Here is a 72,089-nt window from a genome sequence, read left to right as displayed (position 1 = left end):
GCCATATGGTTGTCGCTTTATTGTATGCAATGCAATCGCGATGTAATGCTTTACTTTATTACTAAACGGTAGTGATAGTCGTGGAAGCATAAGATTGGCGAGACGACAACGATGCTACGATGGAGATCAAGGTGTCGCGCCGGTGACGATGGTGATCATGACGGTGCTTCGGAGATGGAGATCACAAGCACAAGATGATGATGGCCATATCATATCACTTATATTGATTGCATGTGATGTTTATCTTTTTATGCATCTTATCTTGCTTTGATTGACGGTAGCATTATAAGATGATCTCTCACTAAATTATCAAGAAGTGTTCTCCCTGAGTATGCACCGTTGCGAAAGTTCTTCGTGCTGAGACACCACGTGATGATCGGGTGTGATAGGCTCTACGTTCAAATACAACGGGTGCAAAACAGTTGCGCACGCAGAATACTCAGGTTAAACTTGACGAGCCTAGCATATACAGATATGGTCTCGGAACACGGAGACCGAAAGGTCGAGCGTGAATCATATAGTAGATATGATCAACATAATGATGTTCACCGATGAAACTACTCCATCTCACGTGATGATCGGACATGGTTTAGTTGATTTGGATCACGTGATCACTTAGAGGATTAGAGGGATGTCTATCTAAGTGGGAGTTCTTTAGTAATATGATTAATTGAACTTAAAATTTATCATGAACTTAGTCCCTGAAAGTATCTTGCTTGTTTATGTTGATTGTAGATAGATGGCTCGTGCTGTTGTTCCGTTGAATTTTAATGCGTTCCTTGAGAAAGCAAAGTTGAAAGATGATGGTAGCAATTACACGGACTGGGTCCGTAACTTGAGGATTATCCTCATTGCTGCACAGAAGAATTACGTCCTGGAAGCACCGCTGGGTGCCAGGCCTGCTGCTGGAGAAACACCAGATGTTATGAACGTCTGGCAGAGCAAAGCTGATGACTACTCGATAGTTCAGTGTGCCATGCTTTACGGCTTAGAATCGGGACTTCAACAACGTTTTGAACGTCATGGAGCATATGAGATGTTCCAGGAGTTGAAGTTAATATTTCAAGCAAATGCCCGAATTGAGAGATATGAAGTCTCCAATAAGTTCTATAGCTGCAAGATGGAGGAAAACAGTTCTGTCAGTGAGCATATACTCAAAATGTCTGGGTATAATAATCACTTGATTCAATTGGGAGTTAATCTTCCGGATGATTGCGTCATTGACAGAATTCTCCAATCACTGCCACCAAGCTACAAGAGCTTCGTGATGAACTATAATATGCAAGGGATGAACAAGACTATTCCCGAGCTCTTCGCAATGCTAAAAGCTGCGGAGGTAGAAATCAAAAAGGAGCATCAAGTGTTGATGGTTAACAAAACCACTAGTTTCAAGAAAAAAGGCAAAGGAAAGAAGAAAGGGAACTTCAAGAAGAACAGCAAGCCAGTTGCTGCTCAAGAGAAGAAACCCAAGTCTGGACCTAAGCCTGAAACTGAGTGCTTCTACTGCAAGCAGACTGGTCACTGGAAGCGGAACTGCCCCAAGTATTTAGCGGATAAGAAGGATGGCAAGGTGAACAAAGGTATATGTGATATACATGTTATTGATGTGTACCTTACCAATGCTCGCAGTAGCACCTGGGTATTTGATACTGGTTCTGTTGCTAATATTTGCAACTCGAAACAGGGGCTACGGATTAAGCGAAGATTGGCTAAGGACGAGGTGACGATGCGCGTGGGAAACGGTTCCAAAGTCGATGTGATCGCAGTCGGCACGCTACCTCTACATCTACCTTCGGGATTAATATTAGACCTAAGTAATTGTTATTTGGTGCCAGCGTTGAGCATGAACATTATATCTGGATCTTGTTTAATGCGAGACGGTTATTCATTTAAATCAGAGAATAATGGTTGTTCTATTTATATGAGTAATATCTTTTATGGTCATGCACCCTTGAAGAGTGGTCTATTCTTATTGAATCTCGATAGTAGTAATACACATATTCATAATGTTGAAGCCAAAAGATGCAGAGTTGATAATGAAAGTGCAACTTATTTGTGGCACTGTTGTTTAGGTCATATCGGTATAAAGCGTATGAAGAAACTCCATGCTGATGGACTTTTGGAACCACTTGATTATGAATCACTTGGTACTTGCAAACCGTGCCTCATGGGCAAGATGACTAAAACACCGTTCTCCGGTACTATGGAGAGAGCAACAGATTTGTTGGAAATCATACATACCGATGTATGTGGTCCAATGAATATTGAGGCTCGAGGCGGATATCGTTATTTTCTCACCTTCACAGATGATTTGAGCAGATATGGATATATCTACTTAATGAAGCATAAGTCTGAAACATTTGAAAAGTTCAAAGAATTTCAGAGTGAAGTTGAAAATCATCGTAACAAGAAAATAAAGTTTCTACGATCTGATCATGGAGGAGAATATTTGAGTTACGAGTTTGGTGTACATTTGAAAAACTGTGGAATAGTTTCACAACTCACGCCACCCGGAACACCACAGCGCAATGGTGTGTCCGAACGTCGTAATCGTACTTTACTAGATATGGTGCGATCTATGATGTCTCTTACAGATTTACCGCTATCATTTTGGGGTTGTGCTTTAGAGACGGCCGCATTCACGTTAAATAGGGCACCATCAAAATCCGTTGAGACGACTCCTTATGAACTGTGGTTTGGCAAGAAACCAAAGTTGTCGTTTCTTAAAGTTTGGGGCTGCGATGCTTATGTGAAAATACTTCAACCTGATAAGCTCGAACCCAAATCGGAGAAATGTGTCTTCATAGGATACCCAAAGGAAACTGTTGGGTACACCTTCTATCACAGATCCGAAGGCAAGACATTCGTTGCTAAGAATGGATTTCTAGAGAAGGAGTTTCTCTCGAAAGAAGTGAGTGGGAGGAAAGTAGAACTTGACGAGGTAACTGTACCTGCTCCCTTACTGGAAAGTAGTTCATCACAGAAAACTGTTTCAGTGACACCTACACCAGTTAGTGAGGAAGCCAATGATAATGATCATGAAACTTCAGATCAAGATACTACTGAACCTCGTAGATCAACCAGAGTAAGATCCGCGCCAGAGTGGTACGCTAATCCTGTTCTGGAAGTCATGCTACTAGATCATGATGAACCTACGAACTATGAAGAAGCGATGGTGAGCCCAGATTCCGCAAAGTGGCTTGAAGCCATGAAATCTGAGATGGGATCCATGTATGAGAACAAAGTATGGACTTTGGTTGACTTGCCCGATGATCGGCAAGCAATTGAGAATAAATGGATCTTTAAGAAGAAGACTGATGCTGATGGTAATGTTACTGTCTACAAAGCTCGACTTGTCGCAAAAGGTTTTCGGCAAGTTCAAGGGATTGACTACGATGAGACCTTCTCACCCGTAGCGATGCTTAAGTCCGTCCGAATCATGTTAGCGATTGCCGCATTTTATGATTATGAAATTTGGCAGATGGATGTCAAAACTGCATTCCTGAATGGATTTCTGGAAGAAGAGTTGTATATGATGCAACCGGAAGGTTTTGTCGATCCAAAGGGAGCTAACAAAGTGTGCAAGCTCCAGCGATCCATTTATGGACTGGTGCAAGCCTCTCGGAGTTGGAATAAACGTTTTGATAGTGTGATCAAAGCATTTGGTTTTATACAGACTTTCGGAGAAGCCTGTATTTACAAGAAAGTGAGTGGGAGCTCTGTAGCATTTCTGATATTATATGCGGATGACATATTACTGATTGGAAATGATATAGAATTTCTGGATAGCATAAAGGGATACTTGAATAAAAGTTTTTCAATGAAAGACCTCGGTGAAGCTGCTTACATATTAGGCATTAAGATCTATAGAGATAGATCAAAACGCTTAATTGGACTTTCACAAAGCACATACCTTGACAAAATTTTGAAGAAGTTCAAAATGGATCAAGCGAAGAAAGGGTTCTTGCCTGTGTTACAAGGTGTGAAATTGAGTAAGACTCAATGCCCGACCACTGCAGAAGATAGAGAGAATATGAAAGATGTTCCCTATGCATCAGCCATAGGATCTATCATGTATGCAATGCTGTGTACCAGACCTGATGTATGCCTTGCTATAAGTTTAGCAGGGAGGTACCAAAGTAATCCAGGAATGGATCACTGGACAGCGGTCAAGAACATCCTGAAATACCTGAAAAGGACTAAGGATATGTTTCTCATATATGGAGGTGACAAAGAGCTCATCGTAAAAGGTTACGTTGATGCAAGCTTTGACACTGATCCGGACGATTCTAAATCGCAAACCGGATACGTGTTTACATTAAACGGTGGAGCTGTCAGTTGGTGCAGTTCTAAACAAAGCGTCGTAGCGGGATCTACATGTGAAGCGGAATACATAGCTGCTTCGGAAGCAGCAAATGAAGGAGTCTGGATGAAGGAGTTCATATCCGATCTAGGTGTCATACCTAGTGCATCGGGTCCAATGAAAATCTTTTGTGACAATACTGGTGCAATTGCCTTGGCAAAGGAATCCAGATTTCACAAAAGGACCAAACACATCAAGAGACGCTTCAACTCCATCCGGGATCTAGTCGAGGTGGGAGACATAGAGATTTGCAAGATACATACGGATCTGAATGTTGCAGACCCGTTGACTAAGCCTCTTCCACGAGCAAAACATGATCAGCACCAAGGCTCCATGGGTGTTAGAATCATTACAGTGTAATCTAGATTATTGACTCTAGTGCAAGTGGGAGACTGAAGGAAATATGCCCTAGAGGCAATAATAAAGTTATTATTTATTTCCTTATAATCATGATAAATGTTTATTATTCATGCTAGAATTGTATTTACCGGAAACATAATACATGTGTGAATACATAGACAAACAAAGTGTCACTAGTATGCCTCTACTTGACTAGCTCGTTAATCAAAGATGGTTATGTTTCCTAACCATGAACAATGAGTTGTTATTTGATTAACGAGGTCACATCATTAGTAGAATGATCTGATTGACATGACCCATTCCATTAGCTTAGCACCCGATCGTTTAGTATGTTGCTATTGCTTTCTTCATGACTTATACATGTTCCTATGACTATGAGATTATGCAACTCCCGTTTACCGGAGGAACACTTTGGGTACTACCAAACGTCACAACGTAACTGGGTGATTATAAAGGAGTACTACAGGTGTTTCCAATGGTCGATGTTGGGTTGGCGTATTTCGAGATTAGGATTTGTCACTCCGATTGTCGGAGAGGTATCTCTGGGCCCTCTCGGTAATACACATCACATAAGCCTTGCAAGCATTACAACTAATATGTTAGTTGTGAGATGATGTATTACGGAACGAGTAAAGAGACTTGCCGGTAACGAGATTGAACTAGGTATTGGATACCGACGATCGAATCTCGGGCAAGTAACATACCGATGACAAAGGGAACAACGTATGTTGTTATGCGGTCTGACCGATAAAGATCTTCGTAGAATATGTAGGAGCCAATATGGGCATCCAGGTCCCGCTATTGGTTATTGACCGGAGACGTGTCTCGGTCATGTCTACATTGTTCTCGAACCCGTAGGGTCCTCACGCTTAAGGTTACGATGACAGTTATATTATGAGTTTACATGTTTTGATGTACCGAAGGAGTTCGGAGTCCCGGATGAGATTGGGGACATGACGAGGAGTCTCGAAATGGTCGAGACATAAAGATTCATATATTGGATGATATGGTTAGGACAAGGGGTCAAGCCCATGAGGCTTTAAATCGGTGCAAAAGGAGTTTTGCGGAGTTCAGGGGGCCAAACGCCGGAGACCCTGGCGTCTGGCCCTGGGCCAGACGCCGAGGCCCATGGCGTCTGGGCCAGACGCCAAGGATTGTGGCGTTTGGTCCTGGAGTCCGAGTGGAACTCTTGCCTTTCGGGAAAAACCGACTTTGAGGAGGCTTTTGCTCCAAGTTTCGACCCCGGGGCTCAACATATAAATAGAGGGGCAGGGCTAGCACCAAAGACACAACAATTGATCCCTTGGATCTCTTAGCCGTGTGCGGTGCCCCCCTCCACCATAGTCCACCTCGATAATATCGTAGCGGTGCTTAGGCGAAGCCCTGCGACGGTAGAACATCAAGATCGTCACCACGCCGTCGTGCTGACGGAACTCTCCCTCGACACTCGGCTGGATCGGAGTTCGAGGGACGTCATCGAGCTGAACGTGTGCTAGAACTCGGAGGTGCCGTAGTTTCGGTGCTTGATCGGTCGGGCCGTGAAGACGTACGACTACATCAACCGCGTTGTGCTAACGCTTCCGCTTACGGTCTACAAGGGTATGTAGACAACACTCTCCCCTCTTGTTGCTATGCATCACATGATCTTGCGTGTGCGTAGGAATTTTTTTGAAATTACTACGAAACCCAACAGAAGTATTGGTCAGCTCGGGGGTGGCTCTGGAGACGATGGAGTGGCGACGGCGATCGCCGGCGCCGGAGCTTGAAGATGATGTCGATGGCGGCGATACGGCGCGTCTCCGGTTGCTTGGCTCCTCGAGGAGGCGTAGATGACGGAGGCGGAGCCCATGGGCACGTCAGAGGGGTGACGGGTGGCGGTGGCTGTGACTTCGGTGAACGGCGGTGATGGCGGTTCTAGGTCTCGCTTGGGGCCGAGAGATAGAGGAGGGCAGAAGCTCCCGGGAGAGAGGGGAAAGTGACAGGGGACCGAGGAGGGTCGTGTGGCGATGCTAGAAGGGCCGAGGCGTCGCGGTGGAAGCAGGAGGTGGCGTGCGCGCGTTGGGCACACGCTCGTGTCCTCCTAGCGCGAGGTGCACGACGACTGGCAGCGCCAGGTGGGCTGGGCCGGCTAGCTACAGTAGTAGGTCGCAAAGGTAAGCTACACTAGAAGTCCAAGTGGTTTTCTCTCTCTATCTTTTTCTAATTCTTTCTGCTTTTCTATTTCTTCTGTAGTTTCAGGGCTTTATTAAAAATACTTAGGCACACTCAAAAATCATGAAACTTGCTCAAGCCCACTGTTTGGAATATATCCAATAGTAAACATTTAAGTTTATGATTATTTGGACATTTAAAATATTTAATAGCATTTAAATGCCCAAATGCAAATAGAGTATGATTTAATTCAGAGCCCAAATATGTCATGGAAAAATGTGCATCACGTCTGGTTACTGTTTCCAGCATTTTCCAAAAATGATGAACATTTTTGAAAGCCATTTGGATTTACTGAATAATATTTTAGTTGAACCTAGTGAATTCCTTAGATGCTAGGGTTTAGGCAATCCCCATTTCAAGTTTCTTTCAAACTTAAGCATGATGCACACATGAAGCTAGCCTAGTGCAATGCCAGAAGCTAGGGATGTGACACGGGTGTAGTCTTCAGTCTTCGTATCATCATAGCCCATCAGTCTGGCCCATGGCTAACATGCCGTACGCCCGAGGACCCCTTAGTCCAGGACTCCCTCAGTATCCACTGAACCTGACTTCAATGTCAAGGTATCCAGCACGTAGATCTGTCTTCGGCATTGCAAGGCAGGTTCCTCCTTCCGAACTCCAAGATAGTGTCCGGACGAAACAATCGTGTCCGGATGTGCAACACACAGCCATAGAGAGTATAATATTTCACGAATCCAATCTGCTAACCACTTTAGTAACATGACGTCACGTCAGTCTGGCCATAATTTCGAACCATTTTTTGTCTGCCACTCCATGTTTCGAGACGCGCTTGCCATTGGCACGTCTTGTCAAAGCAAAGGTCGTGTCCCCTTATTGCAGGATCTTCATCAACTCGGGCGTGGGTAACCCAACTATGCCTGTTTACACAGCCCTTGGGAATAGGCGAGGTTTAAGGCGAGTGGGGAGGCATTCGATATTCATTGCCTTTATAAGGGGATAAGGATTCCCTGCTCTTCTCCCACGCCTTCTCCTTCCACTGCCCATCCATACTCGAGCTCCAGCGCCCAAGCTCTAGCTTTCCCCGCCCGAGAAAGCACTCCAATCATGTCCCGATCTAGAGCTGGGGGTAGGTGGATGGCCTCCTCCGTCGAGAAGGAGGACATCAAGGAGCTCCGGGAGGCCGGATACCTGGCCAAGGGGATCGTTTACCGACTCTTGGCCAAGGGACAAATAGTCCCTACCCCAGAGCCCCATGAGAGGGTGGTGTTTCTCACACATTTCGTCCACGTGCTGGGATTCCCTCTCAACCCGTTTGTCCGCGAATTGATGTTTTACTATGGGATGGACTTCCATGATCTAGCCCCCAACTCTATCCTCAACATCTCGGCATTTATTGTCGTGTGCGAGGCCTTTCTCTGTATCCCACCTCACTTTGGCCTATGGCTGAAGACCTTCAATGTGAAGCCGAGGTGGTGAGCGGCCAACAAGCAGAGTGTGGAGGCGCCATGGTGGGCAAGATGCCCAATGTCACTTGGCCCGAAGGCTCCTTTGTGGAGACGGTGAAGGGGTGGAAGTCGGGGTGGTTCTACATCACCGAGCTATGCAACACCCATTGGGCGGCGGCCCTCGAATTCCGATCCGGAGCTCCGAAGCGGCTCACCTCTTGGCAAGCGAGCTGACTGGGCTCCAGACGTGTGTCCAGAACATGATAACCAGGAGGATCAAACTCGTCAACGTGATCCAGGTTATGCTCATTCGCCGGATCCTTATGTGCCAATGCCAAACTTGCTATTTGTGGGAGTTCGATCCGGCCAAGCACCAGACGCTACTAGAGCTCTTTGGCACGACGCACGAAGACATGTGGAAAGTGCTCTTCAAGGCCGGTGAGACACCACTACCCACAACCGACAATCGCGGGCTCTGCTTAAAACGCCAGGCCATTTCGGTAAGTTCTTTCATGTTTTCAGGGTATACCCTCTACTGGCATATTTTGAGGAAGGAGTCTAAGCCTTCCTATCCATTTTTCAGCCCTAGATCAAAATAGCGAAGCAGATTAACTGTCCGGCTCCGCTACCCGAAGACCAAGAAACCCCGCTTCTGACGAAGATGTTATTTCCGGCGCCTTATGAAGTGCCGGAGAAGAAGGCCAAGAAAGCAGCCAAAGGGGCCAGGAGTGGCCTTCGCCGAAAAGGTGCTTGAGACGTGACGTCCGGAGACGAGACTTACTCTTCGGCCGCTGAAGACGACGACGAAGAGGAGGAGGAAAATGACTCCCCCCTGAGGAGGGAAGGAAGAAAAGGGGGGCCTCCCCAACTCTGGAGGCAAAGGCGCCCAAGAGGGGGAAGGGCCCCCTCGTGGATAACTCCGCGTGGGATGTCGATAGCAGTCCGGAGCGACCCCCCCCCGAACCAAGCCTGAGGCTGCCTCGTAAGTACCTTATGCACGTCCAAATGCCTGGCCTTTCCACTTTGTAATATTAATATGTTCAAATTATGATATTGCAGTCCGACTCGTGACAGCTCCCCGCGATCCTCAATAGGAGGTTCGCTGGATTCAAAGGAGATGGCTAGCGTGTCACCGCCACCCGCTCAGTCCGCCTCGGCCAAGGGTGATGACGAGGTGGTGTCCCAAAGGACCTTCTCAGGTTAGGGAGAGGTTTCGGAGGTCGTCGGGGTGGCGCCAAAGGATGATGATACGTCTCCAACATATCTATAATTTTTGATTGCTCCATGCTATATTATCTACTGTTTTGGACATTATTGGGCTTTATTAACCACTTTTATATTTTTTTTGGACTAACCTATTAACCGAAGGCCCAGCCCAGAATTTCTGTTTTTTTGCTTGTTTTAGGGTTTCGAAGAAAAGGAATATCAAACAGAGTCCAAATGGAATGAAACCTTCTGGAACGTGATTTTCTCAACGCACAAGACCTCGGAGACTTGGACCCTACATCAAGAAAGAAAAGAGGAGGCCACGAGGTAGGGGCGCGCCTACCCCCCCAGGAGCGCCCTCCACCCTCGTGGGCCCCCTGTTGCTCCACCGACGTACTCCTTCCTCCTATATATACCTACGTACCCCCAAACGATCAGATACGGAGCCAAAACCCTAATTCCACCGCCGTAACTTCATGTATCCACGAGATCCCATCTTGGGGCCTATTCCGGAGCTCCGCCGGAGGGGGCATCGATCACGGAGGGCTTCTACATCAACACCATAGCCCCTCCGATGAAGTGTGAGTAGTTTACCTCAGACCTATGGGTCCATAGTTAGTAGCTAGATGGCTTCTTCTCTCTTTTTGGATCTCAATACAGTGTTCTCCCCCTCTCTTGTGGAGATCTATTCGATGTAATCTTGTTTTTGCGGTGTGTTTGTTGAGACCGATGCATTGTGGGTTTATGATCAAGTCTATCTATGAATAATATTTGAATCTTATCTGAATTCTTTTATGTATGATTGGTTATCTTTGCAAGTCTCTTTGAATTATCAGTTTGGTTTGGCCTACTAGATTGATCTTTCTTGTAATGGGAGAAGTTCTTAGCTTTGGGTTCAATCTTGCGGTGTCCTTTCCCAGTGACAGTAGGGGCAGCAATGCACGTATTGTATTGTTGCCATCCAGGATAACAAGATGGGGTTTTCATCGTATTGCATGAGTCTATCCCTCTACATCATGTCATCTTGCTTAAGGCGTTACTCTGTGTTTAACTTAATACTCTAGATGCATGCTAGATAGCGGTCGATGAGTGGGTTAATAGTAGTAGATGCAGGCAGGAGTCGGTCTACTTGTTTCGGACGTGATGCCTATATACATGATCATACCTAGATATTGTCATAACTATGCTCAATTTTGTCAATTGCTCAACAGTAATTTGTTCACCCACCGTAGAATACTTATGCTCTCGAGAGAAGCCACTAGTGAAACCTATGGCCCCCGGGTCTATCTTTATCATATTAATCTCCTACTACTTAGTTATTTCCTTTGTTATTTACTTTTCCTTTATTTTTCTTTGCATCTTTATCATAAAAATACCAAAAATATTATCTTATTATATCTATCAGATCTCACTCTCGTAAGTGGCCTTATAGGGATTGACAACCCCTATTTGCGTTGGTTGCGAGGATTTATTTGTTTTGTGCAGGTACGAGGGACTCGCGCGTAGCCTCCTACTGGATTGATAACTTGGTTCTCAAAAACTGAGGGAAATTCTTACGCTACTTTTCTGCATCATCCCTTCCTCTTCGGAGAAAACCAACGCAGTGCTCAAGAGGTAGCAGGAAGGATTTCTGGCGCCGTTGCCGGGGAGGTCTATGAAAAAGTCAACATACCAAGTACCCATCACATACCCTTATCTCCCGCATTACATTATTTGCCATTTTCCTCTCGTTTTCATCTCCCCCACTTCTCCCTTGCCGTTTTATTCGCCCTCTCTCTCTATCCTCCCTCTCTTTCTCTATTTGCCTCTTTTTGCCTGCTTGCCTTTTGTTTATTGGTCGTTATGGCTAGTCCCTTACCTTCTCCCTTGTCTCCCGAGAATGAAATTCTAAATTTTAAGCAAAGGGAGGGAGAAAATTGAAAAGATGCTTGGTATAGAATTTGCAATGCTCAAAAGAGATCTACTAGGAAGCAATCTACTTCCGTTCTTCTTCGCAATTTGTATGTAGGCATTACTCCTTGGCACCGTTATGTTCTTGATACTATTCCCGGAGGGAACTTTTTGGGTAGCCATACTTTTGATTCTTATAATGTTATGTTAGATTTATTTGGCTCACCCCCTCTCTTGGTTAATGGAACTATATTAACTTTGGAGCATGTAATGCAAAGGCTTGAAATTATTGAAAATAAGGTTGATACCGTAGAATTAATTGAAATTTGGATAAAAAGATCCACAGCCGAATCTCTCAATATGGATCAAAAGTAGGAGTTACTTTGAAAGATATTAAAGAAATGGAACCCATAGTTAATGAGAAAATAAATCATGATTCCACTAGGATCGGTAAACTTGAAGATATTATTACCAACTTGGGAACCGCTTTTTCTTCCGTAAAGAATACTCCAAGTACTCCCACTAAAATTACCAAGCTTATGTATGTTCCTAAAAATAAGGGTGAATCCTCTAGTAAGGAAAATGCGGATCTCAAATCTATAAGTATTCATCCCAATCTTTTTGCTATCATTAAGGAACCATTTGTTACAAATGAGTTTCTCGATCTTGTGCCTAAAAGTTTGATAATTAATAAAAATAAAGAAATTCCTAAAGATGGTAGATGCCTCATTAAAGAATTACCTACCAAAGATGGCAATACCTAGATCTATCCTTGCTTGTTATGCCTAGCTAGGAGCGTTAAACGATAGCGCTTGTTGGGAGGCAACACAATTTTATTTTTATTCCTTGCTTTTTGCTCCTGTTTAGTAATAAATAATTTATCTAGACTCTGTTTTAGTTGTGTTTTTTGTGTTTAATTAGTGTTTGTGCCAAGTAGAACCGTTGGGAAGACTTGGGAAAAGTCTTGTTGAACTTGCTGTAAAAAAACAGAAACTTTAGCGCTCACGAGAACTGCTTTCATTTGTATTTGTAAAGTGATATTTAGTTAATTATTTTTGCAGATGATTAATAGATAAATTCCTCAAGTACATCAATTTATTTTAGAATTTTTGCGGTTCAAGATCTTGCGCTGGCTACAGATTACTACAGACTGTTCTGTTTTTGACAGATTCTGTTTTTTGTGTGTTGTTTTCTTATTTTGATGAATCTGTGTCTAGTAAATAGTTTATAAACCATAGATAAGTTGGAATACAGTAGGTATAACACCAATATAAATAAAGAATGAGTTCATTACAGTACCTTGAAGTGGTCTTTTATTTTCTTTCATTAACGGAACTCACGAGATTTTCTACTTTAAGTTTTGTGTTGTGAAGTTTTCATGTTTTGGGTAAAGATTTAATGGATTATGGAACAAGGAGTGGCAAGAGCCTAAGCTTGGGGATGCCCATGGCACCCCCAAGATAATCTAAGGACACCTAAAAGCCAAAGCTTGGGGATGCCCCAGAAGGCATCCCCTCTTTCATCTACTTCTATCGGTAACTTTACTTGGAGCTATATTTTTATTCGCCACATGATATGTTCTTTGCTTGGACCGTCTTGTATGATTTGAGTCTTTTCTTGTTAGTTTACCACAATCATGCTTGTTGTACACACCTTTTGAGAGAGCCATACATGATTTGGAATTTGTTAGAATACTCTATGTGCTTCACTTATATCTTTTGAGTTATATAATTTTGCTCTAGTGCTTCGCTTATATCTTTTAGAGCACGGTGGTGGATTTGTTTTATAGAAAATATTGATCTCTCATGCTTCACTTAGATTATTTTGAGAGTCTTAATAGCATGGTAATTTGCTTAAAATCCTAATATGCTAGGTATTCAAAGTTAGTAAAATTTCCTTAAGAGTGTTTTGAATACTAAGAGAAGTTTGATGCTTGATGACTGTTTTGAGATATGGAGGTAATAATATCAAAGTCGTGCTAGTTGAGTAGTTGTGAAATTGAGAAATACTTGTGTTGAAGTTTGCAAGTCCCGTAGCATGCACGTATGGTAAACGTTATGCAACAAATTTGAAACATGAGGTGTTATTTGATTGTCTTCCTTATGAGTGGCAGTCGGGGACGAGCGATGGTCTTTTCCTACCAATGTATCCCCCTAGGAGCATGCGCGTAGTACCGAGGTTTTTGATGACTTGTAGATTTTTCCAATAAGTATGTGAGTTCTTTATGACTAATGTTGAGGCCATGGATTATACAAACTCTCACCCTTCCATCCTTGCTAGCCTCTTCGGTACCGTGCATTGCCGTGTCTCACATTGAGAGTTGGCGCAAACTTCGCCGGTGCATCCAAACCCCGTGATATGATACGCTCTTTCACACATAAACCTCCTTATATCTTCCTCAAAACATCCACCATACCTACCTATTATGGCATTTCCATAGCCATTCCAAGATATATTGCCATGCAAGTTTCCATCATTCCGTTCATCATGACACATTCATTATTGTCATATTGCTTAGCATGATCATGTAGTTGAGATAGTATTTGTGGCAAAGCCACCATTCATAATTCTTTCATAAATTTCACTCCTGGTCCATTGCATATCCCAGTACACCGCCGGAGGCATTCATATAGAGTCATCTTTTGTTCTAGTATCGAGTTGTAATCATTGAGTTGTAAATAAATAGAAGTGTGATGATCATCATTTTCTAGAGCATTGTCCCAAGTGAGGAAAAAAATAAAATAAAATAATAATAATAAAAAAGAGGGCATAAAAAAGGGAGAAGGCCCAAAAAAAAGAAAAAAAATAGAGAAATGCCATAAAAAGAGAAGGCCCAAAAAAATAATGAGAGAAAAAGAGAGAAGGGACAATGTTACTATCCTTTGCCACACTTGTGCTTCGAAGTAGCACCTTAATCTTCATGTTAGAGAGTCTCTTGTCTTGTCACTTTCATATACTAGTGGGAATTTTTCATTATAGAACTTGGCTTGTATATTCCAACAATGGGCCTCCTCAAGTGCCCTAGGTCTTCGTGAGCAAGCAAGTTGGATGCACACCCACTTAGTTTCTTTTGTTGAGCTTTCATACATTTATAGTTCTAGTGCATCCGTTGCATGGCAATCCCTACTCCTTGCATTAACATCAATTGATGGGCATCTCCATAGCCCATTGATTAGCCTCGTTGATGTGAGACCTTCTCCTTTTTGTCTTCTCCACATAACCCCCTCATTATATTCTATTCCACCCATAGTACTATGTCCATGGCTCGTTCTCATATATTGCGTGAACGTTTATAGGTTTGAGATTACTAAAGTATGAAACAATTGATCGGCTTGTCATCGGGGTTGTGCATGATGAGAGCATTCTTGTGTGACGAAAATGAAACATGACTAAACCATCTGATTTTGTAGGGATGAACTTTCTTTGGGCATGTTATTTTGAGAAGACATAATTGCTTTGTTAGTATGCTTGAAGTATTATTATTTTTATGTCAATATGAACTTTTGTCTTGAATCTTTCGGATCTGAATATTCATACCACAATTAAGAAGAATTACATTAAAATTATGCCAAGTAGCACTCCGCATAAAAAAATCTGATTTTATCATTTACCTACTCGAGGACGAGCAGGAATTAAGCTTGGGGATGCTTGATACGTCTCCAACATATCTATAATTTTTGATTGCTCCATGCTATATTATCTACTGTTTTGGATATTATTGGGCTTTATTATCCACTTTTATATTATTTTTGGGACTAACCTATTAACCGGAGGCCCAGCACAGAATTGTTGTTTTTGCCTGTTTTAGGGTTTCGAAGAAAAGGAATATCAAACGGAGTCCAAATGGAATGAAACCTTCGGGAACGTGATTTTCTCAACGAACAAGACCTAGGAGACTTGGACCCTATGTCAAGAAAGAAAAGAGGAGGCCACGAGGTAGGGGGCGCGCCTACCCCCCAAGGCACGCCCTCCACCCTTGTGGGCCCCCTGTTGCTCCACCGATGTACTCCTTCCTCCTATATATACCTACGTACCCCCAAATGATCAGATACGGGGCAAAAAACCTAATTCCACCGCCGTAACTTTCTGTATCCACGAGATCCCATCTCGGGGCCTGTTCCGGAGCTCCGCCGGAGGGGGCATCGGTCATGGAGGGCTTCTACATCAACACCATAGCCCCTCCGATGAAGTGTAAGTAGGTTACCTCAGACCTACGGGTCCATAGTTAGTAGCTAGATGGCTTCTTCTCTGTTTTTGGATCTCAATACAATGTTCTCCCCCTCTCTTGTGGAGATCTATTCGATGTAATCTTCTATTTGCGGTGTGTTTGTTGAGACCGATGAATTGTGGGTTTATGATCAAGTCTATCAATGAATAATATTTGAATCTTCTCTGAATTCTTTTATGTATGATTGGTTATCTTTGCAAGTCTCTTTGAATTATCAGTTTGGTTTGGCCTACTACATTGATCTTTCTTGCAATGGGAGAAGTGCTTAGCTTTGGGTTCAATCTTGCGGTGTCCTTTCCCAGTGACAGTAGGGGCAGCAAGGCACGTATTGTATTGTTGCCATCGAGGATAACAAGATGGGGTTTTCTTCATATTGCATGAGTCTATCCCTCTACATCATGTCATCTTGCTTAAGGCGTTACTCTGTTTTTAACTTAATACTCTAGATGCATGCTGGATAGCGGTCGATGAGTGGAGTAATAGTAGTAGATGCAGGCAGGAGTCGGTCTACTTGTCTCGGACGTGATGCTTATATACATGATCATACCTAGATATTCTCATAACTATGCTCAATTCTGTTAATTGCTCAACAGTAATTTGTTCACCCAACGTAGAATACTTATGCTCTCGAGAGAAGCCACTAGTGAAACCTATGGCCCCCGGGTCTTCCTTTGTTATTTACTTTGCCTTTATTTTACTTTGCATCTTTATCATAAAAATACCAAAAATATTATCTTATCATATCTATCAGATCTCACTCTCGTAAGTGGCCTGATAGGGATTGACAACCCCTATTTGTGTTGGTTGCGAGGATTTATTTCTTTTGTGCAGGTACGAGGGACTCGCGCATAGCCTCCTATTGGATTGATACCTTGGCTCTCAAAAACTGAGGGAAATACTTAAGCTACTTTGCTGCATCATCCCTTCCTCTTCGGGGAAAACCAACGCAGTGCTCAAGAGGTAGTAGATGACTCCTTCGCCACCGGACACATGGGGGAAAAAGCCCCCATGGGGACTGGTGTTGGGGGCCAAGTTCAATTCGGCCCCCAGTCGGATACTATTCCGGAGACCTACACGGCTGCGGAGTCAAGAGAGCAGCCTTCCCTGAAAGGAGGAGGTGTGCATGTTCCACCGGTGACCTCTATCCAATCAGAGGCACCAGATAATCTGCTGGAAGCGCTGCGAGGTGCTTCCATTGTGGATGAACACCGTATCCTTATGGGTGCGGTGATCGAGAAGGTTCTGTCAGCCAAAAGCGGACTGACCGAAGCTTGTGCTAGCCTTCTAACAGGCTTTGAGGTAAGTAATGTAATTGTAGAGAGAATATCACGGTGTAGACAGTAGCCCCGGATGCTCTATTCGGTGTTCGGAAAGGAAAATCCGAACAGAGGATCAAAATAATTTTCGAAGGGGTCTAACATAAGATCTCTATGTGAATAAGCAGGCGTCGCTGCTGGCTGCTACCGCTCATACCACGGAGGTCTCCAGACTAAAGCAGAACCTGGAGCGGTCCGAGAAAGAGCTCGTCCTCGTGAAGAAGCAGCTGGAGGACAGTCAAGGTATGCAGTAACATGCGTGTATATTTAGGAAGGATGAATGGTTTGTGCTGACTAAAGTGCGATGAACTTTATTAGGGGCCACGACGGAGGTACCAGCCCTCAAGAAGGCATTAGCCGAGGCCGAGGACAAAGCGGCCAAGGAACGCCCCGCGCACGAGAAGCACGAGGCCCGGATCAGCGAGGTCCAGCAAGAGCTCCAGGACACCGTCAAAAAGTATGAGTCCCTGGGGCGTGATTCTAAGACGCAAGAGTCCGAACTTGCGAAGGCCTACCAGAGCACACAAGATGCCCGAGCCAAAGCCCAGAGCACCCTTCAGGAAATCCAGGCGGCCAAGAAGATTGCCGCGGGTAAGGCTTTCGTTATGCAAAGCAAGTATGCGAAGGAAACGTTCCTTTTACTTACTCGAATTTGGAGCACTCTAGGGGCGTTTACGGATTTGCCGCACAGCGTATTGGATGCTGCCGAGTTCTATCGAGCTGAAGAAGGTAGTTCTACGGTGAAGCTGTTCTGGTCTCAATACCTTGGACCAGAACATCCAGTGCCCTTCAGCGACCAGCTGAAATAGCTGGTCGAGTTGCACAAGGCGGACGAGGTAGCCATGAAGGACCTAATAGTCCGGCTATGGCCTGCCTTGCCCATGCCCAGCAGGTACTTCGGACTTGTCAAGCGGCTTGTGGGTGCCTGCCCACGGCTTAAAGTCGTGAAGCGGTCGGTCTGCATTGAAGGTGCACGGGTGGCCTTTGCCTGCGCCAAGATGCACTGGGCGAAGATGGATGCCAAGAAGCTGATGACCGAGGGGCCGCCTGAGGGGCAAGGAGCACCGCCGACCCGAGCTATATTTTGATAGTGTCCTGGAGGGATCCCTCCTTGTGGCGGAGGAATGTACGAAGGATGTTATATTCCCATGAAAACATTCATATTATCCTGTCCTCTAATATGGAACAATGATGTTATGTAATATAATACTTGTGATTTTAAAATTTTACCTCCTGTGCGGCCATTTATGAAATCTGAGGGTTGGCCAGTTGTCGGCTTCTGCCCCCACGTAGATGGTACGGGGGTATTCGAGATAAATCTAAACACTCTTTACTCCATATTCTGGTCCTTAAAGGAGGTGTTTAGCGCAATGAACAAGGCAATCAGATTATACGGCCTTTATCGCTCTCACTTAGCCATAGGAGTTTGACAATGAGAATTTTGGCGAAGCCCTTGGTATTCGGAAGGCCAAACTTGGGGCACTACACGCACCTGATCGGATAAGAAACCGATTCCTCACATAAAGCGGAAAAATTCACTACGGATTTGAAACCTCTCGAACAGCTGATCGGCTCGCGCAACATCATGACAGTCAGTTTTCAGCTTTCTCTACTGAGGCGCCTGTCCGGAAGAACCGGGACACAATCACAGTAGTTCTCCCTTTACTACCCTAGCCGATATAGCGGAACGTAAGGTAGTAAGCATAGGAGCTGGGCAACCCAACTATTGACCAAAGACATGATTTGGAGCCGATGCATATAATGCTAAAGTTCGGGGTGCCGAACTATACTGTAGAAAGTGTTCAGACTTTGTTGTCGTAATGTGGGGCGCGATGAAGCCCCTGGCGAAGTAATACGTACCAGAGTGGATGGGTGCAATGAGTAATAGATACAAATGTAAGGGAAAAGGGAAAATTAAGTAATAAGGTGACGCTACCATTTATTTACCATTTGTAATGTGATAAATACGTCGAGGCGTACTTGTACAAGTAATGCGATAAGCAAGTAAGGCTATTTAACATGCCATGACCAAGAGCGAGCTGTGTGCGGGTATGTAAAACAGGTATAGCAATCGTTAGCAGAGACCACCTGGGGATTCCCTTGTAAACCAAAGCTCCTTGCTTCCTTGGTGTGTCCGACAAACGGGTTGTCAGGAGAAACCTCGAAAAGAGAAAAACTCGAAATGAAAAGGAAAAGTAAAACTCTGTGAATCCTAGGGTCGGTCGAGCCGCACTATGCCTCCGTCAATACCCATGGGATTTTGAGTGCGTAGTTATGTACGCGTGGTACGAATGCCGCTATTTGATCGGGACTGGGATAGAGGCCAAATTGCTAGTTAAGCTCTTGACGTGCCGGGCTGTCTTGCTGCAGAATAGGCCAGACTCTTTTAATGGTATTCGGGGCCTTGGCCGATGAACTAAGGTTCTGCTGGAAAAGGCCGCTCTGTATTTCTGCTGCTAAGGCCGTTGTGTGCTCCTCGGTACGGAGGGAGCGTTCCATATTTCCATTGATTGTTATGACTCCGTGTGGACCGGGCATCTTGAGCTTGAGATAAGCATAGTGAGGTACCGCATTGAATCGAGCAATTGCGGTTCGTTCGAGCAGTGCGTGATAGCCGCTGCGGAAGGGGACAATGTCGAAGATTAACTCCTCACTTCGGAAGTTGTACGGAGATCCAAAGACAACCTCTAGAGTGATCGATCCTGTACAACGGGCATCTATGCCTGGTATGACTCCTTTAAAGGTAGTCCTTGTGGGCTTGACCCGTGATGGGTTAATGCCCATTTTGCGCACTGTATCCTGATAGAGAAGATTGAGGTTGCTGCCATCGTCCATGAGGACTCGCGTCAGGTGGAATCCACCAATGATTGGGTCTAGGACTTGTGCGGCTGATCCGCCATGTCGGATACTGGTCTGATGATCCCGATGATCAAAAGTGATCGAGCACGATGACCATGGATTGAATTTTGGGGCGACTGGCTCTATCACATAGACGTCCCTCTTGCGCTCCCTCTTGGGGATGTGTGTAGCATATATCATGTTCACCGTTTTGACCTGAGGGGGAAAGTTCTTCTATCCCCCTATGTTTGGCTGCAGGGGATCCTCGTTATCGTCCTTGCTCTGTGATCCCTTTTCCTTGTTTTCGGTATTTAACTTACCGGCTTACTTAAAAACCCAGCAATCTCTGTTGGTATGGTTGGCTAGTTTGTATGGGGTGCCATGGATTTGGCACAGACGGTCGAGTATGCGGTCTATGCTAGATGGTCCTTGATTGTTTCTTTTATACGACTTTTTCTGCTGACTGGACTTGGAGCCGCTAAATCCGGCATTGACAGCAGTATCATCGGCTTTGTCGTCATTGCTTCGGTGTTTGTGTTTGCTGCATCGGAGCTTGCCGTTGCGGTTCTTAACCTCAAAGGGGCCTGCCTTGCTGGCTGGGTTTTTGCTACGAGCCAACCAACTATCCTCACCCGCGCAAAACCGGGTCATGAGTGCCGTAAGGGCTGCCATAGATTTTGGCTTTTCTTGGCCGAGGTGACGGGCGAGCCATTCGTCGCGGATGCTATGTTTAAAGGCCGCTAGGGCTTCAGCATCCGGAAAGTCGACGATCTGGTTCTTTTTGGTTAGGAACCTAGTCCAAAATCTCCTGGTTGACTCTCCAGGTTATTGGACTATGTGGCTTAAATCATCGGCGTCTGGTGGCCGAACATATGTACCTTGGAAGTTATCGAGGAAGATTTCTTCCAAGTCCTCCGAGCTGCTGATAGAATTTCCAGGCAGGCTATTTAACCAGTGCCGAGCTGGCCCTTTGAGCTTTAGTGGGAGGTATTTGATAGAGTGGAGGTCATCTCTGCGGGCCATGTGGATATGGAGAATAAAATCCTCGATCCATACCGCAGGGTCGGTTGTTCCGTCGTATGATTCAATGTTAACGGGTTTGAACCCTTCGGGGAATTCATGATCCATTACTTCATCGATGAAGCAAAGGGGGTGTGCGGCGCCTCTATATCGGGCCGCGTCACGACGTAGCTCCGATGGATTCCATCTGCGGTTGTCATCTCGGGTGTGACTAGGTTTGTCACGTCCGAATAGGTAGCCATCATCACGTGTCGAGGAACGTCCTCGTGATTTGTAAATCGATCGGGTATATCCTGCTTTATTGTTCAGGTCATGTCGAAGGTCATATGTATGATCGTGAGCTGATTTACCTCTACCTTTGCGATGAGGCGGAGCGGGCTGGTGTTCGAGTTGAGTTGCCGCTTTGTCCCGTCCACATGGTGGTCGGTCAGCCGCATTGCGCGATGTTGGTATGTGTTCCGGTGCCTCGTCGTCGAACTGAGGTAGTAATTTGCGCTCTGGGTAGCTTTCGACCGGGCTCTTGAGGCCGTATTCTTCATCTGCTAGGACGTCGGTCCATTTATTGTTGAGCAGATCTTGGTCATTTTGAAGCTACTACTGCTTCCTTTTCAGGCTCCTTGCAGTGGCCATTAGCTGGCGCTTGAAGCGCTCCTGCTCCAGAGGTTCCTGAGGCACGATGAAATCCTTGGTGCCGAGGCTCGCCTCATCCTCGGAGAGCGAAAGATAATTACTGTCCTCCGAGTCCTCGTGCGTGTCCTGTCTACTAGGGCTAACCTGCCCATCTTCCCGTTTATCATGTTCAGTAGCTACGTCAACGGGGTCTTCGTTGTCTTCGGCACCTTTCGGAGTGTTATCTTCTCCTGTGCTGGTGTTGCTATCTTTACTGCGGCGTGAGCTAGAGCGGCGCCGCTGACGCCGACGTTTCGATTATATCTCAGGAGGTTTATCCTCAACTGGGTCTTCTTTGTCATCGCTTCTATTCTCCTTTGGTGCATCCACCATGTACACATCGTATGAGGAAGTGGCCGTCCAGCGTCCGGTGAACGGCGGGTCCTGGGCCTCTTCTTCTCCGACATCGTCGTCCATACCGTCGATGTCATCGGAACCGTAATCAAGCATGTCAGTTAAGTCTTTGAAAGTGGCTATAAAGTGGGTGGCGGCTGGGGAGCGAAATTCCCTATCATCAGCTTCTAGTTCGAACCGGATATATTTCGGCTGTGAGTCCCCTGCCAAGGACAGGTTCTTTAATGAGCTTAGCACGTCGCCCAAGGGTGAGTGCTGGAAGATGTCTGCGGCGCTGAACTCGAAGATAGATAAACGATTAAGTTCGGCATCCCTGGACTCGCATGGTTTGGAACTTACACCCGGAGACGAGTCCGGGGTTCCCGTGACAAAAATATTATGGGATTTTAAGTCCATGTGCAGCTCCAACACCGGGGAATCTGTGGCGCCGTGGTGGGGTTGAACCTCCAGTCCTTAGATGGTGCAGCAGTGTGCTCTGGATCTAAGTCATGTTCGTCAAGGTGGCTAGGAGCGGTCGCCGCGGCCTCGAATCCGGCGAAGATCAAATCTCCAAGGATGTCCGCGACGTAATTCAAGCTCCCAAACCTGACCCATTGTCCAGGGGTGTAGCTATCGATCTACTCCAGGTGGCCAAACGAGTTGGCCTGCAGTGCGAAGCCGCCGAACATGAAAATCTGTCCGGGGAGGAAGGTTTCTCCCTTGACAGCGTTATTGACGATTGAAGGGGCCATCGAACCTTTCGTCGACGGCACAGTGGAACTCTCAATGAAAGTACCAATGTCGGTGTCAAAACCGGCGGATCTCGGGTAGGGGGTCCCGAACTGTGCGTCTAAGGTCGATGGTAACAGGAGACAGGGGACATGATGTTTACCCAGGTTCGGGACCTCTCAATGGAGGTAATACCCTATATCCTTCTTGATTGATATTGATGAATACGAGTATTACAAGAGTTGATCTACATCGAGATTGCAATGGCTAAACCCTAGAGGTCTAGCTTGTATGGCTATGGTAATGAATATCTCTTCGCCCTCCGGACTAAGTCCTCCAGTTTATAAAGATACCGGGAGGATCTAGGGTTACACAAGGTCGGTTACAAAGGAAGGAATCTACATATTTGATCACCAAGCTTGCCCTCCACGCCAAGGAGAGTCCCATCCGGACACGAGTGCAGTCTTTGGTCTTCGTATCTTCATAGCCCATCAGTCGGGCCCATGGCTAACAGGTCGGACGCCCGAGGACCCCTTAGTCCAGGACTCCCTCAAGGCCCTTTGTACTCTTGGCCCATTAACGGCCCGTGGTGAATCTGGCCTGTAATGAACAATGTATCGCTTTATACCCATTAACAACCCATTATTCCATTGGGCCGTTGCCAACCCGTGTTATCTTTCAGCCTTCTCAGGGCCCATTTATTCTTGGGCTCATTTCCATCATTCGGTTACTTACGGCCCGTTACTGGCCTTTTCTGCTTGTGGGCCAAATTCATCCTGTGGTTATAATTGACCCATTTGCAGCCCATTAATCCATTGGGCCATTTTCATTGCGTCATCAAATACAGCCGATTAACGATGGCACATAATGGTTGGCCCATGAAGGGACGATTCCAAATCTAGCATGTTTACGTCCCATAATGCAGTCTGTTATTGGCCCATGTTTGGCCGATCGATCATACGGCCCGTAGAAGGCCCATTGATGCTACGACCCGTAGAAGGCCCATTGATTCCACGGCCCGTAGAAGGCCCATTGTTTCTACAGCCCTTAGAAGGCCCATTGTTTCTACGACCCATAGGAGGCCCATGGTAACTACAGTAAATATGTAGCCCATTGTTATTGCGGCCTAGTTTTAAAAAATAGGTTATTGCAGCCTCTAGCAAACCGCAGAAAAAGAAATGCAGTGACTACAAGCAAACAAATAAAAAAGACAACAAGGAAATAAATAATAAAGGAACTTACGCTAGGCTATCATGGCTATTACACATATTAAATCCACTAGGCATCAAAGTTCGCCACCAGTGCAAATATAGGGAACAAAGCAGCATATGAAATACACTGGTTGTCAAAGTTGGTGACCAGTGCAAATTAACACCGTAGGAAAACAAGTCCAGAACTGAAACCACTTTAGAAGAGCTCAAGAAACAATATCCTGGGTACCCATAATGCTGGCAAGATGCTTAGCAAGCTTATTAACTATCTCTTGTTTGGTGCTTAAATCCTCCATGGTTTGCTATTGCACAAGAAAGTATGCATCTGAATTTTGCAGGGACTTCCTCAGTCCTTCAGCTTCTTGCTGCAACATAGCTGACTGATGCCTTTCAGCTTGTAGTTGAGACTGAAGAAGCCAAATTTATTCAAGCAGCAAGTTTGAAGAGCTTGTGCCAGCGATACTGGCCAGTAACTCAAACACTACATCAACGCAGGACTGTGGGGGTTTTCTCACTGTCTACATGATCGTTTTTATCACCTTTCTTCAAGACCAATAGGGTTGTCTCACTATCTTGAACCTTATCAGCATTACTTTCTCTACCATTGCATAGTGGGGTGCTCTTCTCCAATATTTTGTTCACATACTACAAGAGAAACAAGCAGACACATCACAGGTTTAGTAGTATAGAAAACTCATTTTGGTAAACTGGTTCATTAGTAAGGTGGACAGGATAACAACACGAAACAAACATATATCTATGTCCTATGGTCACTTTATTGTCCACATCATTCTAGTTTATGTTGCCAAATCAAGATAGAGACACAGTTCAACTCATATATTTTGAAGACACGACAACATAGACAGAATATAAGTGTGGGAAACTACACAACATTGGAAACACTTGTAATGTGCATCACATGAGAACATAACTTATTATACAACTGAAACTGAAATCAACATAGATCAAGAAGTTAGAACAGCGATCCAGTTAAAGAAATAGGTTTAAAACATACCTATTGCGCCATTGGAGTTTCAATTGGATCCTTCAAATTCGAAAGTAGTTGGTATGAGTAAATACAGTGATGCAACAACAAAGGAGTATGGACCATAGCTACGGAATCTGACCTGAGAACAGTTGCTCTTCTGCTTTAAACGTGGAGTTTGGGTTCGCCGTGGTGGTCTTCATGATTTGGGCACTGCAGTTGCTTTACAAACTGCTCGTGTGGGGGTACTCTGTAGTGGACATGGTACTGTGTCAACTAGAAGAGGGTTACTATCCGCTGGGGTTGGGGTTTGATGGGTTGTAGCTGGTTATCTGTCCAACGAAGTGTGGAATCTGGAAGAGTCTCGATTATGTGTGGTGGGGCTATTTCGTGGGCCAGTACAGCCATGGTTCTATCTGCATCGACGGGTAGCACCGTCTTTTGTGAAGAACGGGTTTTTGCTCCCTTAGATACTGCCATCACCCCCTCCAATTCAAATGGCTGATAAACAAGAAAAGAAATTGAACTTACAGACATTGTATGATAGACAGATGTGGTAATTCACATATATGTTGTCTAACCAAACAGGACAACGTGACATAATTTCACATATATGATGCCTAACTAAATAGTATAGCATGACACAGTTTCAAATATATGATGGATAACTTAACAGGATATAATGGCATAGTTCAACATATGATGAGTATCTAAACAAGATGACATGACAAAACTATATGATTTCTTTGTAAAATAGGTTGGGATGAAATAATTCACATACATGTTGTCTAAGTATACAGGATGACATGATATAATTGACATAATTGATTCATATACTAAGCGGCTGGCACTCGCATGTATGATCTCTAAACTAAGCACATGGAATTCAATATTGTGCATATGATGTCTAAACTCAGAAATGCAAGACACCATATGCATGATATGAGAAATATAAACATTGCAACTTAGAGCATACACCTCAGGTGGGATATAGGACTGGTCATCTGTCTCTGAATCCTCCTCTGAGGAGCTACCAGTAACCATCGAGATATATGCTTCAAAAGGTACCATTGCCTGCTCTGAAGACCTTGTTCTCACTCCTGATATTTCCATAACCGACTCAAATGGCTGATACACATGAAGAGTAGTTCAATATACACAGATTGTCGACAAATGGAATACATAATGAAAAAAAGATGGCATGAGATAATTCACATATATGATGCCTGGCTACATGGCAGTGCATAATTCACATATATGATAACTGGCTGAAGAACATGTCATTGCATAATTCACATATCTCCTATAGAAAGCAAACAAGAGGCATTCACACAAAGCATGTCTAATCTAAGCAGATGGCATGGCAATGCAAGACACCATATGCATGATATGAGCAATATAACCCTGCCAAGTTAGAGCACGAACCTCCGGGGGGAATACGACTGGTTATCTGTCTTTGAATCCTCCTCTAAGGATCTATATGTAACCAACAAGAAATCTGCATCGACAGGTAGCACTGATTGCTCAGAAGACCTTGTTTTCTGTAGCGACCAGACCTCAAACGGTCTGATCTTTGTGCTCCGGTGTCATCCCTGGATCAGTAATGCTGACACCACACAGTACTCGGAGGATTTATAGCAGAGTAGCAATCACACACTTATTACATCGAGTGTCTCAAAAGAGAACTTATTACAATAAATATGGCTTAAGGCCATCTAAAAACGATAACAACGGAAGGCTTGGAAGATAAGTGAGTCCATCAACTCCAACGGCATCACTGAGTATAGAACCACGACCTAAGGCTCCTTAATCGTCGTCTGAAAAGTCTGCAACATTAATGTTGCAGCCCGAAACGGGTCAGCACATGGAATATGCTGGCAAGTTAACACATAGAGAATAATGGAATAAAACAGCTATACTATATGCATATTTGGCTGGTGGAATGCTCTATGGTTACTGTTTTGCGAAAAGCCAATTTTTCCCTACTACAAAGGAATAAATTTAATTACTATCATGGTGGTTGTTAAACATTGAGAATGGTTGACAGCATTCTCAATCCCAATTAAGCATCATCATTAAACAAAACCCAACAAAATTAATTTAGAGTAACATGTTGAGATTCACATGATAATCCAGGTACTAGATACTCAAGATGTCCATAACCGGGGACACAGCTAATCATGATTAGTTTATTACACTCTGCAGAGGTTTGCACACTTTTCCCCACAAGACTCGATCGCCTCCGTTTGGTTTCTCGCACTACATGGTGTTTGAGAAGAGGGATGACCGAGACATAGTCTTTCAGAAGCGCTAGCACCTTACGATCGGGTAGACCGTACCACCTACATCCCCTACATCTGCTAGTCTACCACTGTAAGAGTTCGCACAACTTAGTCAACTATGCTAGAGCCCATAATAGCTTGTGGCTGCACACGGAAGTTTCTAGCATGAATAATCTCATGATCCCTTTGAGCCTGGGTGGTGGTCCAAAAGAAAACAGGCAAGTCCTGGAATACCCAGGTGCCTCAATCCACCCAGATGTGTGTTTAAGTTGCCACCTTAGATAAACCATTAATTAACAATCTCACATCTGTCATGGATATCACTCACCCAATCCACGTCTACTAGCATAGCATGGCATAACAAGCAAACGTAGAAGTAACTCCCAAAGGTTTGATAATAAACAGGTAATAGGTTCTACCTCATCTACTTCCCATCCCACAATTTAATTAGATCCTAGTCATGCAATGTGTGAGGATTGATCTAATGCAATAAAACTGGGTAGTAGAAAAGGTATGATCAAGTGTTACTTGCCTTGCCGATGATCCGCGAAACCTAGAGATTCGAAGTAACAAGCGGCGCACTCCGGGTATTCTATCGCAGACAAACAAACAAGCATACAATAAGTACTCATCTAATGCACAGGTAAAACTCAGATAAGAGATCTAACCAGAAGGTTCAACTTAAGAACTCCGGTTGGCAAAAAGAATCAAATCGAACGAAGCAACGAAAGTCAAACGGCGAAAGAAAACAACTTCATTCTAGTAATATGGATCTAGGGCAAATTTTACAATAACAAAATCTTGTTTAAGTTGGTTAAACGGATAGAAGGTTTTGAGACGAAACTCTAGGCGCTTGAATCGCCTGATTTCGATAAACGAGCAAAAAGTTATACTAAAACGAAAATCGGATCAGGAATCGCGATCAGAAAAATCGCGGATTTAATCCGAGAAAAAGAAAAACGACGAACGCTCGCTAGAACGAACGAACGGACGAACGCTCGCTATTTAAATAAACCGGAAAAACCGATCTTTTTAAAAAAACCGAACCTAAAAAAACCGACGAAACCGATCTTTTTAAAAAAAACAAAGGCACGGAAGTCGAGGCAGCGGCGAACCTCGGCGGCGAAATCCGGCGGGCGGCGGCGGCGGCGCGGGTGGCTGCTGGGGCGGGGTCGGGTGGCTGGGCTAGGGTTTCCCCCGGGTGGGCTGCCCCGGCTTATATACCCTAGTCGGGCCGGAGTCCTAGTCGGACACGGCCCGTTAGGTCGGTTCGTTTTTTTTTAAATTCCACTCGGAAGAAAAATAAAAAGAAATACTAAACGGACTCCAAAAATTCGGAAATAAATTTTCACGGGCTTATAAAATCTAGCTGCACAAGGTGAACATTTATTTGGGATCTAAATTCAATTTTGAAAAATGCACATTTTTCCTAAATTCAAATAAAACACCGAAAACTCCAAAATAAAATCTTATTTGATTTTATTATTAAATCCTCAATATTTCTTTATTTTGGGAAAGTCATTTTATTCCCTCTCTCATATTTTTGTAATAGAAATAATTGATGATAAAATAAATAAAATCAAACGATCCTATTCTCAAAATTTGAGAAAACTCAAATATGAAAATAACGAAATCCCCAACTCTCTCCGTGGGTCATTGAGTTGCGTAGAATTTCTAGGATCAACCAAAATGCAAAATAAAATATGATATGCATTGATGATCTAATGTATAACATTCCAAATTGGAAATTTGGGATGTTACAAACCTGCCCCCTTAAGATGAATCTCACCCTCGAGATTCGGGTTGGCTAGAAAATAGGTGAGGGTGGTCCTTGAGCAAATCTTCCTCTCGCTCCCAGGTGGTTTCATCCTCTGTATGGTGGCTCCACTGAACTTTGCAAAACTTGATAACCTTGCTGCGGGTAACTCGGCTGGCAAATTCGAGGGTCTTAACTGGTTTCTCCTCGTAGGTCAAATCGTTATCCAACTGAATTATTTCCAAGGGCACTGTGTCTCTCAACGGTATGTCAGCCATCTCTACATCACACTTCTTTAACTGAGAAACGTGGAACACATCATGAACTCCTGACAATCCTTCGGGCAATTCCAACTTGTAGGCCACTTCTCCCATACGTTCCAAAACTCGATATGGTCCTACAAATCGTGGCGCTAACTTCCCTTTAACTCCAAAACGTTTTGTTCCTCGAAGTGGAGATACTCGAAGATAAGCTCTATCTCCAACTTCGTAAACTGTCTCCTTACGTTTAGAATCTGCATAACTTTTCTGTCTGGACTGGGCTACCTTGAGCCTATCGCGAATGAACTTCACCTTCTGTTCAGACTCTTTAATCAAGTCAGGTCCAAACAACTGGCGGTCTCCAACTTCGTCCCATGATAACGGTGTCCTGCACCTCCTTCCGTACAAAGCTTCGAAAGGGGCCATCTTTAAACTGGTTTGGTAACTGTTGTTGTAAGAGAACTCTGCATATGGAAAATTGTCGTCCCAACTAGATCCGTAATCTAGCGCACAAGCTCTCAGCATATCCTCCAAAATCTGATTGACTCTCTCGGTCTGTCCATCTGTCTGTGGATGAAAAGTTGTACTGAATTCTAGCCTGGTACCCAAAGTTTCATGCAACTGCTTCCAGAACTTTGAGGTAAACTGGGTTCCTCTATCTGATATAATACTCCTTGGAACTCCATGTAAACATATCTTTGCCAACTTAGCACTGGTGTAAGTGGTCTTTACTGGGATGAAATGAGCTACTTTCGTCAATCGATCGACTACAACCCAAATCGAGTCATGGACTGAACGAGTCCTGGGCAATCCCGTGATAAAATCCATACCTAACTTATCCCACTTCCATTCGGGTATCGGCAATGGTTGTAACAATCCTGCTGGCTTTTGCTGCTCTGCCTTTACTCTCTGACATACGTCACAAACTACTACATACTCCGCAATATCCTTCTTCATTCCGTTCCACCAGAAAATATCCTTCAAATCCAAATACATCTTGGTATTTCCTGGGTGAATCGAATACGGTGAATCATGTGCCTCTTGCAAAATCAACTTCCTGATCTCCGGGTCATTGGGCACGTAAAACGCGGTCTTCAAACCATAGGGTGTCGTGCTCCTCCTCACGAAATCCTTTAGCTTTTCCTTTGCTCAGTTTCTCCTTTATAGTGGCAATCTCTTTGTCAGTCCTTTGAGCTTCTCTGATTCCATCCATCAAAGTTGACTGAATCTCCAATGCTGCTACGTAGCCTCTCGGAACTATTTCCAAACATAGTTCACGAAGATTTTCTGCTAACTCCTTGGGTATTTCTCCCGTCATTAACGTATTGACATGGCTCTTATGGCTTAATGTGTCAGCTACTACATTAGCCTTTCCGGGGTGATAATGCAATTTCATGTCATAATCCTTGATAAGCTCCAAACATCTCCTTTGTCTGAGATTCAACTCCTTCTGGGTGAAAATGTACTTCAAACTCTTATGATCCGTGTACACCTCACAATGATTTCCAATGAGGAAATGTCTCCATGTTTTCAATGCATGCACTACAACTGCTAATTCCAAATCATGCGTAGCATAATTCAACTCATGAGGTTTCAGTTGTCTTGAGGCATATGAAACAACTCTCCCTTCCTACATAAGAACTGCTCCAAGTCCTCGATGTGAAGCGTCGCAATACACCTCATAATCTTTGGTCTGGTCTGGCAAAATCAACACTGGTGAGGTAACCAAACGTTTCTTCAACTCCTGGAAACTAGCCTCACATTCCTCTGTCCATATGAACTTGGTATCTTTCTTCAGCAACTCCGTCATAGGCTTCGCAATCTTTGAGAAATTCTCAATAAATCTCCGGTAGTATCCTGCGAGTCCAAGAAAACTCCGGATCTCTCCAACTGTTGTTGGGGCTTCCCACTTGGTCACGGTATCAACTTTAGTGGGATCAACTGCTATACCTTCTCCAGATATAACGTGTCCGAGGAATCCTACTTCCTTCAACCAAAACTCACATTTGCTGAACTTGGCATATAATTGATGTTCTCTGAGCTTTCCAAGTACCAAACGCAAATGCTCCTCTTCATTCTTCGAGTAAACCAGGATATCATCAATGAACACTACGACGAACTTATCCAAAAACTCCATAAACACTTTGTTCATCATGTTCATAAAATATGCAGGTGCGTTAGTCAGACCAAATGACATAATGGTATACTCGTACATCCCATACCTGGTGGTAAAAGTTGTCTTCGGAATATCCTGTTCTCGAATCTTCAACTGGTGGTATCCTGATCGCAGATTGATCTTTGAAAATACCTTAGCTCCTTGCAATCGATCAAATAGATCGTTGATCATTGGTAGTGGGTACTTGTTCTTGATCGTTACTTCATTCAATCCTCGACAATCAACAACCATCCTTAACGATCCATCCTTCTTCTCCACTAGTAGTACTGGCGATCCCCAAGGCGAAGAATTTGGGCGAATATATCCCTTATCCAGTAACTCCTTAATCTGCTTCTTAATTTCCACCAAATCCTTTGCTGGCATCCTATATGGTCTCTTTGATATTGGCCCTATGCCTGGCAATAGCTCAATCAAAAACTCAATATCTCTATCCGGTGGCATGCCTGGCAACTCTTCTGGAAATACTTCAGGAAAATCCCTTATCACTGGTACTTCCTCCTGCACAACTCCTGTTAAGCAATTTACTTGAGTCCTCTTTGGCACATGCCGGGATACATACTTGATCCTTCTCCCTTCTAGGGTGGTAAGCAAAATTGACTTACTAGCACATTCAATATTCCCTTCATACTTTGATAACCAATCCATGCCTAATATCACATCCAACCCTTGGGATTCCAATACTATTAGGTCTGAGGGAAAAACATAGTTACCAATCCTTAATGGTAACTGATCACACCATAGACTAGCCACATACTCTGCTCCGGGCGAGGTTACTAACATGGGTGACCTAAGGGCTTGGGTTGATAGGTTATACTTATCCACAAATACCCTTGAGATGTATGAATGCGATGCACCGGTATCAAAAAGAACTAGCGCAGTAAATGACTTAACCAAAAACTTACCTATTACTGCATCGGGCTGAGCTTCAACCTCCTCCACGCTAACGTGGTTCACCTGTCCCCTGTTGAAAGGGTTCGGCTTCTTCCCAGAACTTCCATTGCCATTTTGGCCTTCAGAACATTCATTGGCATAATGTCCGGTCTTTTGACACTTAGAACAAGTGACTTGGCTTAGGTCCTTCTTGGCTGGGGTTGGTGGGTTGGTGCGGTTCTGGCCGTTGCTTCCTCCATTGCAATATCCATTCTTGGTGCCATTGTGATTATGCGAGCTACCTCCTCCATGGGTATGCTGAAAATGTCCTCCCAGTCTAGGGGTAAAACATGGCTTCTCCTGAGCTCCTAAAGTGTACTTTCCTTGTCCATACTTCCTCTTGCGATTCTCAATTTGTTGTTGCTTCCCTTCAATCATAAGAGCACGATCTACCAACTCCTGGTAGTTGTTGAAGGTGGCTACCATCAACTGCATGCTCAACTCATCATTTAGTCCTTCTAAAAACTTCTCCTGCTTAGCTGCATCCGTAGCGACGTCATCTGGGGCATAACGTGCTAACTTACTAAAGTCCTCCACATACTGGCCAACTGTCCTTCCTCCTTGGCGCAAGTTGCGAAACTCACGCTTCTTCATGGCCATAGCTCCTGCTGAAACATGGGCAGTACGAAAATCCTGCCGAAACTGGTCCCATGTGACAGTGTTGACAGTGTGGACAGGGAAAGTGGCGGTGAAATTCTCCCACCATGATGCTGCGGGTCCTTCTAGCTGATGTGTGGCAAACTTCACCTTCTCCGCATCTGTGCATCCTACTGTGGTCAACTCCCTAGCTGTCTTGCGGAGCCAATCATCTGCTACTATTGGCTAGGTGCTACTGGAAAACACCGACGGATTCAGCCTAAGAAAACGGCTAAGTGGTCAACAGGTGGTGGTGGTGGTGGTGGTGGGTTGTTGTTGTTTTTCCCCTGGTTCTGATTCTGGACTAGCAACTGCATCAACGTGTTCTGCTGCTGGATCAACTGGGTGAGCTTCGGTGGAAAGGCAAATCCGGGGTCGCGTCTGGTTTAGAAAAGATGAGATGTAAGAATAGAGGGGGTCTAAAGAGAAAACACTACCCATATGCACATGAGGCAAAAGCAAACAATTCACTTCAATCAATTAAACAAGGGCATACAATCGATCTAACTATCGCAAAAGTGCTCGGACTACTATATTTACATGGTGGACTACTACTACTAATGGGGTGGTCTACTAGAAATATTCTTCGGTTGCAGACTCCATGATATCTGCTCCAGCTTCATCAACATAGTCATCATCGCTACTATCTGGTTCCGAGTCGGTGCCGTTGATGATGATGTAGTCTTCCGGGCTAATCGCCTGGGGTTCTTCGTCTTCATCTACTGGCGTAGGGCCTCCCATAAATATTCCAATCTTCTTGATCAGGTCATCATTCTTCTCCACCAATACATCAATTTCCTCTTCATAATCTTCACGTGTAGCCTTTAGTTCTTCTTCCAGTTCCTTGATTCTTGTCTTAGCCTTCTTCAGATCTATCTTGTCGGCGCACATCTGGTTCTCCTGTCATTGAATGTGCTGATTTAACTCCTGGATAAAAGCTGCGATGGACCTATCCTTCCTGGTGCTGATCATCTCCCAGTGCTCATCTCGGCGCCCACAAATCTGGTAGATAGTATCCTTGAGATCCTTGCGGTAGACTTCTCCAATGCGTCCCATGGCGATGTGAGCTGCCATGCTCTTTCCTAGACTCCAAGTTGGTGCATCAAAAGAAAACTCTATGGGCTCAGTGGCTGGCATGAACATCCTTCCTGGAACTTGAACTTGAATCATACCGCGCTCTTCTTCCGGTAAAGTGGCGTTATAGGTTCCCGTGAAGCTTGGTACTCCTATGTTCAGGTATCTAGTGACTTCCTTCAAGTGTCGTCCAAAGGGTGTATCTTCATCCGGTTGCGTGAACTTGTTCCTTGCATCCGCCATCCTAAAGAGTAGAAAAGATGAGAAGTTAGAAGAGAAGAGAATGGATAGTGATCTAGGTCTCTAACTTAGTGGTCGGGTCCTACAGTAAGTGTGTGCTCTGATACCATCTTTGTAGCAACCAGACCTCCACCGGTCTGATCTCTGTGCTCCGGTGTCATCCCTGGATCAGTAATCCTGACACCACGCAGTACTCGGAGGATTTATAGAAGAGTAGCAATCACACACTTATTACATCGAGTGTCTCAAAAGAGAACTTATTACAATAAATATGGCTTAAGGCCATCTAAAAACAATAACAGCGGAAGGCTTGGAAGATAAGTGAGTCCATCAACTCCAATGGCATCACTGAGTATAGAACCACGACCTAAAACTCCTTAATCATCGTCTGAAAAGTCTGCAACTAAAAAAAACCGACGAAACCGATCTTGTTTTTAAACAAAGGCACGGAAGTGGAGGCGGCGTCGAACCTCAGCGGCGAAATCCAGCGGGCGGCGGCGCGGGTGGCGGCTGTGGCGGGGTTGGGTGGCTGGGCTAGGGTTTCCCCCGGGTGGGCTGCCCCGGCTTATATACCCTAGTCGGGCCGGAGTCCTAGTCGGACATGGCCCGTTAGGTCGGTTCGTTTTTTTTAAATTCCGCTCAGAAGAAAAATAAAAATAAATACTAAACCGACTCCAAACATTCCGAAATAAATTTTCGCGGGCTTCTAAAATCAAGCCACACAAGGTGAACATTTATTTGGGACCTAAATGCAATTTTGAAAAACGCACATTTTTCCTAAATTCAAATAAAACACCAAAAAACTGTGAAATAAAATCTTATTTGATTTTATTATTAAATCCTCAATATTTCTTTATTTTGGGAAAGTCATTTTATTCCCTCTCTCATATTTTTGTAATAGAAATAATTGATGATAAAATAAATAAAATCAAATGATCCTATTCTCAAAATTTGGGAAAACTCAAATATGAAAATAACGAAATCCCCAACTCTCTCCGTGGGTCATTGAGTTGCGTAGAATTTCTAGGATCAACCAAAATGCAAAATAAAGTATGATATGCATTGATGATCTAATGTATAACATTCCAAATTGGAAATTTGGGATGTTACATTTTCACTCCAGATTTTCCATGACCGACTCAAATGGCCGATGCACAGGAATAGTAGATGAATGTATAATCATTGTTGAAAAATGGGATACATTATGAAAAAATATGGCACGATACAATTCACATATACGATGACTGGCTAAATAGGATGGCATTGCATGATTCACGTATATGATGCGTGGCTAAAGAAGATGGCAGTGCATAATCACATATACTCCCTCTGTTCCTAAATTGTCTTTTTAGAGATTTCAAATGGACTACCACATACGGATGTATATAGACATATTTTAGAGTGTAGATTCACTCATTTTTCTCCGTATGTAGTCACTTGATGAAATCTCTGAAAAGATAAATATTTAGGAATGGTGGGAGTATGATATAGAAATGAAATAGGTGGCATTCACACAAAGAAAATCTAAACTAAGCTGATGACATATAAGATGTATAATATAAGCAATGCGAGGCGCCATATGCATGATATGACCAACATCAGTATGCCAGGTTAGAGCAAACACGTTAGGTGGTAAATAGGAGTGGTCGGCTCCCTCTAAATCCCCATCTGAACAGTTATCTTCCTCTGGAACACAATCTGGAATGGCAGGAGGGGGGGGGGGGCACGTCGCCCACCATAGAGCGGCGTCTGCATGACATTATACTCCCATGTAACAGTCTTCTCTTTTTCTCTACATGTTTAGTATGATTATGTACAATAACTGACATGCATAAAAAACATATTTAGATTATATTAATTGAGTTTTTAGATATTGAATGTGCATAATTCAAATTTGAACTAGAAGCACATACTCCGGTGCACAAAAGTTGGTTGAAAAATCACATGTGTGTCCATGGGTGAATTTCTAGGTCCCATGCAAGAAATGAGAATGGAATTCAAACATCTGGGCATCGTGACTCAGCAGAGAACATTGAGAAATTTGGTTTTTAAATTCCTGTAAATCCAAAACTCGCCTAGAAATCATCAAACTTGGCATGGTGTCATGTCATGGCACTAACATGTTGTGCTAAAAAACTTGGCCGAATTGGAACAAGTTTTGGTATAAGCTTCTTGCAAACCGGAGCTTCTCTCAAGAAGGCTCGTGGTTCTGAGAGGGGATATGTCACCTTTGTGTGCGAAGCGATATACGCTGCCCCCCTAATTTTCTTTATGGAGTCAACATAGAACTATATGAGTATCATGTTAAATTTTGGGATTAGTCCAGGTTCGTTTGGCCTTTTTTGTACATTAATTGAATTGCAGGTCATTTAATGTGCATAATTCAATTTTGAACTACAAGCACATGCTCTAGTGCACCAAAGTTGGTTGAAAAATAGCATGTGTGTCCTTGGGTGAATTTCTAGGTCCCATGCAAGAAATGGGAATGAAATTCAAACATCCGGGCCTTGTGGCTCGACCGAGAACATTGAGAAACTTGGTTTTAAAATTCTTGTAAATCCAAAACACGCCTGAAAATCATGAAACTTGGCATGGTGTCATGTCATGGTACTAACATGCTGTGGTAAAAAAATTGTCCGAATTGGAACAAATTTTGGTATAAGCTTCTTGCAAACCGTAGCTTCTCTCAACAATGCTCATGGTTCTGAGAGGGAACGTGTCACCTTTGTGTACGAAACGATATACGCTGCCCCGTTGAGTTTCTTTACAGAGGCAACATAGAACTATATGAGTGTCGTGTTAAATTTTGGAATTATTCTGGGTTCGTTTGGCCTTTTTATACATTAATTGATTTTCTGGTCATTTAATGTGCATAATTCGAATTTGAACTACAAGCACATGCTCCAGTGCACCAAAGTTGGTTGAAAAATCACATGTGTGTCCTCGAGGAAATTTCTAGGTCCCATGCAAGAAAAGGGAATGAAATTCAAACATCTAGGCATCGTGGCTCGGCCAGAAACATTGAGAAACTTGTCTTTTTAATTCATGTAAATCCAAAATATGCATGAAAATCATGAAACTTGGCTTGGTGTCATGACATGGCACCAACATGTTGTGGTAATTTTGGTATCCGATTTCCGAAGGCGCACGGATTAACAATTAACAAAGTCATTTTTGAACAAGTGATGTCACGTTACAATCGGAAACATAAGTATTATTGAAACCGTGGGTGTTCTACTTACCATTTACGTGCCACCACGTGTCCCCTTTTTTTATTAGCTAGGAGGCGTCGTGCACGGTAGCTATTTGAGTACGGGAGGCGTGCGATCAGACCCCTGCGCGTGCTTATCGGGAGGAGAGCCCTTTGACCTCGATTTGTTGCCCACCTCTCTCACATGGTCTCCATTAATGGCGCCCGAGCCCCTGTTTAATGGCGTGGCTATGTCTCACTCGACTGAGATTTAAGAGAGAGAAAAGAAAATTTGAAAAGAAAGTTTTGCACGGATCTTGGTGTAAGATCCGGCGGACCTATATAACATCTACTACGACTTATAGTAAGACTGATGAATATATAAGGACGACAATAGTGGGTAATAATTGTCTTACATAATTAGGAAGATAATTAAAAAAGCCACATGCGGCTACGCCCGAAATACACAAGGGCAAAAGAAGAAGGGAGACACATACAATGATCTGGCTTGCTGATCTATACTTTCTTGACGCGCTGGAGGTCATGGAGACTAGTTCTCGCGGCGAGCATCAATGATCTCTTTCATCAGTTTCATGTCCTTAACACGCTGCTTGGCAGCATCCAAGGATTCCTTCACCAGCCTTTTGCGCTCGATGCGGAGAATGGCATTCTCATCCATAACTTTCTTGACGATGACGCCTGTCCTCTTCAATAAGGCTGCGGTATCCTCCGCCTGCTTCGCCCTTTTGGCTCAGAGCTTCTCGTTGTCCTCCCATAGTTGCCGGATGACGCTGGTAGCCTGTTCAAACGAGGCTTTCATGTCGTCCTGCAACCTCGCCCAGCCGGAGATCTGATCCATCAGGCTATGGACGATCGCATGCATGCGCCCGTAAGAGTGGTCGCCTGCCCGCAAGACATTTTCCTAGGCCGCCACGGTGCGGCGGGACATCTTTGCTACATTCGCGGTGCAGCGGGACATCTCTGCTGCTTCCGCGGCACGGCTGGACCAGCCTGCTACATCGACGGCGCAGCGGGACCTTTGTGCTGCTACATCCGCGTGGCGGGACATGTCGGCTGCTTTCGCGGTGAGGCAGGATATCTCTCGTGCTTCCTATTCCATGCTCGCCTCTCCCTGGTGGTAATCTCTCAACCAGAACACATGTTGTCCATGGCAGACGCAAGGGAAGGATGCTGAATGACTTGTTTGTTTTTGTGGGTGAAGAGTTGAGGAGGAATGTGTAGTCATCTTGGCATAGTAATATTGATAACCGAGTACTAATACGCTCCTAAGTGGGAAACCGTTTAGGTTGTGATCGGTGTGAACAGTTTTGCAATTAAATATACCATGGTAGTAATGTGGGCACATGTTCTCTTGCGTAATTTGGCATGTGACAAGACGCAAGCTCAAAATTTATTGACAGTTCTAGTTTCAAAGTGCGGAAGCTATTCCCAGATGGCGTAATGTGGGCACATGTTCTCGGCCGTGGTGTAGCATATGCCATGGTACTTCTTTTTCTACTACTGTGTACATGCAATAACTGGCACCATCAGATACATATCTTACGGTTATTGGGGCATTCGACAGGAATAGCCTCGTGGCGAGCTATAGACTAGTCTTTTTTCACACGCATTACATCGACACATATCATCTCTCTCCCTCTTTCCCACACACACACCTATCTCTCGGGACTTCTCGCATGCACCATCTCTAGCTCCCTAGGTCGATGCCACCCACATACACTTGTACTCTGAGTTTATATGTTATAAAGGAAGAGAAGAAGTGCACGCATGCACTCGTCCTCTCTCACACACGCATCTATAGCTATGAATTGTAGTGTTCTCAACCATCTGATTGGCTCTATCATAGGTTTCTCGTTGCTCCTTGGCGATGAGATTGAGAAGTTTAAAACATGGAGGCTAAGCTGGAGGCGCGAGGTTTTGGTTAATGTGTGGGCCACATGCGACACCAACATGATACGAGCTTCGTCTGCCTGGTGCGCAGTCGGGTGAGTTGTCCAAGTATAGACACAACTATGCCCTCCTTGGTATCTACGCCTCGACTTATGTGCAGAGAAATTAGGATTGGGGGGAGTACTACTAGTAGTAGTAGTACTTCTTTGATGTGTCACGTCAACTCGCACAAGTATGCAACACTTCCTGAACAAACAAGCATATAAGCTATTATACTTCTTACCCAAAGGATCTTTATATCCAATAGACACAAAATATTCGTTCGACTATTGGAAATTACTTTAACTGCAGATCTGATGTTGAAGTAATTGCTGCATCACCACCAAAACACACCATCTCTTAAGCTAAAGTAAACCAAGCTAACCCCTATATTAGCATATTACTAATATAAACAGAAGGTATTGTATAATCATTTAGGAGGTGAGCTTGTCAATCTGAATGTGGAGGGACACCGTCCTCGACAACCCAGCCCCAGCCAGCAGCTTGGGCAGAACTGTGAAGAAGGCCAGCTCCTGCACGATGATGTTGCCGGGACCCTTTCTCCTTGTCCCCTCCATTTCCACCTTGACGGCGTCAGTCTTGCCTTTGGGCTCCCCCAGCGGGCTGTTCGCCCACAAATTGGCCATGTAGTGCGGCAGTGTGGACGCCCCCGCTTTGATGCAAACGACCGACACGGAGATAGGCGCGCCGATGTCGAGCACGCCGCCAACCAAGAAAAATGCACGGCCGGCCTCCTCCGTGAACAGCAAGAGCCATGGCTCCGGCAGTGGCACTTGAAGCTGGAGCACCATGTCGTACTGGATCCTGTGCACGGGTTTGGCATGAAGGTGCTGATGTGGTGGGAGAGCGCCGGCGGCGGGCATTCGTAGCCGCAGACGGGCACGGGGCATTTAAAGGGCGCAAGCGGACACACGCTCTGGTGATCAGCGAGCTTGTGGTAAGTGACGTAGAGCCCACAACCTTCGTGCGAGCACTCCACCCTCACCGAGGAGAGGACAGCGTCCACCGTCATGTTCTGCACGTCAAAGTCACCACTGCGCTCACACTTCTGGCAATGCCCCTGGTTCCCGGGGCGCTCGCCGCAGCAGTCTGCGTAGGCCAGGTGCCCACGCTTGCACTGCAGAAATCAATCAAACAACACATCAATCAAGAAACTTGCACCTTGCTCGATCAGCCAAATAGAGGTGCATTCGGACCTCATACACTGGAGGCTTCAAGGGGCGGAGGCACAAGGTACAGTGGAGTAAGGTGAGGTCCATAGAGACCATAGAGAGCTCCATCATCGGGTCCTGTTCCGTCGGCATGATCTCACCCTCCTCGTGCACAACCATCTCTCGCTTTAGGGCCGGGGCATTACAAAGCTTTACCGTCACATATTCATACTACTTCAAGGTGCATTAAATCAACACATGCAAGTATCAAAATGAAAGTCAGGGCATGCATGCATGCGTTGTAGTTAATGCATCGGTAAACGCAAATTATTGAAATATATCGAGTGTACTACTTTGATGTGTCGCATCAACTCATACAACAAGGAGAAGTTTATTTACAACACCCTCTCCCTCACCCATGTGCGTGGTGGCTCGCATGACTAGGAGAAGCTTTCGCTACACGCTCTCCCTGCCGCACGCGATGGACATGCAGCAGTTCATTGTCAGATGTCCAGAAGCATACTGTAGTACTCCACTGCAGTAGTACCATCATTGTTCGACTTCCCGAAGAGGCGAAGAGCCAAGCGCAAGTCGGACGCTCGTGTGGTAGTTTCATGTGTAGAGTAGTCTAAGATAGCGTGTACAATGCCTCTAAGCTTAAAATCATTGGGGTCGGCTCCATGCTATGAGGCTGTCTCAAAGCATTTTTTGATTAAAATAATCTTCTGTCCCTACCTATCATCCTGGTTATTGTAGTTTGCACGCTCATCTGGTCAACACAGGAATGTACATTTTAATTTGTGGTGGGGTAAATGTTAGAGGTTGCAGCAAATGTATTGTGCATTGCGGGTCTTTTAGCCAAGTTTAGAGGCAAGCATGTGGGGCCAGTGCTATGATGTGTCGCGTCAACTCATACAACGAGGAGAAGCTTGATTTTACTACTACACGCCTTCTCCCTCGCCCATGCGCGCGGTGGATCGCAGACAAGGACATGCTTTTGCTCACTACAACAAGCTATCCCTCCCACACGCGGTGGATGGACATGCAACAGTTGATTCGATACTGTAGAAGTAGTAACATCATTGTTCGTCTTCTCGAAGAGGTGAAGAGCCAAGCGCAACCCGAACGTGGCAGTTGCGAAAGCTCGCGTGGCAGTCTTTGTGTAGGGGTGGGGTGTGGTGCGGAGCCTTGGAGCACGCATATAGCCAGGCTCTTGCATGAGACAATTATTTTTTGACAGAAAGACTGTAAGGGAACCCCATAGAGTATAATTGGTGCAACAAACCCAAATAAGCAAGTACCATGCCTTGAACCTGGGTGGGTGGGAAGGCATCAGCCCTTTCCCACCACTAGGCTATGCCTGAGACAAAATTGCTAGTAAGCAGGCTATAAGCCCACTATTGTAGTACTTGCTAGTATACCAATGTAAACCGAAAAGGAGTATTTTCCTTTCTAGAGATTTCAACAAGTGACTACACCCTAAATGAGTACATATGGAGCAAAATGAGTGAATCTATGCCATAAATAAATACGTAGTTCTCTCGTTTTCCTCTCCGCCTTGGTCGCGATGCACAATATTGAGTATACTACTACTAACTAGTCTCTTTTTGACACAAATTTACGTTGATACGGCTTGAATGCCAACGACACAAAGGGTAGTGGTTCCCGAAACATTGAACGGTCAATGATGCCTCTGCATTCAATTAGCATGCAGAGGTAGGAGTAGAAATTGGAGAAGCAGAATGGAGCCAGCACGATGTGAATGCAACGTAGTTTGGACTCTCATATAAAGGCGCCCCGCCACTCCAATCCATCTACTCCTAGTCTCTATGCAACACTGCCCACTCCAATCCAAGACCAAGACCAAGTGACCAGAAGCCACAAGCACCCATGGCGTCAATGGACGCATGCGGCAGTCGGTTGTGCCAGGTCGTCCCATAGCCGACCTGCGGCCCTGCATCGTGCAGCGTTTCCACACAGTGCTGGTGACCATCAGTGTCATAGCCCTCGTCGAGGCCTGCTTCTCCTCTTGCATGTGCCAGATGATGGTCGACTCCATCTGTAGGTTCACCACCATCAAGAAGCGCGCGGACGACCTTGCCGTACTGCTCCAACTCGCACGCCCAGGCTCCTTGTTGCCTGCCACCCTCATCAGCCTCCAAGGTGACGAACTCTTTGAAGCACTGGTGGCCCTGTAGCTGCCAAAGGTCGCGACAAAGAATGTGCACCTCGAGGCCGCGCTCGTCGCGCAACGCCTCACCATGCAATAAATCGTCGATCTACACATCCACATCTACGAGGAAATCGTCTACATAGGCCACTACAAGGCCAGCGATGACAGAAAGACGTTGGCCTTCTTACAGCGGCTGGAATCTTTGCACGCCATTGTTCAGAAGCACGTCGACCTGGCCACGAAAGTCGTTGTACTTAGCCATCGTTCGGTGGGTCGATGCCTTGAGTCGAGGAGGTGGACGTCATCGATGGATGCATCTTTCTTCTTGCCTCCTGTAACCAGCACTACATTGCCTTGTGGCCTTAATGTTTTATTAGTGTATGGCATTTTTATTCTAGTCGTAAATGACATGTGTGATCCCTTGCTCTTATTTGGCATTAATTATGTGTAGTATCACTGTCTTCAACTACCTGGTGTATTACCTAGGTCCTGTTTTATTAGTCCCTTTTGTAATTTGTGCTAAGTTTTGACCAAAGATTTAACTAACAAAATGTTAGTGCATGTCAACAAAAAATATATCATTTGATTTGTATTTGAACATAGTTTTAAATAATATAATTTTGGTGAAATGCATGAAACTTTTGTTAGTCAAATTTATGGTCAAAATTTGGCACAGATTACGACGGGGAGCTATAAACCAGGACAGAGGTAGACTAGTCCGTCACCACTGTGTTTTGGGTCACGGTGCACAATGTAGTAACTAGTCTCTTCTTGACCCACATTTACATTGACACGGCTTGAATGCCAAGGAGGGAGAGGGTAGCGGTTCCCGAGACGTTGAACGGTCAATGATCTATCCTCAATTAGAATGGAGAGGGAATTAATTGGAGAAGCAGAATAGAGTCAGCACGATGTGAATGCAACAGAGTTTGGACTCTCATATAAAGGAGCCGCACCACTCCAATCCACCTACTCCTAGTCTCTGCGCAACACTATTCACTCCAATCCAAGACAAAGTGACTAGAAGCCACAAGCACCTATGGAGGCGATGGACGCGAGCGGCAGTTGGCTGTGCCAGATCATCCAAGATGCCGGCCTGCGGCCCCGCACCGCGCAGCGTTTCCAGACGGTGCTCGCGACCGCCAGTGTAGTAGCCCGCACTGACGTCGGCTTCACCTATCGCATGGACAACATGATTGTCCACTCCATCCGCAAGTCCACCACCGTCAAGAAGCGCACGGACGACCTTGCCGTACTGCTCCAGCCCGCGCGCCCAGGCTCCTCATTGCCTGCCACCCTCATCGGCCTCCATGGTGATGAACTCTTTCAAGCCCTGGTGGCCCTACAGGTGCCGGAGGTCGGGAAGTAGAATGTGCATCTCGAGGCCGCGCTTGCCGCGCAACGCCTCGCCATTCAAGAAACCGTCGACCTGATCATCCACGTCTACGAGGAAATCATCTACATAGGCCACTATAAGGCCAGCGAGGACAAAAAGACGTTGGCCTTCTTCCAGTGGCTGGAATCTTTGGACTCCATTGTTCAGAAGCATGTCGACCTGGCCACGAAATCCGCTGCTACTTAGCCGCTGTTCGGTGGGCCAGCGCCCTGAGTCGAGGGGGTGGATGTCGTTGATGGATGTATCTTTCTTCTTGCCTCCTGTAACCAGCACTGCATCGCCTCGTGGCCTTAATTTTTTATTAGTAGTATATGGCATTTTTATTCCAGTCGTAATGTTTTCACTTTGAGGTGGGGCCGCAGTTGAGCAAACCGACCATCAGCAAATCCCCACCTCACCCACCGCACGTCAGCTGAGTTTAGAATTAGAAGAGAGAAATGAGGGTGAAGAGCTAGCTGTAGCACAGATGTTGTTGTCAGATGGGACTCGTGTTGATAGAATAGGAGCACTGAGCACTCGTACCTCTTTTTTTTGAGGGAAAAAGTAGTCATACGTCTAGTCCCACTAGTTGGGTGCGTGCGACCTATACCTGTCATCACTTTAGGTCTCCTTTTTGAACCATAGCTAGACTTCATAGTACATATTTTCTTCACGCATTTATCCTCCTATATGTACTCCTAAGCTATTTCTACGTGATCCCTTTCTCCGACATGTGGGACATAGAGCATCTGGGTCGTAGTGCATGCACGACTCGGAGCATATGCAACCATGCCGGGGTACTTTACATTTCATACCTAATGAATTACATGCAAACCCCCCGTAGAAGAATAAATAAATAAATAAATAAATAAATTACTACATGAAATCGGATTATTTTCATAGAAACCGGAACACGTTCATTAAATTTTGGACATAACACGTTTATAAAAAACGACCGAACCTAAACCAGTCTAAGGGCCTCTTTGATTTAGAGGATACTGAAAACATAGGAATGGGGAAAGTATGATGGCGATGAACCGAGACGAGGAGAACTCTAACTCAGATAGAGGTTAGAGTTAGATTCTAACCCTAAACTAACCCTGAACTAATTCTAACCAAAGAGGTGTTTGGATGGCAGGGTTAGATTGACAATAAATGCTCTTTCTCAATCATTTGACTACTTTTGACCCTATTTCCTGCTGGATTTGGTATGGCCGGCTCTTGTGTGGCCTCCTCCCGCTCACAATTGACATAAAAGAACCATCTTTACAAATCAAGCATGCAAAACATGATAAATTTTATTTTGTCCATACAAATGAGATATCGACTTACACATACAAGTCATCAAACAAGCTTTAAAAAAATACACTCCATGAAACAAAGCATGAGCTAACTCATCACGGAAGTCATTCACGATACGGAGGGACCCCGGAGCCCCTCACGAGCCTAGGGAGGAGCTCGTCATCGTCGCTCTGGAGGAAGGCTCTGTAGAGCCCAAGCCCCGGGAACCCCTCCGACGCCGGCGCTTGCGAGTTGAGGTCGAGACCGACATGGTTAGTAGGGCCGCTTGCCAACGACTGCGAACCAAATCTTTGGGCTCCTAGAATTAATGCAAGCCTGAAACTGAAATACCTAGAAAGGTGAACTGAATCATTGGGCATCTAGAAATAATGCAAGCTTGAAACTGAAATACCTAGAAAGGTGAACTGAATCTTTGGGCCTCTAGAAAGATTTATTACCTCCTCAAGCAGCATCAAACAATTCCATGCGCTCACCACAAATCTATACCAAGTTTAATCAGTATCTACTTTTCCAAATCAGAATTAGCGCTAGAGCGAGCAAGATCAATGATATGGCTGTGAGACAGAGAAGGAACAAACAAACTCACTGATACGTCTCCATCGTATCTACTTTTCCAAACACTTTTGCCCTTGTTTTGGACTCTAACTTGCATGATTTGAATGGAACTAACCCGGACTGACGATGTTTTCAGCAAAATTGCCATGGTGTTATTTTTATGCAGAAATAAAAGTTCGAAATGACCTGAAAATCAACAGAGGTTATTTTTGGAATATATAACAAATAGTGGCGAAAAGATCCAGGTCAGGGGGCCCACACCCTGCCCACGAGGATGGGGGCGCGCCTAACCCCCCTGGGCGCGCCCCTTGCCTCGTGGGCCCCCTGACACTCCACCGACCTCAACTCCAACTCCATATATTCAGTTTCGGGGAGAAAAAAATAAGGGAGAAGGATTCATCGCGTTTTATGATATGGAGCCGCCGTCAAGCCCTAAACTCTCTTGGCAGGGCTGATCTGGAGTCCGTTCGGGGCTCCGGAGAGGGGAATCTGTCGCCATCGTCATCATCAACCCTCCTCCATCACCAATTTCATGATGCTCACCGCCGTGCGTGAGTAATTCCATCATAGGCTTGCTGGACGGTGATGGGTTGGATGAGATTTATCATGTAATCGAGTTAGTTTTGGTAAGGTTTGATCCCTATGTTCTAAGATTGATGTTGCTATGACTTTGCTATGCTAAATGCTTGTCACTAGGGCCCGAGTGCCATGATTTCAGATCTGAACCTATTTCATGAATATATGTGAGTTCTTGATCCTATCTTGCAAGTCTATAGTCACCTATTATGTGTTATGATCCGTTAACCCCGAAGTGACAATAATCGAGATACTTACCGATGATGACCGTAGTTTGAGGAGTTCATGTATTCACTATGTGTTAATGCTTTGGTCCGGTACTCTATTAAAAGGAGGCCTTAATATCCCTTAGTTTCCAATAGGACCCCGCTGCCACGGGAGGGTAGGACAAAAGATGTCATGCAAGTTCTTTGCCATAAGCACGTATGACTATATTCGGAATACATGCCTACATTACATTGATGAACAGCTAGTTTTGTGTCACCCTATGTTATAACTGTTGCATGACTGATCGCATCCAACATAATTATCCATCACTGATCCAATGCCTACGAGCTTTTCATATATTGTTCTTCGCTTATTTGCTTTTCCGTTGCTACTGTTACAATCACTATAAAACCAAAACTGCTACCGTTACTTTTACCATTGTTACCACTACTATCATATGACTTTGCTACTAAATACTTTGCTGCATATATTAAGTTTCCAGGTGTGGTTGAATTGACAACTCGGATGCTAATACTCAAGAATATTCTTTGGCTCCCCTTGTGTCGAATCAGTAAATTAGGGTTGAATACTCTACCATCGAAAACTGTTGCGATGCCCTATACTTGTGGGTTATCATGATTATTTTCTGGCGCCGTTGCCGGGGAGCATAACTCTATTCTTTGAGTCACTTGGGATTTATATCTTCTTATCACTATGAAGAACTTGAAAGATCAAAGAACCAAGATTTTTCCCTCAACTGCGCTTGATTCACCTTCTGTTTTGAGTAAACTTGCGACACCTACACCTGCTATTCATTCTGATATGTAGCACGATATTGATGATGACACTTCTGCTTTGCATGATACTTATGATGAAACTACTTCTATGCTTGATAATAGTGTGCCACTAGGTGAATTTCTTGATGAACAACTTGCTAGGGCTAGAGAGAATGAAATTATTGAAACTGGTAATATTGATGAAAGTGATGATGAAGATTCTCCCCCTAGATATGAATTGCATGTTGTGCCTGAGGGTTATGTTATGGACGAAGAAACTGCTAGAGACTTCTTAGCTTGCAATGATAGATCTGATCTTAGGAAATTATTAGCTAAGCTTAAAGAAAAGTCTTTGAATGCTAGAATGAAATATGACCCTGCTTTTGCTACTTCACGTATCTTTATTACTGATAAGGATTATGATTTCTCTGTCGATCCTGAGTTAATTACTTTGGTTGAATTTGATCGTGTTTATGGCTATGAATCTGAAAATGTTGTGGCACATCTTAGTAAATTAAACGATATAGCCACCCTGTTTACTCATGATGAGAAAACTTGCTATTACTTTATCCTTAAGTTGTTCCCGTTCTCATTAAAGGGTGATGCTAAAACATGGTTTAATTCTCGTGATCCTGGTTGTGTGCATAGTCCCCAGGATATGATTTATTACTTCTCTGCTAAATATTTCCCGGCTCATAAGAAACAAGCAGCTTTAAGGGAAATATATAATTTTGTGCAAATTGAAGAAGAGAGTCTCCCACAAGCTTGGGGGAGGCTTCTCCAATTACTTAATGCTTTGCCTGATCATCCTCTCAAGAAAAATGAAATACTTGATATCTTTTATAATGGACTAACAGATGCTTCCAGAGACTACCTGGATAGTTGTGCTGGTTGTGTTTTCAGGGAAAGAACCGTTGATCAAGCTGAATTGCTATTGATGATTGGACACTTCCTGAACCAACTCCTAAGCCAACTCCGAAGAAAAGGGGTATTCTATTTCTCAGTCCTGAAGATATGCAAGAGGCAAAGAAATCTATGAAAGGAAAAGGTATTAAAGTTGAAGATGTTAAGAATTTACCACCTATTAAAGAAATACATGGTCTTGATAACCCGACACAGGTAGTAAAGGTAAATTCTCTCTATAGATTCGATAAATGTGAAATCCCATTTACTAAGTTTGCTATCCAATGCTTGGATGAGTTTGATGACTTTATGGTTAAACAAGAAAACTTCAATGCTTATGTTGGTAGACAATTGAAACACAATGTTGATCTGCTTGAACACTTGAGTGATTATATGTCTAGAGTTAAAGGTGAACTTAAACTTGTTAGTAAACATGCTTCTATGGTTACCACTCAAGTATAACAGGTATTTAAGGCTCAGAATGATTTGCTCAATGAATTAAATAATAAGAAGAATGATAATGTTGTTAGAGTTATGACTAGAGGGGGTAAAATGACTCAGGAACCTTTGTATCCCGAGGGCCACCCTAAGAGAATTGAGCCAGATTCTCAGAGGACTAATGTTGATGCACCTAGTCCTTCTAAGAGGAAGAAAAAGAAAAATGATAGGACTTTGCATGCTTCTAGTGAACCTGTTGTTGACACACCTGAGAATCCCAATGATATTTCTATTTCTGATATTGAAACACAATTTGGTAATGAACATGAACCTAGTGATAATATTAATGATGATGTTCATGTTGATGCTCAACCTAGCAATGCTAATGATGTAGAGATTGAACTGCTGTTGATCTTGATAACCCACAAACAAAGGATCAACGTTATGATAAGAATGACTTTGTTGCTAGGAAGCACGGTAAATAAAGAGAACCATGGGTTCAGAAACCCATGCCTTTTCCTCCTAAACGATCCAAGAAAAAGGATGATGAGGATTTTGAGCGCTTTGTTGAAATGACTAGACCTATCTTTTTGCGTATGCGTTTGACTGATATGCTTAAAATGAACCCTTATGCTAAGTACATGAAGGATATTGTTACAAATAAAAAAAGATACCGGAGGCTGAAATTTCCACCATGCTTGCCAATTACACTTTTAAGGGTGGAATACCAAAGAAACTTGGAGATCCCGGAGTACCAACTATACCATGCTCCATTAAAAGAAACTATGTTAAAACTTCTTTATGTGATCTTGGAGCCGGTGTTAGTGTTATACCTCTCTCTTTATATCGTAGACTTGATTTGAATAAGTTGACACCTACTGAAATATCTTTGCAAATGGCTGAAAAATCAACTGCTATACCTGTCGATATTTGTGAGGATGTGCCTGTTGTGGTTGCAAATGTTACTGTTTTAACGGACTTTGTTATTCTTGATATTCCCGAGGATGATAGTATGTCTATTATTCTTGGAAGACCCTTTTTGAATACTGTAGGGGCTGTTATTGATTGCAACAAAGGCAATGTCACTTTTCATGTTAATGGTAATGAGCATACGGTACACTTTCTGAGGAAACAACCTCAAGTCCATAGTATAAATTATATTGGAAAATTTTCAACAATCACTATTGGGGGTTTTGAATTTCCTCTTCCTACCATCAAGAAGAAATATGATATTCTTATTGTTGGGGACATGCATATCCCCGTTGAGGTAACCTAGTGTTATTCGAAAATTCTCCGGTTTCATGTTATTCGAAAAGAGTTTGTTAACAAGACTTGATCAACCTTGTTAGTGGATTCCTTTTGATGAGCATGAGATGGATGAATTTAGAAAGCACAACCGTCTGTACCCTCTTTTTACTTTCTGTTATTTATATTAAATAAAGCAAAAATATTTTTTCTGTCTGTCTTATGAATTATCCATGCAATAAAAAATACCCTGAAAATAAAAGTTCTCCAAATGCCCTGAAAATAAAATATGATTTTTTCTAGATTATTTGAGGATTTTAGGGAGTGAGAACACAGCAGGGGGAGCAGCCATGTGCCCACGAGGGTGGAGGGCGCGCCCCCTACCTCGTGGACCCCACATGGGTCCCCTCCACTTATCCTTTCACCCACACACTTCGTCTTGCTCCAGAAAAAATCACTAGCCAACTCAAACCCGAGTTCTAGCTCATCTTGTTGCCATTTTCGATCTCCTTGCTCAAAGCTCCTCTCACCAAACTGCTTTGGGGGATTGTTCTTTGGCATGTGACTCCTCCAATAGTCCAATTAGTTTTTGTTCTAGTGCTTTATTTATTTCAAATTTTTGCTGATTAGGTGACCCAGTTCTTGAGCTTGCATGTCAAATTTATGTGGTCAAAAAGTAGTTTTAATGCATGATATAGCCTCTAGGTACTTGTAGGAGTAGTTGCTATCAATTTTGTTGAGTTTGGTTCACTTTTATTTTGAGTTACTAAAAATTTCAGAAATTTTTCAGAAGAAGAAATATGTTTAGGAAAGTGTACCAAGGTGGTTCCTCAAGGAAGCAAGGACCCAGGCCTGCAATACGGGAGCCGGACAATGAAATACCAAGGGATTCTCAAGTGCGGCCTTGTGAATCGCCGTCAGAGGACTTCATGGTTCGAGCAGGAATCAAGGAAGAATTTGACGCATATGTGTGTAACGCTGATCTTGAGAGCTTCGAGGCAGATAAGTTCCATCAGTACTACTACCTCACTGATTCCTTTGTGACAAGGTTTAAATTTACATCATCACACAATTCTCAAACTATCCTGTTTGATCTTTATGATAAATCTTATACCATGGACTTAGAAGATTTTAATACTACTTGTAAACTCCCACAGTGTGGTAATGTTAGTGAACCTCGCAAATCTGAATATAAAGATTTTCTTGGTAGTATCATTGTGGGGGAATCCAGAGAAATAACACAAGCTACTATAGGGAGCATTCATTTTCCTGCTATACATTATTTTGCTCACTTTATAGGTAGATGCATTAACGGTAAGGACGAGGCATGTCACATGTGCATTCCCGATCTTAGTGTTCTCCAGAGTACTGTATTAGGAGATAGACAATATAACTTGGGGCCATTGTTGCACATAGGTTGCATAATAATAAAATTAATGGAGATTTCTTTGGTGGAATTTATGCAACCCGTTTAGCTGATTTTCTTGAGATACCCATAAGCGGAGATGATATTGAGTTGCCTCCTACTTATTTAGATTATAATGATATGGTTCGTCATCAGTTTGTTGAGAGGAACGATCAGTCCCACCAGTACCGACTAATCTTTGATAGACGATGTATCGCTGTCCCTACTCCTACTTTCTTTGACTTTCAGGCAAAAGGGAGATATGTTATAACCAGGGAGGAGGCGAACGAGTACAAGAGGAGGATGGAGGCAGCCCGCCTCCAAGCTGCAGCCCTTCGGGCAGTAGCTGATGCATCTCAGTACGACCCCAGCTTCAACTTCGGATATCCACCAGGCCATCCATGGGCATAGACCAACTTAGGCCCAAAGCCTAAGCTTGGGGGAGTACGTATCTCTCACCAACATTACATTTATGTTCACACACTCATGCGAGTTGTCGGTGGTCATACTTTTTCATTGTATCATCCATGCTAGTTTATTTTCATTTTCTCGCTTTCTTCTTGTGTGTTTGAAAAACCTTAAGAAAAACAAAAAAATTAGTTGTAGCTTTTAGCTAGTTTACTTTCCATGCCTGTAGTAGTAATTAAAAAGAAAACCAAAAAATATTTCTCGTTCTTCTTTTGTTTGTTGGGAGCTTTCCCGTGTAAATAGTTTTGTTTTATTTCTTTTCTTTGGGGGTCGAGAGGAGAAGACTATAATGAAAATGTTGAGTGGCTCTCATATGCATTATTGTTGATCTAACAAAGAGCCCATATTACCTTGTCTTCTCCTGTATATTGAATGCTTGCAGATTCCAGCTTAGTCCAATGCACGTGCACTATTATTATTATCCACACTACTCGGTCGTGCAAGTGAAAGGCAATAATGACGATATATGTGAAGGAAATATGCCCTAGAGGCAATAATAAAGTTATTATTTATTTCCTTATAATCATGATAAATGTTTATTATTCATGCTAGAATTGTATTTTCCGGAAACATAATACATGTGTGAATACATAGACAAACAGAGTGTCACTAGTATGCCTCTACTTGACTAGCTCGTTAATCAAAGATGGTTATGTTTCCTAACCATGAACAATGAGTTGTTATTTGATTAACGAGGTCACATCATTAGTAGAATGATCTGATTGACATGACCCATTCCATTAGCTTAGCACCTGATCGTTTAGTATGTTGCTATTGCTTTCTTCATGACTTATACATGTTCCTACGACTATGAGATTATGCAACTCCCGTTTACCGGAGGAACACTTTGGGTACTACCAAACGTCACAACGTAAATGGGTGATTATAAAGGAGTACTACAGGTGTCTCCAATGGTCGATGTTGGGTTGGCGTATTTCGAGATTAGGATTTGTCACTCCGATTGTCGGAGAGGTATCTCTGGGCCCTCTTGGTAATACACATCACATAAGCCTTGCAAGCATTACAACTAATATGTTAGTTGTGAGATGATGTATTACGGAACGAGTAAAGAGACTTGCCGTTAACGAGATTGAACTAGGGTATTGGATACCGACGATCGAATCTCGGGCAAGTAACATACCGATGACAAAGGGAACAACGTATGTTGTTATGCGGTCTGACCGATAAAGATCTTCATAGAATATGTAGGAGCCAATATGGGCATCCAGGTCCCGCTATTGGTTATTGACCAGAGACATGTCTCGGTCATGTCTACATTGTTCTCGAACCCGTAGGGTCCGCACGCTTAAGGTTACGATGACAGTTATATTATGAGTTTATGCATTTTGATGTACCGAAGGTTGTTCGGAGTCCCGGATGTGATCACGGACATGACGAGGAGTCCCGAAATGGTCGAGACGTAAAGATTGATATATTGGAAGCCTATGTTTGGACATCGGAAGTGTTCCGGGTGAAATTGGGATTTTACCGGGTTACCGGGAGGTTACCGGAACCCCCCGGGAGCCATATGGGCCATCATGGGCCTTAGTGGAAAGGAGAAAGGGGCAGCCCAAGGTGGCTGCGCCTCTTTCCCCTCCCCTAGTCCTATTAGGACTAGGAGAAGGTGGCCGGCCCCCCTCTCTCCCTTCCCCTCCGAGGAATCCTAGTTGGACTAGGATTGGGGGGAGGAATCCTACTCCCAGAGGGAGTAGGACTCTCCTGCGCCTCCCTCTTTGGCCGGCCAGCCTCCCCTCCTCTCCTCCTTTATATACGGAGGCAGGGGCACCTCTAAACACACAAGTTGACACAAGTTGATCCACGTGATCGATTCCTTAGCCGTGTGCGGTGCCCCCTGCCACCATATTCCTCGATAATACTGTAGCGGAGTTTAGGCGAAGCCCTGCTGCTGTAATTCATCAAGATCATCACCACGCCGTCGTGCTGACGAAACTCTTCCCCGACACTTTGCTGGATCGGAGTCCGGGGATCGTCATCGAGCTGAACGTGTGCTCGAACTCGGAGGTGCCGTAGTTTCGGTGCTTGATCGGTTGGATCGTGAAGACGTACGACTACTTCCTCTACGTCGTGAAGTTCAAAGAATTTCAGAGTGAAGTTGAAAATCATCGTAACAAGAAAATAAAGTTTCTACGATCTGATCGTGGAGGAGAATATTTGAGTTACGAGTTTGGTGTACATTTGAAAAACTGTGGAATAGTTTCGCAACTCACGCCCCCCGGAACACCACAGCGTAATGGTGTGTCCGAACGTCGTAATCGTACTTTACTAGATATGGTGCGATCTATGATGTCTCTTACAGATTTACCGCTATCATTTTGGGGATATGCTTTAGAGATGGCCGCATTCACGTTAAATAGGGCACCATCAAAATCCGTTGAGACGACGCCTTATGAACTATGGTTTGGCAAGAAACCAAAGTTGTCGTTTCTTAAAGTTTGGGGCTGCGATGCTTATGTGAAAAAGCTTCAACCTGATAAGCTCGAACCCAAATCGGAGAAATGTGTATTCATAGGATACCCAAAGGAAACTGTTGGGTACACCTTCTATCACAGATCCGAAGGCAAAACATTTGTTGCTAAGAATGGATCATTTCTAGAGAAGGAGTTTCTCTCGAAAGAAGTGAGTGGGAGGAAAGTAGAACTTGACGAGGTAACTGTACCTACTCCCTTACTGGAAAGTAGTTCATCACAGAAAACTGTTTCAGTGACACCTACACCAGTTAGTGAGGAAGCCAATGATAATGATCATGAAACTTCAGATCAAGATACTACTGAACTTCGTAGATCAACCAGAGTAAGATCCGCACTAGAGTGGTACGGTAATCCTGTTCTGGAGGTCATGCTACTAGATCATGATGAACCTACGAACTATGAAGAAGCGATGGTGAGCCCAGATTCCGCAAAGTGGCTAGAAGCCATGAAATCTGAGATGGGATCCATGTATGAGAACAAAGTATGGACTTTGGTTGACTTGCCCGATGATCGGCAAGCGATTGAGAATAAATGGATCTTTAAGAAGAAGACTGACGCTGATGGTAATGTTACTGTCTACAAAGCTCGACTTGTCGCAAAAGGTTTTCGGCAAGTTCAAGGAATTGACTACGATGAGACCTTCTCACCCGTAGCGATGCTTAAGTCCGTCCGAATCATGTTAGCAATTGCCGCATTTTATGATTATGAAATTTGGCAAATGGATGTCAAAACTGCATTCCTGAATGGATTCCTGGAAGAAGAGTTGTATATGATGCAACCAGAAGGTTTTGTCGAACCAAAGGGAGCTAACAAAGTGTGCAAGCTCCAGCGATCCATTTATGGACTAGTGCAAGCCTCTCGGAGTTGGAATAAACGTTTTGATAGTGTGATCAAAGCATTTGGTTTTATACAGACTTTTGGAGAAGCCTGTATTTACAAGAAAGTGAGTGGGAGCTCTGTAGCATTTCTGATATTATATGTGGATGACATATTACTGATTGGAAATGATATAGAATTTCTGGATAGCATAAAGGGATACTTGAATAAAAGTTTTTCAAAGAAAGACCTTGGTGAAGCTGCTTACATATTGAGCATCAAGATCTATTGAGATAGATCAAGACGCTTGATAAGATTTTCAATGAGTACATACCTTGGCAAGATTTTGAAATAGTTCAAAATGGAACAGTCAAAGAAAGAGTTCTTGCCTGTGTTGCAAAAGTATGAAATTGAGTAAGACTCAAATCCCGACCACAGCAGAAAATAGAAAGAGAATGAAAAGTCATTCCCTATGCCTCAGTCATAGGTTCTATAAAGTATGCTATGCTATGTACCAGACCTATTGTATACCTTGCTCTGTATTTGGCAAAGGAGTACAATAGTGATCTAGGAGTAGATCACTGGACATTGGTCAAGAATATCCTTAGTAAGGACTAAGGAGATGTTTCTCGATTATGGAGGTGATAAAAGAGTTTGTTGTAAAAGTTACATCAGTGCAAACTTTTACACTGATCCAGATGACTCTAAGTCTCAATCTGGATACATATTGAAAGTGGGAGCAATTAGCTAGAGTAGCTTCGCACAGAGCATTGTAGACATAGGATATTTGCAAAATACATACGGCTCTGAATATGACAGATCCGTTGACTAAGCTTCTCTCACGAGCAAAACATGATCACACCTTAGTACTCTTTGGGTGTTAATCACATAGCGATGTGAACTAGATTACTGAATCTAGTAAACCCTTTGGGTGTTGGTCACATGGTGATGTGAACTATTGCTGTTAAAATCACATGGCGATGTGAACTAGATTATTGACTCTAGTGCAAGTGGGAGACTGAAGGAAATATGCCCTAGAGGCAATAATAAAGTTATTATTTATTTCCTTATATCATGATAAATGTTTATTATTCATGCTAGAATTGTATTAACCGGAAACATAATACATGTGAGAATACATAGACAAACAGAGTGTCACTAGTATGCCTCTACTTGACTAGCTCGTTAATCAAAGATGGTTATGTTTCCTAACCATGAACAATGAGTTGTTATTTGATTAACGAGGTCACATCATTAGTAGAATGATCTGATTGACATGACCCATTCCATTAGCTTAGCACCTGATCGTTTAGTATGTTGCTATTGCTTTCTTCATGACTTATACATGTTCCTATGACTATGAGATTATGCAACTCCCGTTTGCGGGAGGAACACTTTGGGTATTACCAAACGTCACAACGTAAATGGGTGATTATAAAGGAGTACTACAGGTGTCTCCAATGGTCGATGTTGGGTTGGCGTATTTCGAGATTAGGATTTGTCACTCCGATTGTCGGAGAGGTATCTCTGGGCCCTCTCGGTAATACACATCACATAAGCCTTGCAAGCATTACAACTAATATGTTAGTTGTGAGATGATGTATTACGGAACGAGTAAAGAGACTTGCCGGTAACGAGATTGAACTAGGTATTGGATACCGACGATCGAATCTCGGGCAAGTAACATACCGATGACAAAGGGAACAACGTATGTTGTTATGCGGTCTGACCGATAAAGATCTTCGTAGAATATGTAGGAACCAATATGGGCATCCAGGTCCCGCTATTGGTTATTGACCAGAGACATGTCTCGGTCATGTCTACATTGTTCTCGAACCCGTAGGGTCCGCACGCTTAAGGTTACGATGACAGTTATATTATGAGTTTATGCATTTTGATGTACCGAAGGTTGTTCGGAGTCCCGGATGTGATCACGGACATGACGAGGAGTCTCGAAATGGTAGAGACGTAAAGATTGATATATTGGAAGCCTATGTTTGGACATCGGAAGTGTTCCGGGTGAAATCGGGATTTTACCGGGTTACCGGGAGGTTACCGGAACCCCCCGGGAGCCATATGGGCCATCATGGGCCTTAGTGGAAAGGAGAAAGGGGCAGCCCAAGGTGGCTGCGCCTCTTTCCCCTCCCCTAGTCCTATTAGGACTAGGAGAAGGTGGCCGGCCCCCCTCTCTCCCTTCCCCTCCGAGGAATCCTAGTTGGACTAGGATTGGGGGGAGGAATCCTACTCCCAGGGGGAGTAGGACTCTCCTGCGCCTCCCTCTTTGGCCGGCCAGCCTCCCCTCCTCTCCTCCTTTATATACGGAGGCAGGGGCACCTCTAAACACACAAGTTGACACAAGTTGATCCACGTGATCGATTCCTTAGCCGTGTGCGGTGCCCCCTGCCACCATATTCCTCGATAATACTGTAGCGGAGTTTAGGCGAAGCCCTGCTGCTGTAGTTCATCAAGATCGTCACCACGCCGTCGTGCTGACGAAACTCTTCCCCGACACTTTGCTGGATCGGAGTCCGGGGATCGTCATCGAGCTGAACGTGTGCTCGAACTCGGAGGTGCCGTAGTTTCGGTGCTTGATCGGTTGGATCGTGAAGACGTACGACTACTTCCTCTACGTCGTGTCATTGCTTCCGCAGTCGGTCGGTACGTAGACAACACTCTCCTCTCGTTGCTATGCATCACATGATCCTGTGTGCGCGTAGGAAAAATTTTGAAATTACTACGAAACCCAACAATATGATGAACTGGTTGAGATCAGAAAAGCTGGTATGAACTCGACCTCTCTTGTTTTTGTAAATATGATTAGTTCATTGTTCCTGATTCAGCGTATTATGAATGAAACATGTTTGCAATGACAATTAGAGATTATAGTTTCTTATGCCATGTCTAATTAGCTAGGAGTTTATAATGGTTTACCTTCCGTGCCAACAAGCTATTAAAATGGTTGTGATGCGGTATGATGGGGTGGTATCCTCCTTTGAACGAATCGAGTGGCTTGACTTGGCACATGTGCACGCATGTAGTTGAAACAAAATCAACATAGCCTCTACGATATTTATGTTCATGGTGAATTATATCCTACTCATGCTTGCATTCGGTGTTGATTAATGTTAATGCATGTTCATGACTGTTGTCACTCTCCAGCTGGTCGCTTCCCAGTCCCTTTCTAGCCTTCACTTGTACTAAGCGGGAATACTGCTTGTGCATCCAATTCCATAGACCCCAAAGTTATTCCATATGATTCCACCATACCTTCCTATATACGGTATCTACCTGCCGTTCCAAGTAAATTTGTATGTGCCAAACTCTAAACCTTCAAATAAACATTCTGTTTTGTATGCTCGAATAGCTCATGTATCAGCTAGGGTTGTCTGTATCCTCCATGCTAGGCGGGTTATTCTCAAGAGGAGTGGACTCCGCTCCTCACTCACGAGAAAATGGCTAGTCACCGGGATGCCCAGTCCCATGCTCAAATCAAATCAAAATAATTGTAAACAAAACTCCCCCAGGATTGTTGTTAGTTGGAGGCACCCGTTGTTTTGGGCAAGCCATGGATTGATGCTTGTTGGTGGTGGGGGAGCATAAACTTTACCATTCTGCTTGGGAACCGCCTATAATGTGTGTAGCATGGAACATATCGAGATCTCTCGGTTGTTATGTTGACAATGGAAGTATACCGCTCAAAATATTATTCATATCTATTTCAAAACCGAGCTTTGGCACCTCTACAAATCCCTGCTTCCCTCTAGGAAGGGCCTATCCATTTACTTTTATGTTGAGTCATCATCCTCTTATTAAAAAGCACCAGTTGGAGAGCACCGCTGTCATTTGCATGTATTACTATTAGTTTACATTGAGTATGACTTGACTGGATCTCTTTTACCATGAATTAATATGTCTAGTCAGTTCTTGATCTTTAAAGGTGCTCTGCATTTATGTTTTGTGGTCTCAGAAAGGGCTAGCAAGATACCATCTTGTTATACCATATTATGATTGTTTTGAGAAAGTGTTGTCATCCGAGATTTATTATTATTGCTCGCTAGTTGATTAGGCCATTGATATGAGTAAACATGAGACCTAAAGGTTATTGTGAATATGGTTAGTTCATAATCTTTGCTGAATACTTGAATACTGACTTTACATATTTACAACAACAAGAGCCCGAGTTTGTAAAAGTTTTCTTTGTCACTTTCAGTTTATCAACTGAATTGCTTGAGGACAAGCAAAGTTTGAAGGTTGCGGGAGTTGATACGTCTCCGTCGTATCTACTTTTCCAAACACTTTTGCCCTTGTTTTGGACTCTAACTCGCATGATTTGAATGGAACTAACCCGGACTGACACTGTTTTCAGCAGACTTGCCATGGTGTTATTTTTGTGCAGAAATAAAAGTTCTCGGAATGACCTGAAAATCAACGGAGATTATTTGGAATATATAAAAAATAATGGCAAAAAGATCCACGTCAAGGGGCCCACACCCTGTCCACGAGGGTGGGGCGCGCGCCCCCTGCCTCGTGGGCCCCCTAACGCTCCACCGACCTCAACTCCGACTCCATATATTCACTTTTGGGAAGAAAAAAATAAGGGAGAAGGATTCATCGCATTTTACAATACGGAGCTGCCGCCAAGCCCTAAACTCTCTCGGGAGGGCTGATCTGGAGTCCGTTCGGGGCTCCGGAGAGGGGAATCCATCGCCATCGTCATCATTAACCTTCCACCATCACCAATTTCATGATGCTCACCATCGTGCGTGAGTAATTCCATCGTAGGCTTGCTGTACGGTGCTGGGTTGGATGAGATTTATCATGTAATCGAGTTAGTTTTGTTAGGGTTTGATCCCTAGTATCCATTATGTTTTGAGATTGATGTTGCTATGACTTTGCTATGCTTAATGCTTGTCACTAGGGCCCGAGTGCCAGGATTTTAGATCTGAACCTATTACGTTTTCATGAATATACGTGAGTTCTTGATCCTATCTTGCAAGTCTATAGTCACCTATTATGTGTTATGATCCGTTAACCCTGAAGTGACAATAATCGGGATACTTACCAGTGATGACCGTAGTCTGAGGAGTTCATGTATTCACTATGTGTTAATGCTTTAGCCCGATACTCTATTAAAAAGAGGCCTTAATATCCCTTAGTTTCCAATAGGACCCCGCTGCCACGGGAGGCTAGGACAAAAGATGTCATGCAAGTTCTTTTCCATAAGCACATATGACTATATTCAGAATACATGCCTACATTACATTGATGAACTGGAGCTAGTTCTATGTCACCCTATGTTATAACTGTTGCATGGCTGATCGCATCCGACATAATTATCCATCACTGATCCAATGCCTACGAGCTTTTCATATATTGTTCTTCGCTTATTTACTTTTCCGTTGCTACTGTTACAATCACTATAAAACCAAAACTGCTATCGTTACTTTTACCACTGTTACCACTACTATCATATTACCTTGCTACTAAATACTTTGCTGCAGATATTAAGTTTCCAGGTGTGGTTGAATTGACAACTCAGCTGCTAATACTTAAGAATATTCTTTGGTTCCCCTTGCGTCGAATCAATAAATTTGGGTTGAATACTCTACCCTCGAAAACTATTGCAATCCCCTATACTTGTGGGTTATCACTCACCCCTCTCACAACCTCCCTAGTAGATGCGCCGCCGCCGTGCACGACAGAGGGAGAAAAGCCACCGGTGAAGGGGGAGCGGGGCGAGCTTCGGCGGCCAGAGGGAGAGGGAGGCCGGAGGAGGGTGTGGGAGGTTGGAAGAACATGGCGGCCAAAGGAGCGAGAGGGCAAGCGGAGGAGCGGCGCTTGGGCTGGCAGCGCGATGGGGAACAGATAGGAGTCGTGCGAGGGGGGGGGGGTCGGAGGAAGCGACCTGGTGCGGGTAGGGGAGATTTTTTAGTTCTCTTTTAGTGGGCCCGAGGAGAACTAACCCAATTAGAACCTCTCCACCAGGCTAGTTTTTTTGCTGGGTTAGAGCAAACTAGCTCAAACTAACCCCTCCTGTTTGGATACTTTGAGGCTATTTCAACCCAAACTAGCTCTAACTCAGGGATCCAAACAAAGAGGAGTAGTATTGTACATGCTATAGACTGGACTTTGGCACATTGTTTTTATGGCCATATCACCACATTGTTTTCTACTGCTAGTTCACTGGACTGTCGTGGTTCGCACTACAGGTTCACTCAGGGATCCAAACAAGGAGGAGTTTGGCCTTTCGCCTGCTGGTTCACTAGGCTGCTGTGGTTCACACAGAAGCGGCTCCCCTGACGTACGACGCCTGCCATTGTGGCACTGCCATGTGGGCCTGTTTCTCAGTGGGCCCACCTACTAGTGGCCGAACGGCACGCTGACAAACGGCAGAGGATCCTCGTCCAGTTCACACTCCTCCGACGTGAGTAGTAGTACTAGTATATACACTATATATACCACATGATTCTTTGCTCCTTCTTATGTACTTCGCCAACATGTGGGAGAGCCAACATCCGGGTCGACCTGTCATGCACCAGATTAGAGTGGCGAATGGAAGGGGGGCATCACCCCGGTCGTAGCGCCAGTAATTCATGACTATAGTTAGTAGTCATATCGCAATTCTTTCCAGCAGTAGTGTGCCACAAAATCACACAACTCGACCTTTCCAGCAGTAAGTAAGTTGAATTCGCTACTCCCTCACCCTCCTCGCCTCTGTTTCAAACCGCCTATGCGAAAACTGCCGTGCGTACTACCCGGGAAAAGCCCCGCCCTCAACTTTTAACTACGCGAAAATAGTTCGAGCTTGTTCGTTCTATATAAATACTAGTACTATATGTTTATTCACCCGTGGGGTTGTTCAATGAATGAAGGGCCGGGGAGCACAAGTGAACAATACTACTACTAGTAAGTAGGAATCGTACAGTTAGTCATGTTAAATAGAGAGTTTCTTTTCTTTAATGCCACGTACACAAATTGAAACACTTGTTGTGGAGAGAAAAAGATAATCACTCCACTATATATGTAGGCAGGGGTCTGAGCGGTTGCTTTACTAGGGTTGCTCTCTTTATTCTCTCATCTTCTCCAGATCTAGACAAGACAGCGGTAGTGACATTTTCTCTCTGCTCACCGTTGGTCACAAATCCGGTCGGATCCCTTCGGCCGATGCGTGTAGAGGACTAGGTGCATCATTCACGTGGTAATCGCAGGTGAGGGAGGAAACCCACAGGTGCCAGTGGGGCCAGATCCTCCGCCCGTGCCGTTCTCTCCGACACATCGTCGGCTTGGGAGGTCCTCCTACCCTTCTTCCTCCCTACTGTATTGTGCGCAGATCCGATCTGCCGCCACCGACATCCCAACGACCCTCAGGTATAAGTTCCTCGAAAGCGGCCTTTCTCTATTGCTCCAGCTCCCCACGTGTTTGCATGTGCATGTTTTTCTACTTCCATCAGCTCTTCCAAAGCCACCTACATTTTTAGTATTATTAGAGGTAAAGCTACTTCATGCATTCGAATCGAGGACTTGGTTCAAACAATGAAGAAAGGGGGGCAGTCATAGCATGAATCTAGGACTTGATTCAAAGAGGAAATAACAAGGAGAAAGTAGTAGAGACTGGATACCCAACTGGTCTCTTGGTTGAAACGGGAAATAATGGGAAAACTCAGTACAAACTGGATAAGGAACAGATCTATTATTGGTTGAAAAAAGGATAGAAAGTGGCGGCTGGTGGACAAGTCAACAGAGTATGTCCAGGATTAGATTTGCTGCCCTCACATAGTAAAAGGTCTCCAGGATTAGATTTGCTGCCCTCACATAGCAAAAGGTCTCCAGGATTAGATTTGCTACCCTCACATAGTAAAAGGTCCCCAGGATTAGATTTGTTGCCCTCACCTCGCATGAACAAACTCGACATCACCACTTTATGCCAACTTGTAGGTACATTGTGCTGATGCGTCCACTATCGCATGTCCTTATACCAACTTTTTGCTGTTGTTAATGTAAGGGAGCATGTAAAATGAAGTGATCACATTGTTACCTTCAGGACATGTCTAACCAGTGTTATTGTTAATCTAATGCCTCCAGTGAGCTGATGCAATTAAACTGTGTTACAAATGGTACTCCTGCTATTTTCCCTAGTATGATAAGTAAGTTGCTTCTTTATGCTGCTGAGTGTCCTGGTGTCCCCATGGTCCCGTGACCTTAAACTAACTCTTCAGCTGCTGTTGATTTACTATATGTGGTAAACAAGCAATGCCACCATGAAAGTAATCCCATATTTGACGAATGTCATTGTTGATCGTAATGCTTTCGGTAACATGAAGCATTGGTGACATTTTAAAATTTCTGCTGTCCTTGCGTGATTTCCATGAACATAATTTAGATGCTTCTTTCCATTTCATGTACATTTCATATCTTCTTATTGACCAGCAACTGTTTACTTTCTATCTTTTTGTGCAGATAGGGATATCCATTTCACCTTGTTGCTATTGTGACCTTTTGGTGAACTGCATAAAACACTTTTTTTGGAATGAGTGTCTTGTGCAGTTCAACTAAAATGTCACGTGGGCAACATCTCTCAATTTTGGTGGAACTGCACAAAATGGTGATTGGAGTTTCCAAAATCTCCATCAAATTCTGCTGGTAATCTCGTGCAACATTTTATTTGCCTTTGCAAGATGAGCCGTCACTGTCACCACAATGGCACTTTATTTTAGTGGAACTGCACAAAAGGATAATCAAATTATAGTTGCACCTTACATGATCAGGACAGCCAACCTTAATGTTGCTTAATTTTGTGCAACTACTAAAGAAGAACCTGCTAGCTCATGAGAGCAAGTACTTCTTGCTAGCTGAATGATGCAATCTTTGCTTCATTTCAAGTGAACGGCAGTAAAAGTCGCATTAATTGAATTATCGAGTGGAGCTGCAAGTTGAGTTCAAGGAGTGCCATTATTATAGTAATCATGCTCTTTCTTAGCTGTGTTGTGCAAACAGGAATACTCAACTACAGATGTTCTGATGGTAAAGAATATTCGCCAGTTCTTGGGTTGTATGACACGGCTAGCCAATATGGATTTAGTCCTGATATTCACTTTATCAAAAGGCTCTAATTGGTTGGTTCTGAATCTTGCAAGCTGGGAATCAATGACATGTTTAGGCATCTTTGTTGTTCTTATTATTTGAATCTTATTTGTTGCTTCTGAATATTGCAAGCTAGGAATCAATGAGATGTGTAGGCATCTTTCTTTTAGTTATTATTAGAATCTTATTTTTTGTTATGAATCTTGCAAGCTAGGAAACACGACATGGTGATGCAGAGGATAGCAACCATAACAAACAGTTCGAACTTGGTTGTGTTATCTGTGTGAAAGTGCGACAAATGTGTTGATCGTGTGCGTCCTGAGAATAATAATTCTAATTGTTGTGCATGTTGATCCTGTGGCACTGATAGAACGAGCCAATGCATTGCTTGTTTTAAGAATAAATTTCTATTAAAGCTAATTAAATTTAAGTAAAGTGACCACTAACACTTATTATTACAGTACCAATATAGACCCGCTCATGAACCGATGTGTGGACGGAATAGGTTTCTTAATGGAGGCGTTTGAATGCGCCGAGGGTGCATGTTCTGCTGGGCGTGCAACGGGCGAGGGAGGGGTAGTAACTGTTATCGTCTTTACACACTCAGTTTACTATTGAATCCAGTTCCCAAAGAGATGAAAAATGAACTATTGTCGCTGCCTACCCACTCGTTCACTAGAAGAGACTCCAATGGTGATCCGAGGGGTGAGCCTACTGGATATGGTCTTCAGTAAGGAGTTCACCTTTGAGTTCGCCGTTCAGTACCATGGCTGCACTAAGTTGAATGTGATGTACACCAACGACCCGGACTCAGTCAAGCTCTGCCTCACCGAGTTCAAGTAGTACCTATAGGACGAGAAAGCACAAGGTCGCAGGACTAGACCTTGTGCCCATCCATTTGTCTCCTGACAGGTACCAGTGGATCGCCGTCACCTAGGTATGCATGCAGGATGAGGTTATCGTCTACCACAGTTGTAGGGCCATCAGAGGTTTTGGAGTATTCGCATGTTTCATCGGCAGCGCCGACTGCACCTTCGCTATGGTGGTCAGACGGAAGAACGCGGCGATTCGGCCATCTATTGCAACAAGCTTGTCGACATCCAAAAGCAATACAAGATCATCGGCAACGGGCAGGAGAAGGACTCTCTGGTTGACCTCACCGAGACCATCACCGACCCCTACTACGCCAACATGAAATAAGACAACTGTAGCAAGGACCTGAACACGTGGGATGTACCTCTGAATCTAGCCTACATAACCCGCGGCCAAGGACACATACACATGGTACGACATGTACAGGCAGATCTTGGACATGATGGCATGTCTGCTTCCCGTAACCGACGAGTACACAGACAATCGCAACATCATGATCAAGCGTGCCAGGAAGGTCTAGATGTTGTACTTTATTTGTTTAAGCACCTTTATCATTTCAGTGTTTCATGCATTAGCCTATCTGTCATAATTATCTGTTTTGTCCGAAATATTTCTTCTAAGAACCCATTAACATGTTTTCTTTCTTAGTGGCTATTTGCTTATGTATGTAACTAGTTCACTTGGTTGCCATGCTTTGAATCTCCTTCCTCCCAACATATTCCCCTTCCCAGGTGGACCCAGCAGGTCTCGTACATAGACATATTGGACCAACCACTCATCCATTTGTATTTCTTTATTTTGTTCAATCATTTGTCCTCTTCCTATGCAGCGGCTTGCGGTGCTACTGTGCACGCCTCGGTGACCCGTCAAAGCCTAAGGCATTGGCCAGGCCATCCCTCTACTCCCACACATTGTCCATCAACGGCAACTCCACCGGCCCACCTAGAACCTGAAGAAGTCAACCCTCGTACTCCCCTCCGCCTACGTCTTCCCCCGCTCTGGTTCGTTCGGTTCGAGGTCTCAACATCGTCCTCCGCCTTGGTGCTCTTGCCACGGCGCCGCCGTCCGTCGTTCCAAACATGGCCAGCAAAACAAAGAGGAATCAGGAGACGGCTGTTCGTCGAGAGGCTGACAGTCCCGGGCCCACTAGGCCCATGGCCTAGGTTTTGTTGTTTAACATGGGCAGCCCATGACATGTTTCAACTTTTTTTGGATCCAGCAGGTATCAAGCGGCCTCTGGGCCTCCCAGCCTAGGTTGTCTATAACATCAGCAGCCCAAGTTATGTTTGTTTTTTCAAGACGAGGCACATTTCTATAAGAATGCAAAATTGAACCTATGTTTTCCCTTCTATAATAGTATATATATATATATATCTTATTTTATTACACACACACACACAAACACACACACACACACACACACACACACACATATATATATATATAATAGAAAGAACATAAGGTTCTGTTAAACATGTCGTTCATCCAACCATTTTATAGACCTTCCCACTTCCTTCATTTTTCGTTTTCTTTAATCCTATATCTGAATTTTCTCCCACTTTCTTTTTCAATGTAATCTGAGTTTTCTCCTAGTACTTTTCGCTAGAACCAACTCAACTGTCCCACGTCTAGCCTAAAATATAATAATACCCCACGTCCTATTAACTCATCAAATTAAAATGATATTTTATTTCATAAATCGGAAGTTCTTACAAAATAATAATAATAATTGTTTATATATAACTTGGCAAGTTAACTCCTAGTGATTGCGTACATAAGCTTGCAAAGATTTTACCAACCAATGCAGTAATAGACGTGTAATCATGTGTTTATGTTTTTTATAACATTTCTCCATGCAGCCCAACATGATATTTTCACCCAGCCCAGCAAGTCCGCAGAATTCGAGAAAAATGCAAATGGGCTTTAATTTCTACCATAATATATAAACGGGCTACATAGATGCTACATCATTGTTTCACCCAGCCCACCAAATGGACTAAAAAACCAAATTGACTGGCTGACATGTGGGCCAGTAGGTCGAAGCCTAAGCACTTTCACAAAAAATAAAAATACAAAAGTCGAAGCCTAAGCAAGGCGTTGGATTTACATCCAACAGCCGACATTCTTCTTCAATCTCTCGTCTTCTTCCCCAGCGCTGTCGGGACCACCTACTCCAGCCTCTGGCATACAGCGGCGCCATTTTGCACGCATCACAGTGAAACACTACTCCGCTGACGGCCAGGCTATCCCTCCACTCCTCCGCATCTCCTGTTATACTCTGCCGAGTGTAGGCCCGCCCCGGCACCCCACACCCGAACCAGTCAAGTTTGCCCCTCCTCTCCATCTGCGACTCCACTGCCGCGTATTCCCCATCTCTGGGGCATTCCAGTCTGAGGTCTCATCGTCGTCCACCGGCTTGGTGCGGGGTGTGGTCAACGTGGTCAACAAACGAGAGTCATCAGAAGATGACTATATGTGAAGAGGCTGTCAAGTGGGGACGCACTGCGCCCATGGACGCATGCATGCATCTGCATCATTTTTACACTAAAACAATGTTTTCTCCCCCTGACAACTAGTACCGACCAGCTACATCTTCGCATGCAAGGAAGTGTGTCCTTATTAGGGGCAAAAATGATTCTCCCCCTGACACCTGGGACCCACCAGCAATATCTTTGCACGCAAGGAAGTGCGTCCTTATCCTCCCTAACAGCCGGGACCCACTCGGTCGAAGCATACATAGCGTTGTCTGTGTACATATCGATCAATCAGTATGTCTACCACGATGAACCGTGGCCGAGTAAGGAGCGGTAGCAGTTCAGGTAGTCCAGTCAAAACCGTGTACATGTACGTACAACCAGATGCCAAAAAATAGGGCCATGTACATACATACGGGTGGGTCTCAAACGCATACTCGCGCATACATACGACCAAGGCTCGTGTACATGGAGAGACCACAAACGGCAGCAACGGCGTCCTGTTCATCGAAAGCCAACCGGCTGGGTCAGAACAGAGGAAACGGAGGAAATGGAATGTGTCGTGTTCATCGGGAGGCAACGGAATACGTCGTGTTCATCGGGCGCCAACCGGCTTGGATGGAACAGTCGAAACGAGGTCTAGCGTACCGCAGAACGGAGGAAACGAGCCTTGTGTTTGATCACGTATGGGCGAAACAGGGTCCTGTTTATCAGGAAGGGTCCGACGTACCGCAAAACGGAGGAAATAGACTTGTGTTCGACCATGTACGGTCGAAACGGGGCCCTGCTGATCAGGAGGGTGGTGGCGTACCGCAAAGCGGAGGAAACAGACTAGTGTTGGAGCGCCTACGGTCGAAACGGGGTCCTATTGACCGGGAGGGGTGTGGCGTACCACGAAACGGGGCTACACAGGCTACTGTTCATCCACCGTCGACTTCCTCCAACCTCCACCTACTACTGTTCTTCCACCGTCGACTTCCTCCAGCCTCCACCAGCTATTGTTTATCCACGGGGTCCTCTTCATTCAGCCTCCCGGCTACTATTCATCCAGCCCTCCACGGGGTCCTGTTCATCCAGCCTCCGTCGGCTACTATTCAACCAACCCTGCACGGGTCATGTTCAACCATCCCCTCCACGGGGTCATGTTCAACCAGCCCTCCACGTATGGGATCCCTCCATCGGCTACTATTCATCCAACCCCACGCCTCCTCGATCGGGGTCCTATTCATCCAGCGGTAACTACCACAGGATCCTATTCATCCAACCCCCGTCAGGAACTATTCATCCAACCAATACTGGGAACTGTACATCAAGAGGTAGCTTCGATCGGCTTCAGTTAGCAGCAGTAGCGAAGGAATCACTCGGACTCAGTTAACAACAAGGGATCGATCGGGGTTCAGTAACGTAGCTAGGGCAATCGCTCGGGTTTAGTTAGAGCCCAAAGCCCCGCTCGGGTTCAGTTAGAGCGCAACGCCTCGCACACACGCGTGTACGTGTACGAGAGAAACGCGCAAACCTCTGTGCATCGCTCGACCCCGACCACCCACCATTACCGGGAACTCCTAGATATTTTCCTTGCCCTCACTTCTACAACAATTTTTTCCGTCATGGACGGCCCAAAGAATGTCATGCAACTGCGTCCCCGGCCCACCCAGGACGAAAAGCCCATTTCTGTCATGATTTTTTGTCATAGAAGTAGGAGCCCACCACATCTATGATGATACCAGGTTTTATCACAATACCGTCATAGAAGTTCCATAAGCATGACAGAAAAAAATTCGTTTGGCCCAAAATGTCACGGATGTGTCTTTTTTCGTATAGTATCATGTGCATGATACTAGCGTATGATACGGGACTACCTTTATAGTGGCATGCATGACACAAAGTAGCATAGTATCTAACATGATACAGTATCAACCTATGTTACTCTAACCCCCTCTCTTCTTCAATTCTCTGCCACATTAGCATGTTTGCTATTCCCGTGTGCATGATACCAGCTAAGATACCACCACTATGGCCAGCCTTAATCATAGCATGAAATAATTTAGTGCACCTTGAAATCTGAACATGTGTGGGGCGTGTATGTTTTTAATGACTTGAGACTATACCTAGCCCAACATGCAATATGACTTATTATGCACCGTTCCCCATACCTACAGGAAGCCCATTCGTCTTCAAATCTTTTGCTCTCCATGTGTGAAAACAATCTGCGTGCTTGACTCTCCTTCTCCCTCTGACGGTCCCACCACTCCACCCCATGTGGAAAAAATCTGCACGCATGACTCTCCTTCCCCCGCGCTCGTACAATCTGTTGTGACCAGAAATATTTCCACCCCTTTGCTCCCCCGTAATTCACTCCAACAAATATGCCCACTATCGGGGGAATGACCCCTGGGTACCCTAAAGATAGCGAAACAATATTTCAAGACATCAGAGCTAGCAAAGCCCCTCAATTCGGCTGCTCCAACCGGCTCGCAACCCGGTCACTCCAGACGGCTCCCCGTCCGGCAGCCCCGGCCGGCTCGCCACCTGGTTGCTCCAACTGCTCCCCGTCCGGCTGCTCCAGCCGGCCTACTACGCGAAGTCAACTACGGCGTCCCATCGGACATGAAACAGACAAGACGACTATACATGTGCATTGCTGGGCAATAGTGGCACACTATAGCCTGCGTCATGAGTCACGTCGCATAGTGTAGTTGGTGGGTGGGCCACCACCCACCATGCCCACCGCCTAGCTTACATCCAAAGCTAGCCCACACTATAAAAAGGGCACCATGCCCACACTCCATCCACTCTCTCACACTCCCACGGCCACACATGGCCTGGCACATTAGGCCACAGGCTACGGCCAGCATGCTACACACATGCATATACGAGATCAGATGCTCATGGCACTGATCTCAGATACAGCTCGAGGAGCACCTCTGTACAACAACATGTACACCACATATACATATTCAGACATGCATGAGTAGTGGCATTATCTCTCCGGAGAGCCCCAAACCTGGGTGAACCACTGCGTGCTATTGTACAATACCCATCCCGCATATTCCACAGCAGTCTTGCCCTCACCTCAAGCCACCCTGTGTTATTTGTCATCTCGCGGTACCCCCTGCCGACTGATGCAAGAATACTACGACAGTTGGCGCCCACTATGGGGCAAGCTGCCACTGGAACCGCGATCCAGGCAGGACCCTCTTCATCATCACAACCGCGACGCGCTATCGTCTCTCCGGTAACGCTCGGCGGCCCCACATCGACACACCCCCGGAGCGATCGCGCGGGGCGGCGCGTCTTCATTGTCATCATCACCCTCTTCTTCACCACCGCCGCAACGTCGTTGCCGTCTCTTCGGCTGCGCTCGAGGGATCAACATCAACACGCCACCGGGGCAGCTGTGCGGGACGATGCGTCCTTGCCGTCGGCCTCGGCACCAAGCGCCTTCGCCATGCTCGCAAAAGGTGAGTTCTCCCCTTCTCTAAGAAATATCCATGACTGTAGATGCTCGTTCCTACCTCGCTCATTCATGCCTTCTCCAAGAAACTCCTGCCACCTCCGGTAGCACTCTGCAACAACCCAGGTCCGCCACACCGTTGACTGCCTCCCACTGACGACCTCGTCCCGCATCGTGTCAAGGTGCACGCGCGGGCAGTGCCCATGGGGCCCCTGCGTCCTTCTCCTCCCTGGCTCCCCATCAACCTCTCCTTTCTGCCATGGCCACACGTAGCCTGTGCCGCTCAGCCCCCACGTGGCCGCACCTCCCATCATGTCTGTCTGGCGCGGTGGATTCCCTGCACCCACCCGCCTCGCCCCAGTGCCCTATCGGTGGCGTGGGCCTCTGGCCGCGCCTCTGCATCACCGGCCCATCCACGGCACCAGCTCCGCCACTGGCTCCTGCGCCTCCGCGTGCCTGCAATTGCGTCACCGCATCTATGCGCCCCCTCGCGTTCAACGTCCGTGACCCGCCGTTCATGGCTCCCCGTCGCAGGCCTCTATCGTTGCGCCGCCCCAGCCGCCGCGACCGGCTCCGGCCTCTCCAGCACCCGGCCCCGTCCTTCTCTGCACTACTAGAAAAAAGGTTAGTGGCGCACCAGTTTTTGCTATTAATGGCACACTATAGGTGCGCCACTATTAACACGCCACTAGTAACAAATAGTAATGGCGCACCTCTGGTGCGCCATTAGTATTGCAGGTAACAGTGGCGCACCTTGTAGTGCGCCATTACTATTGCTACAGGTGCGCCACTGGGAACTTTTTTTGAATTTTTTTTATTTTTTTTGAATTTTGAAGGCGGGAAAATAGAAGTGGCACACAGTCTAACCCCCACCGTGCGCCATTGCTATTTTTGAATTTTGAATTTGGATCTGGATCTAGATCTGGCTCTTTTTTTGGCTTGTTTTTTTGCTCATTTTTTTTGCTTGAATTTTTTTTCAAATTTTGTTCTCGACCTGGATCTGGTACGTTCTTTGTGCCAGGGGAGCTCCACATGTGACCGGAAGTAG

This window comes from Triticum dicoccoides, chromosome 7A, assembly GCF_002162155.2.
Source record: "Triticum dicoccoides isolate Atlit2015 ecotype Zavitan chromosome 7A, WEW_v2.0, whole genome shotgun sequence".
Lineage (NCBI taxonomy): Eukaryota > Viridiplantae > Streptophyta > Magnoliopsida > Poales > Poaceae > Triticum > Triticum dicoccoides.
Note: the sequence above shows the minus strand (reverse complement) of the source record.